This window comes from Scophthalmus maximus, chromosome 11 (genome assembly GCF_022379125.1).
Source record: "Scophthalmus maximus strain ysfricsl-2021 chromosome 11, ASM2237912v1, whole genome shotgun sequence".
In the NCBI taxonomy this organism is placed as follows: Eukaryota; Metazoa; Chordata; class Actinopteri; order Pleuronectiformes; family Scophthalmidae; genus Scophthalmus; species Scophthalmus maximus.
The window spans coordinates 1,215,486-1,287,574 of NC_061525.1; the positions used below are offsets into that span (position 1 = coordinate 1,215,486).

General features: G+C 42.6%; 2 protein-coding genes and 2 long non-coding RNA genes across 9 annotated transcripts; 2 read left to right on the forward strand and 2 right to left on the reverse strand.

Annotated features, from left to right (window-relative positions):
* Positions 1-20,656: 20,656 nt before the first annotated feature.
* Positions 20,657-26,142, forward strand: LOC118299851. The gene is made up of 9 exons (XM_047335778.1): positions 20,657-21,012; positions 21,115-21,713; positions 21,820-22,147; positions 22,350-23,154; positions 23,249-23,458; positions 23,577-23,872; positions 24,101-24,262; positions 24,356-24,526; positions 24,615-26,142. Exons 1-9 carry the CDS (start codon positions 20,794-20,796, stop codon positions 25,719-25,721), a joined length of 3,897 nt encoding a protein of 1,298 aa, XP_047191734.1. The 5' UTR covers positions 20,657-20,793; the 3' UTR covers positions 25,722-26,142.
* A 9,188-nt stretch (positions 26,143-35,330) lies between these two features.
* On the reverse strand, positions 35,331-47,225 carry si:dkey-23a23.2. Of its 5 annotated transcripts, none has more exons than XR_004789900.2 (15): positions 47,091-47,225; positions 46,495-46,516; positions 46,249-46,377; positions 43,893-44,321; positions 43,665-43,794; positions 41,896-42,203; positions 41,603-41,810; positions 41,343-41,459; positions 41,060-41,196; positions 38,469-38,666; positions 38,122-38,357; positions 37,821-38,039; positions 37,284-37,708; positions 35,899-36,062; positions 35,331-35,791 (listed from the first exon to the last, which is right to left on the reverse strand). XR_004789900.2 is itself a non-coding variant. In XM_035623456.2 (15 exons), the coding sequence occupies exons 5-14, from the start codon at positions 44,237-44,239 to the stop codon at positions 37,299-37,301; spliced, it is 2,310 nt and encodes a 769-aa protein (XP_035479349.2). In that variant the 5' UTR covers positions 44,240-44,321; positions 45,954-46,090; positions 46,249-46,377; positions 46,495-46,516; positions 47,091-47,225; the 3' UTR covers positions 35,331-36,062; positions 37,284-37,298. The 5 variants fall into 5 exon arrangements, 2 of the variants coding, with proteins under 2 accessions (XP_035479349.2, XP_035479348.2); XR_004789899.2 differs by having other exon boundaries at positions 35,331-35,826; XR_004789898.2 differs by adding an exon at positions 37,096-37,190 and having other exon boundaries at positions 35,331-36,062.
* Positions 47,226-47,373: 148 nt separating this feature from the next.
* LOC118299609 lies at positions 47,374-50,260 on the forward strand. 2 transcript variants are annotated; one of them, XR_004789901.2, is made up of 3 exons: positions 47,374-48,368; positions 48,869-49,512; positions 49,653-50,260. It is a non-coding gene; the product is annotated as an uncharacterized LOC118299609 (long non-coding RNA). The 2 variants fall into 2 exon arrangements; XR_004789902.2 differs by having other exon boundaries at positions 49,656-50,260.
* A 690-nt stretch (positions 50,261-50,950) lies between these two features.
* On the reverse strand, positions 50,951-55,199 carry LOC118299502. Its single transcript, XR_007031718.1, has 3 exons — positions 55,090-55,199; positions 53,698-54,130; positions 50,951-52,984 (listed from the first exon to the last, which is right to left on the reverse strand). It is a non-coding gene; the product is annotated as an uncharacterized LOC118299502 (long non-coding RNA).
* Between the last annotated feature and the right edge of the window lie 16,890 nt (positions 55,200-72,089).

The following is a 72,089-nucleotide window of genomic DNA, read 5'->3' on the forward strand; positions in this document are numbered from 1 at the left end:
ACTACCTGTTACACAACATAATTCCCCTCAATTCTTTGTGATTCGACAATTCCACTTATTACTACTTTACATTCAGACACAGACTTTGATGAGCTACAGATTTGTGTAAAGAAACATAATATAATCAGATGTACATCTTATGGGATCATACTTTTTCCTATTGTAACGTGAGTGAATACGTGAGACTCCGGCTCCTTTCACTGATGTTTTAATGTCGCACATCTTAGACATCACACCGTAGAACTAAAATACAGACATGAAATTAGCTTAACACAATTATCCAAAAGCACATAAATCCTTCACGGCAAATAAAATGAAACAAACACAATACTATGGGGTTGATGTGGTTAACCTTGATCTTGCTGGTAGAAATCATAAATATAAACCCTTAACAAATAAAATGTGGCTTGTCCTCAGCAGCACCGCTAGCTTCTGGCAGCTCCCGCAGCTTCCGGGAGCTTCCGGGTGAAATCATAGAGATCAAGAAGGAAGCAACAGGTAGATCACAAGATATAACACGAGGGTCCACCTTGAGGTCATAAGTGGAATTGCAAATTCAGTCTACAGAGCAAGAAAACACTGCCTGCAGTTACACCTATGTTTGGCAAGTTTGGAATTGATGAGGTACAGCTTTAATCAGAGTCATCAGAAAGAGTTATTACCTCTGATACTACTACTAAAGTGAAGGAGTTCTGTGAATGCGGCTATCCTGACCAAAATTTTGTACCTTTTCTGCCCCTTTCCACTGCTGTCATAGTAACTGCAGGCATGGATTGCTTCTTCCATGCATGACTCGCGCACCTTCTTCCCCTTCAAAAAGAACATTGAAATGGTTCATTTTACCTCTAACTATATTCTATAAGCTGCAGAGATATTCATATAGTGTATGCAATTAAATAGAGAAGAGTGGTGATCTTCACTTAAGATTATCACAACCATACGATGTGTCGCCAGCTGATGTGCTACAGTATTCACATCACCTCAGGAATTGCATCTGCAATTAAACAGGCTGCATGGTAATAATAATAATAATAATAATAATATGATTTATAAAGCGCTTTTCATGCACCCAAAGCGCTGGTACATCCTGAGATGGTCCAGTTGGATTTGGTTTAGGGGTTCATTCGTCATTTATGTTCCCCTGATGTCAAGCTCTGCTGACTGGCATGAATGATATAAAGATCATCAATGTTTGTATAACATGGAAATCATATTATAGTAACTATTTATATAGCACCTTTCATAAATAAAAATGCAGCCTACAGTGCTTTACAATACAGCATTAAAAAATGAGTTATAGCCTAACCATAATCTCTCTCAACAATAGCAAGTTTGTAAATTATTTGACAATACAGAGCAATGCTCCAGATTTTATCTTTAACAAAACAGTACTCACGGTGCAGACTAACACACCACAGTTGACACCATCCTTCTGTCTCCATTGGTCCGGATATGACACAGACCATTCCTTCAGGCTCCATATGTTTTCAAATGCACAGCTAAAAATAAAGGATGTGACATTCCATTCTATGTCTTTTACTGTAACTATATTTAAAGGAGCTATGATATTCTAAATGATTGTCCTGTATAACAAGCCAAACTTTATTCAAACAAACAGATTTTAAATACCATAGGATATCCAAGTCCTTTGCAGAAATGGCTGTGTACACTTCCAGGGAATCGTAGATTCGGATCTCTCTTTTTGAGCCATTTAAAACCTGTCAACACCATGGGCATTATTTTAATCATGGCATGCACCTGATGCAGGTAACAACTACATTAGCCTTTTAGGGGCATCCACAGTGGGGTAAGGGGTGTACCTAGTTACCTTGACATCAGGTTAGAATCTGGCCCCCGACCTTCGTCAAATCATTCCCCTTTCAGTTACCCGTTATCTTTCTTGTCTCTCATCTTTGAACTGTCTATCAAAAGGTATAAATGTCCCCTAAACAGTCTTTAATAAAAAAATAAACAGCTGTTTACTTTTAGTGCAATGCTCACCCAGAGAATTAAGTGATTCCTGGTTTCTGGTGTCTGATGGCCAACAACTCGAGGAAACAGAACCGTTGAGTCTTGCTTTAATCCCTTGAATTACAAAAAATATACATACACATCAAATTACTGCTGCAGCATTAGGGTAGTTGGTTACTATTACATAGTGTATTTCTATTAAAATCAAGCAAAAAGGAAGAACATGCAGACAAAACACCTGGATGCATTGCAGATGCCGGGAGCTGATAGATTCCCCTCTTAGCCAGAGGGTAAAAGATCAAAGAACCTGTAAAGTGATCAAAGAACAAGCTTGCTGGTAGCAGTTCACGGTTTCTGTGTGAAATTCTTTACAAAGTTATCAGTAAAACGTATCTTACATTCTGCACAGGTCTTGCCAGCTGGAGTACTCTCGCATTGACTACCTGTAAAAGAGAAAGAAAAGCTATTTGGTGGCACTAAATTCCACATCACATGTGCTGCAGTCTACTCACATCATCTGTAAGCCAAGAATATGAGACTTGAGGGGCATCTTGTAAGAGAGCTTGAGGGCAAACACTTTCAAAGTCTGTCTGGTAAATAAAAGCCTGGTCCACTTTCACAATGGTGTAGTCTTTTGCAGGTGTCTTGTACATGTCAGACAGTTTCAGTTTTTTTGGGAGGAGGTAAAATTGTAAATGAGAGAGAGAAATGTAAGGAAGGAATTTTAAAGAATATTGACATTTGTTTAATTTGTGGGTTCGCATTTGTCAAAATATAAGCTAATGCTCAGCAAGTCTATGAATGGAGAAAAGAATACTGTATGTTCAGCAGCCCACACTTAAACGATTTGATTTAAATACTGTACACACTTCAAAACAATGATACATTTTTTTTACATTACCTTGTGCTCTTTATGTATCTGGAATTGGCCTATTGAGAACCTCTTTATGGGCAGGACTTGTTCTTTGCATTCGTCTGGGATTTCTGCAGCCTTATTTGTGCTTGGGGCAAATGTAATCACCTCTGCAGGGAAACAATATCCTAAAAAACATAATTAAGTTATTTCTGTAATTTTCAAAACAAATTAGAAATTGCAATATGTCACACAATTACCTGTACTGAGTGTCAGCCGTCCATCTGAACTCATTTGAAATTTGTCGTTGGTGTGTTTTTCCATGTTTTTCACAAACTTCTGATTTATGATGTCAAAGTGAAGATGGAAGACCAACCTTGAACAAAACATGAAGTGCGTTTCCTTCATTTGGCATAGGAAGTACCTGTCGTAAGAGAGGAATTCACATAACTGTACAGATCAGGTACGATGTTGAGGCTGCGCAGTATATACTCTGGCCGAGTCAGATTTTTTTTGATGAAAGCGTAGCGTTCTGAAGACCCTGTAATGGGATGTGGCCTTTGAAATCTATCTTCTGATATGTTCTGATCCTTTTGAATGTCGGTCTTGCTCCTCCTGAACGTAAGATTTTTTGCCTAAGGAAGTTGCACTTTTAGAGTGTTGTCTTGTGCTGCCTGTATGTTTTCCTGTGAAGCCTCACAAAGCCTTCCATCATGAGGATGAAAAAACCTTTGTGCTGTTCTGTTGTTTGTTTGTCTTGCAACCCGACCAGCAACAGCAGAGATGTAAATGTTTGGAGGATGTGCAAAGCTTAAAAGGCCATCTGCATGGTCCCTTTCTTTTCACTTTCCTGCCACAAAAGAGGGGAGCAATGATATACCACAGAGTGAGGGTAGCCCATGTGCAATACACCACCTAGATGGAGACAAATTATGATTACTGATGTTACCAATACAGGAAAACCTACTGTTAGTTACAAAATGTTTTTATATTAATATTGAATCATTCTTAACTCCTAAGATTAAATAACTAACACTGTTATGTGTTGAAATGAGTATGTATTTGTATCTGGACCCCCTGTTCTCTGCAGCTTCATGAACATTTTCGGATAAACATCCTTGTAGATAAGCATCTCTTCAAGTCTGTTCATCAAATCTGTCTCAGATCCCTCTGTTGAGACACCCAGATCTGAGCAGGCCTTAATAAGCTCACTCTTGCTTGCCTGCAGTTGCCATAAAAAATAAGTGAATCACAAATGCTATAATTTGGAAAAATATGAACACTGTCGGTAGAAGAAAAAATAAATAAGTATATGTATATATATATATATATATATATATATATACATATACATATACACACACACACACTTCTTCCAAGTACGGGTTGTGGCTTTTCAAGTCTTAACAGAAGCAAAGAAATGTTCAATTGTTTTCATTATCATTTAACAATACACAATTTCACATTCCTCACTTATTGCAGCTTCAAGCTAGTGCACCAATCGCGGATGTACAATAACAAATCTTCACAGATTCCACTTATTATTTCTTTCCCAAGTCGGTTCCACTTTTCTGTGATGTTGACAGACAGGTCATCGTCTTTCACATCTTTCACATGAGGTCTTTTCAGCAGACTCACTAGTTAAGAAAACAAAGTAGTGAATAAGATTTTAGGGTCATGTCTTGCAATTTACCAAAGTCAAATGATTTTTCTCCATAAAAAAATAAGAAAAAAATAGATGAACTGAACATATTCTAAACTGAATTGTGGCCAATAGGGTGCATGAACTTGAAAATTATGTAATTACAATTATTTTGACTGATATTGCAAAATGTGGGTGGTGGCCACATCTGTAGCAGAAGAACTCGTATGAGTAGGCTGTCAGTGCGGAGTAGTGGAAAAAAGCCCTTTGTATGGTATTGTGGTGGATTTTTATGTTGAGCTGATGTTCCATGGCAGTGATGAACCGTCCGATAGCAGTGTTGCTCTGTTAAAAGATAAGTGATTAGTTGTATTTTATTTAGAACATAATTAACCACAAATCAACGCCATTACATGTTGATAGGCTGTCCAGTAAAATAAATATTGTATTACCTTAAGCAAATTGGTTATGAATGAACACAATTGAAGGCTTAGAAATAGACAGTTGTTGAAGTTGTGGAATCCTGTCAAATAATTTTGGAACCTGACTGGTGTCTTGCAGACGGGGCAAGTTTTGATGTACACATGGACACCTAAAAAGAAGAAAATAAGTTAAATTTGACATTCATCAATGTGTTTTTTCTCATTATTATAAAAATAAATTATTTTTTAAAAGTTATTTAGGCAAACAAACCTTTGTGAACTGTAAGAATCCCGTAAATGATTCCCTTTTTTGTAACCTGTTTCTCCTGCATTAGATCTGGTGGTGTAGGACCGGGACAGTAAGGGCATTTGGTTTTCTCTGAGAATTTCTGGGGGATATTTGGTGCTGTGTTTTGCATCTCTTCTGGTAATTTTGGAGGCATTCTTTTGGACTTCCACATGTATTCAGCAATATTTCTTATTTGCACTGAAGTTATGTGATCATTCCTTTGAAAAAGCCCAGGCTCCATATCTTCAGCAAAACTATCAGTGTCAATGTCTGTGAAATATATGTCCTTGTCCATGTTCACATGCAAGAGATGTTGTTTCTCCTGAAAGGTCCAGCACATTGGCACATAAATGTGGACACACATTCTGTTCATGTTGCCTCTGCATCGGCATGTCCATTTTCCAGTGACAGTGTCCAGTGTCACTCTTGTCCTTCCAAAACTGCACCATCTGTCTACTTTTGCAGTATAAACAGAAAAGTACACTATATGGCCCGAGTAGCCGTGTTCCTCAAAAAAGAATGGGTACACACATGTAGTTCCATCTTGTGTGGCTTTATCATTTAACTGACTGCATTCTTCTTTATTGGAGCTGGAGATTAACCCATTTTCAAACATCTCCTTAATAGATGTAGTCTGTAGCAGAGGAAGTTGTTGCTGCGACTTGAAGTTTTTAACCCTTTCGAGATTCATACATTCTCTGCCTGTCGCCATAGCCATGAATTCTCTGCACCCTGCTCCTTCGTAATCGAGGCTCTGTCTACTGAAGGACTTGCACATGCGGATTATGGTCCGTGGTCCAGATCTGTCCTGAGCTGTAACAAATATTCCTCTGTGTTCATCAACAAGGAATACTGGTTCTGAAATCTGCTGGTGTTTGTCCAACTCATGCTTCCTCAATGTCGCTGAAGTTGAGAAGCATGCAGTACAGGATGGACATTGAAATAACTTTTTCTTCAGTTTGCCAAAATCCACTTTTCCTTCCTTTTCTTCCCTTCCCATTCACACAGCTCATCTCTGGACAAAGGGAGGACAAATAGATTAACGGCTATATGTGGCATGAAATCTTCTCAAATATTAAGAATGTTATGTCATGTCATACCCCATTACAAAATACGCTGGATACTTTATTAAGTGCTTCTAATACTTGGTTGGGTATTTGGCTGTAACTGAAGCTATATAAACATAGAACCTCACCATTTATCTTATTACAGTGTAGATAAGGAAAAATATGTTTCAGTGGATTGTGTAACACTAATAATAAAAAAGACAATAACTGAGCCTTTAAGGCAACAGCATCAAGACAAAATTCACATTTGGGGATTGATTAAGTTTAATTGAAATCTCATTATAGTGGTTTTCCTTTAAGTCACTATACGGTAGGTGCTGCAATGCTGTGAACTTTAATCGACGCGTAGCCTATCATTTGGCATTAGCTGAAACATAAAAACAATGTCCAGGTGTGTACTTAACTTTTTATTTGTTGTGAAATCTATTTACATAGCATGTATTGTGGTACATCATATAAGCTAGCAGGTTAACAACCATTAGTTTACGCTACTTGCCATGACCACGCTAACAGTTACAGTCGAAAAACTTGCTTTGCAGGTATGCAACACACCTGCCGCAATTAGTCATCCTCTATTTATAGAGTCACATTGTGAGTGACTGTCACCTAGTGTACAAACAAATGAATTACATCAAATAAACACAGAGGCAAACAAAGTTAGAAATGGCTCTTACACTTAAAACTTACCTTTGAGGATTTCCCCTTGAAGAATCATCCCTGTCGATTGAGGAAAAGATTTAAATTACACTAAAACATTTATTTTAGGATGGCATTATTTTTAAATAGAGTTACTAACATTTTGTTGGGATACATATATAAATCTTACACCTTTCGGGCAGCCAGCCATCAATATTATTTACTTAACGTGTAATATTAGTAGAATGGCATCATCATGCCAAGGCTTATTATATGCTTGTGCATAGTGTGTTTCCTTCACATAGTGTGAGGAAACACCTCCTTCAAACTCCTAATACTTTTCAGAGACAGGATAACTAAAATCAGACTACACCTAAATCATGTTCTAAGTAATGTATAATAATGGACATTCCCTATAATAATGGACGTTCCCTCTGCCTAAGACTGGTATCACTGACATTGATAATTAAATGCTCAGAATCGCAGTAAAACAAATAAACCCTCCACCTGGTCACTGTAACATTTCAATTGTACCAAATTAGGGGGAAAATAGATAATACATGAATTACAAAATTAATTTACATGTCTTTGAGGAGTTCTAACATGGTAATATTATGGACATTAGACGTAGACGTTTATCTGTTCACTTTAAAATGTTCTGTTTTATAATGATCATGCTATGTAAACAACCATGAAGAAATCTTGGTTATTCTATATTTTAAAAATCTTACTGTGATTTTTAAGGTAAGTTTCAAAAGAATGTTTCCTTTGTATGATGGAACTGCATTTAGAACAGTGCCAGTAACTGTGTGTTGTCAGCTTCAGCTGGCACTGACACGGTATGCTGAAGGTGTCTATGGAACATGTAAAAAAATAAACATATCAGGCCAAGCATCCAGACTGGTATGACAGAGAAATTCAGCACAATTTTGACAAAGATGAACATCTACAGTATTGGCACTGTTTGTGTTCAGTGTGGTACAACTCCTCATTGTTGTGAAGGGAGTATTTAACTCTAAAGAATAGTAAAAGTTGGTATTATTATTGGTATACTGACATTTCCTTAGAAATATAAGAAATAACACAAACACTCTTCAACATGTCTATTACATGAAATCACGTGGTTTACCTGAAGACATGGCCACCCTGCTGTCCACATAAGGCAAAATAAAAATAGACATTTAGATAAGACATCTGTTCCATTTGTTGTTTGTTTGTTTTCATTTTTTAACGTTACAAAAATACCTAGAAAATCACATGCAACCTTCACTTAGCTTTGTTTTTGTTGTCCGATGGCTGCACATCTATTAAGGAGGAAACTGCCGTGGTTAGCCAATTAGCATTTTGTGATTGTTTTGGCTGGCGGCAAAAAAAAAAAATATATATATCAATGATAACATCCATATTGTACAATATTTTGAAACTGTAAATAAGTGAATACTGACAAGAGGTAGAAGCTACAGAAACTGTGCCCTTGCTAGAAGTCCTAGCAACTAATCTGCAATGTTAGCAGCTATGGCGCAGGGGCCTAGACACTTGAATTTGTTAATGTTAGCTAACCTTAACTAATTAATTGAGAAATTGATACATTTTGACAATACGTACCTTCATGTAGTAATTAAAGTAGTTCAAAATGAATGTAACTCCCTCTCCCATCGTCGTCATTTTCACCTGGCGTGGGTGAAGTTGACCGACCACTGAACAGAATGGTCTGAAACACGTGGACCACAAGTTCCAGAGCCCCCTGGTGAGAGAACAGTGGTCTGTAGACCAGTGGGCTGTATAGCAACCACAGGAAGTGCCAGGCTATAGTGTTATTATGATTTGCAAGTTATTGTACGGCCAAAGAAGAGAGAAGGGTGAAATGGAAATAAGCCAGAGGATATGTGCGGTGAATAGGAATAGGAGCAGGGATGGACCACCGGGCGGCTGGTCCCAACCACCTGGTGACTGGTCCGGACCACCGGGCGGCAGGTACCGACCACAAGGCGGCTGGTCCGTACCACTGGTCTGTGGACGGACTGGACAGACCACTGAATTTGCTACAACCCCTGCTGAGATTCCCTTGCCACAGTCTTTACCCTAATCTTGACCCTAAGTATGGGCTGATCCAATGGGTTTGGGGATTATGGGGTTAACGGGCTTCATGAAAAAACTAATCAGAGTTAAAAGGAGGAGCTCAGCAGAGAGTATAAAGGGAGGAGCCCCAGTAAGGGAGCCCATTTCACATATGCACATCGAGCTGACAGGATCACTCAAGCTGTACTTTAATCCCATGAATTTACTCGAATAGTATAAATTAGTGTCCCACTGCCCTGATGAAGACCAAGTCGGTCGAAACGTTGCCAAAGAGAGCCGGACACCAATTATTTTTAAAAACCTTTTTATTTCGTAAGGCACAGTCTTGCCTACTTTTCGTAAAGTACATTTATACTTACCTCAATTTGAACGCACTTTGCTCCGTCCTGGGACCGACGTGATGGGACTGGGTGGGTGGAGAGTGCCATATCCGTCTCCTTCAGGAGATGGGCTCAGAACCCCCTCACCTAACCCTAACCCACCATCCAAGGAACCATTGCAACAATTGATACGCTGGGACAGGAGAGAACTGGAAAGGAGTTATGGCTTTGGAAGAGATGTAGACAATTTAACCAGTGAGCAGAGAGGAGCATTGGATAAGATTTTAAAGAAACATGATGTAGTTATTAAGCCTGCGGAAAAGGGTTTCAAAATTGTGATTATGGATAAAACACAATATCTTATTGAAGCCAACAGACAGCTACATAATGTGGCTCATTATGAGCCACTTTCTTGCTCCCTACAGTCGGAGACTCAGGTCCTGGTCTGGGGGATTGTGGAGGATTTGTACAGGAAGAAATACATCTCTTCTAAACAAAGGTTTCATTTGTTTGGTCAAGATCCTTCCCGTCCTAGAAAATTTTATCTTCTCCCAAAGATCCATAAGGATCCGAGCACTTGGACAGTTCCACACACCATTCCCCCCGGCCGGCGGGTTGTCTCCGACTGTGGTAGTGAATCATGTAGAGTCGCTGAATATATTGACAGTTTTTTGAATCCCTTGTCCCAGAAGCATGAAAGTTATATCAAAGACACATGAGTTTGTGAATAAGATCCAAACCATTGCTGTCCCTTCTGGAGCCATGCTCTTCACTGTTGACATAGACACTTTGTATACAAATATAAATACTAAACTTGGCCTGAAGGCAGTTTCACAAGTTTTTGACCGGCATCCAGATTCACACAGACCAGATGAGGCCCTTCTCCAGCTTTTAGAATTAGGATTAACACGGAATGACTTTGTCTTTGACTCCAAGTTTTACCTCCAGATACACGGCACGGCCATGGGGAAGAGGTTCGCCCCGGCATATGCCAATATCAATATGGCTGACTGGGAAGGAACCCTCCTTCCCAAGTGCCTTAAAACTCTGTTTCTTTATGTGAGGTATCTGGATGATATATTTGGAGTTTGGACCCATTCACAGTTAGATTTGAAACATTATATTGACACTTTGAATAGCCATCCTGATTCAATAAAAGTGAAGTATAACTTACAATTTTTACAAAAGGGAAGTAATAAACACATTGTTGACCAGAGCAGGTTTGATTTACAGGAATACCACAGAAAACTCAAACTTGCTGTGTACTTCCAAGATGGCCCAGACTCCAGTCCTCCACCTTTTACTCCGAAGTCAAACAGGACACCACTAGATCCCTGGCTAGATCCCTGCAGCCATCACTGACCTCATTGAGACAGACACGACACATTTCAACAATTCGTTTGTAGTTACTCCTCTTAGACCAAACCTCCTTCCCAGTGAGACACAAGCACTTTTAAACAGCTGTGCCAAAACAAACACATTGTGATCAAACCAGCCGATAAAGGCAGCTCCTTCGTTGTTATAGATAGAATACGATACCTGGAGGAAGGTTACAGGCAACTTTTGGACACTAAATACTATACTAAATTAGATAAACCCATATTTCTGGACACGGTCCCCCTAGTGACCAAAATTATAACTTCACTATTAGACAAAAAATGTATTAAATATAAACAAAAAAAAACAACTATTTACTAGGGAGCTCTACTCCCAGAGCCAGAATCTTTTATATGTTGCCCAAAATCCACAAGGAAACTTATTATACAGCCGAGTATCTTGACTTCTTCCTCACTCCTCTCTCGACCAGACACCCCAGCTATGTCAAGGACACATGACTTTATTCAAAAAGTCAGACACATTCCAGATCAATCCCTTCTTTTTACCATCGACATTGATAGTCTATATATTAATATTGATATTAAAGAAGGCATTCAAGCCATTAAAGATTATTTCTATAAATACCCAGACAAAAACAGACCAGATAAAGAATTACTACTATTATTAGATATCAACCTAACCAGAAATTACTTTGAATTTGATGGGAAATTTTTCCTTCAAATTAAAGGCACTGCCATGGGCAAGAAATTTGCCCCCGCATATGCCAACATATTCATGGCACAATATGTTGGCATATGTGTGGGCATTGACTCAGCATTGGAGTCATGCAGTAAAAAACCTGTCCATTATTTCAGGTATTTGGATGACATTTGGGGCATCTGGACACATTCAAGGGACGACTTTGAGGAATTTTTGACCACTGTCAATAACCACAACAGCTCCATCACAATAAAATCATCAGTGAGCGACACCTCTGTGGATTTCCTGGACACGACAACTTTTAAACATAGCGACTTCCAGGAAACCCACAGACTCAAGATTAAGGTATTTTTCAAAGAGACGGACACCCATGCTCTTCTTCACAAGACGAGCCACCATCCCGAACACACTTTTGCCGGGTTGGTTAAATCACAGCTACTCAGGTTTCACAGAATCTGTACTCTGCGCTCTGACTTCACACAAGCCACAAAGGTGCTGTTCTTGGTTTTGACCAAGAGGGTATGAGAGGTCTTTTCTTAGAAAGTACCTCAGGTCTTATACTGTGACCAAATCCATTGTTGTAGAGTCTCCTCTGCATTCATCACCACATTTTCTCTTTCCAAGGAAATTAGTGGGTGTTATTAACACAATTTTCAGGCCTTTACACAGACATCTCAGCTCCTACAAGGGCATAGGATCATTGCAGCCTTTAGAAGGAATAAGAATCTGCATGAACTCCTTGTGTCAGCCAAATTAAAGGCATTACACACCCCCAAACCCAGGGGTCTTGGGCAAGTTTTTCAACACTGAACGTGGATTTATAACTATAATAGCCAAAGCATCTTTAAATCCATTTATATATCTACATTATTGGGTGTAAACAGTGTAACCTGCAATATGTGGGCGAAACGGCAAACACACTTAACCAGGTTCACCAAGCACAGGTACAATGTACTTAGGAAAAAGAACACCCACACACATCTGGTTAAGCATTTCCTGCTACATGGTTGGCAATCAGTTCATGCCACGGTAGCGGAATGCAATTTAAGATGGAACAGGGCCCAGAGGCTCAGGGCTGAAAGAGTCTGGATTTGCAAACTAGACGCCAGACATCCGAAAGGCCTTAATGAGGTGTAGATGCCGTTTGGAGATCATTTTTGATGGACAGTGCATCAATATCGGGCCGAATACTGCAAATAGCAGTGTGACTGCATTTCAGCACCAGACATGGATTTATTACCATAAGGGCCTTTACTGTCGGACCCAATATCGAGCCGAATACTGCAAACAGCAGTGTGACTGCATTTCAGCACCTTATAATCACCACTGTGACTGCATTTCAGCACCAGCTGTGGACTTTTTAACAGGGCCCAGAGGCTCAGGGCTGAAAGGATCTGGATTCTTGCATGTCGCGGTTTGCTCCGTTCTTATTTCAATTGACAGAGCGAAGAAGTCTGTCTCTCCTTCTCTGGCGCGACTATGACTGAAGCAGTGTCAGAGGGATTCGAAGTCGGGTTTCGATTGCTCCCTCTCTCTTTCTGCTTTACACTTAATGAAGCAAGTGTTGCAGGAAGGAGTCGAACCTGGGTCCACGCCAGCGCTATTCGCTGAGCTAGCCGACGACCAGGTCATATCTTTGTTGGCCTTGTCCAGGTTGTGCTTTTTCTGTAAAAAAACAATTGTCTCTCCTTCGAGACCCTTGTTTCCCATTCTCTCCTGCTGTACACTTGATGAAGCAGTGATGGGACGTAGACCTGTAGCTGACACCAAATTTTCTTGCATATACTCAATTGGCCCGTGCAAATGTCCCATCCTTCTGCTATACACTTAATGAAACAAGTGTTGGGAAGGAGTCGAACCCTGGGTCCACGGCAGCGGGGGCATTGGCGCTATTCACTCCGCTAAAGGTGTGGAACAATAGTCTGTTTGGGAGGGGGAAGAAGAGGAAAGAAGGGGAAAGATGGGGAAGAGGGCGGGAGGACAAAAAGGAAGAAAGAGAGACAAAAAGAAGGGAAATGTGGCTCTCTGGCATTCTCAAAAAGCTGAGGTCCTTGTATCAGTTATTAAGTGATAATTGAAAGGTTATTAATCCTTGGTAAGAGTTGGGTTTAAAAAGCTTATAACAACTGGGGTTTGATCCCGCAATCTTTGGATCCATAGCTCCTTGTCAAAGTATTGAAAACAGAACAGATCATTTTTGTATAAATATGTCAAAACTACTGCTGGAGAAATATAGTGCAAATTTATTACAAAATATAAATCTCTATTCTCTCTCAAACATATGCAACAAACACTTAACTTTTATGAACCAAAACCTAAGGAAATGACAATATACAAATAAGAAATAGAAACATAAATATAAAAAATGGCAAAGGAAAACTCTGCATACTTTACAAGGCTATATACTGACAAAATTAAATATCTACTCACACGTGACTATAGCAAACAAAATTAGATCAAATATTTTTATAAAATAAATATAATGAACAAACTTAAATTTAAAAACAGATATAAATACAAATGTATAACTGTCAAAATAAAATAAATAAAATAAATAAAAAATAAAAAATAAATAAAATAAAAGGTCACAAGGTCACTTGGAATATGATAAAAAATATAACTTTTTTTCAATCTTTTAAAAACTTTTTACACTTAAAGAATGAAACAGATTTATTTTTGTTGTGCCCTCTTCCTCTTCATCTCTTCCATCCACAGGTCAAGGGACATGTTAGCATTTTGGGGACAGTAAATGTACCCATAATATTTACCGTGGCCATTGTCTTTGTTCCGGGGCTGGTGGCACTGATTGCATTTATTTTTGTCTGTTGTCCGATTGTATGGCCTATGGGCAGGTGATGGGGTGGGAAGGGGGCCATCAGGGCCAATGGATTTGGCTGCAGGGACTGGTGGGGCCAAAAACACAATTGGGCCAATAGCAGGGCTGGGGTCGATGACAAAAGGGAAGCGGGCAGAGGTAGGCGGAGGTGCTGGCTGAGGGAACAACTGCCTCGGGGTGGCAATCTCGGTCAGAAAGCCTTCGGGGCATGGAGGTGATGGGCTGGAGCAGCAGACTTCCTCTTGACCACTGCCTGTCCTGCTGTACTTGGTGGCAAGTGGTACTGATGTTGAGGGCCTGGCTGTAGGGGTGTACCTGTACAGGTGGGAGAGGGGCACGAGCAACTGGAATTGCAGGAGGAAAGTTGACCCCTTGCAGCAGAATGTTACTGTCCTGCCTCTTCAGTCGCTTATTGTGCCACTGAATGAAAGCAACTGCAGAGTAGTGCCCTGCATGACTGCACCGTTAGCCAGGACCAGCTGCCTGATTTTGCTGTAGTCCCTGAGAATCAGAGTCCATCTTGTCAGAGCACATTTGCCCTGTTTTTTGCGGCTCTTATAGATGCTACATAGTTTGACAAATATGGACTATACCAAACGACAACAATCTGGCCACTGAGCAGGGGATCCTGTTGATCCTAAGACACAGCGGATCATACTCTCCACACCAGGCGTAAATTCAGGTTTCTTTCTGGAACACCTGAAGCGACCTGATGTGAGACGCACCTGGTGGCGTGCAGTGTATGTCAACCGCTGCTGATCATATGGTAGGAGGTTCTGCCACAGGGCTATCAGTGTGCTGGCCTGCTGGTTGTTGAGCGTCTGGCCAGTTTCAGTCCTCAGCCCCACCAAGTACTCGGCTAGGCAGTCCACACGCTCCATTCCTGGGACACAACGCTCATCCACAGCCTAGTAAGAGTACATTAAAGTGAGAGAAAAAAAAACATAACAGAACCCTAACACATGTGGCATAGTATAAATTGTCACATAATAGACTCACCCGTTGCTGCTCAGGTGCTGCTGGGGTGATGACTCGTAATCCAGCCATAGCAGTAGCTGCAGCAGCAAGGACAGTGGTTGTGAGTGTGGTTGGGAGAAGAGGAAGTACAGAAGCTGAGCCAGTGGTGACAGCTGATAGGCCAGACCTGATTGTTTTTGGAACATCCAAAGGCTGGGAAACAAAAAGGAATAGAAAACAAATAAAAATTCACAATATACCACAAATTAAAAGAGATGACAAATTAGGTAATTGTTACACATTTGTGCTCAATGTGTAATATGTTATTATGCCATGACAAAACATACAAGTTTAAAAAACTTTATAATCAATCGTTAATTGATAAAAACCAAAAAAAGAAAATAATTTCTAGCAGTACGAGGAAAGCTTTCTTACTGAACCTCTTAAATAAGAGGGAACCGATTCCAGCGGTTGGGGGATGGGCACAGACAGTATAGGAGCCATTTTCTCAAAGATTTTATCTATCAAATTATAGTGACAGCAAGTAATGACAGTCACTTATATCTTAATACTGCAAAACTGTAACTGACGCTGACAAAGACTGGAATGGCCACAACAGTTACGAATGAATTGATAAATTAGTGAATTAAAAAAATTCATATTACGTTTAACGTATTTAAACGTTTTTTTTAACCCCTGTTATAGTCGTTTTTTGTGTGTAATACATACGTTCTAGCTACCTACGTCACTCGCAACCCGATAAAATGAAACAACATAGCTGACATCTTACCTCTCGATGATATTCAAGTGTCGTGTCGTCCGGATTTGAAGAGGTAATCGACAACTTCGAATTTCGAATTTCAAGCGCTTCTGTGACTCTGTAGCGGGGCCATGTGATTGGCTGTCAAAAGATGGACAGCGGACACACCGATTGGCTGACAAAAAGATGTGACGTAGTTCAACAGTGGCGAAAGATGGACATAGACCTCAGCGATTTGCTGTCGAAAATATGGAAATAACGAGCCGAGATTGGACTGCTCTGCAAAGATGGACATAGACCTCAGCGATTTGCTGTCGAAAATATGGAAATGCCGAGACGTGATTCGACAGAGTTACACAGACTATCCCTCATCTGGCAGAGCTATCCGACGCCCAATATTCTTGCATGTCGCGGTTTGGTTCGTTCTTATTTCAATTGACAGAGTGAAGAAGTCTGTCCCTCCTTCTCTGGCACGACTGTGACCGAAGGTGTCAGAGGTGTCTCATTCGAACCCGTGTTTCCCATGCTCCCTCCTCCTGTTGTACTCTTAAATGAAGCAGTGCTGATGGAAGGATTCACTGAGCTGGCCGACGACCAGGTGTTTGTTTTTTCAATGCCATATTCGTTCTCTAAAAGGGGAGGGAGCGGGTAGGACATTCAAGTGGACATGTTTGGAGTTGAACCCTTGTCCACGGCAGGAGGACAGCCTTTGTTCTTATTTTTTCACAAAGGTTGGACTGGACCTCAATCTGTTGTTGTTTCCATCAGCCATGGAACTACTGTGACTGTAGCGGGACCTTTGTAGCAGTTCAGTTCAGTTTTCTTCTCTTCTACTAACAGCCAGTGTTGGAGTTGGATCTTTTCGCTTCTTATTTTATTTAAAGGGGCCATATTATGCTCCAGGCACCTTTTCAGCCTGCCTCCACGTATATTTTGTTATCTGGGATACCAGATATGAACATTTTGAGTGAACACCTTTAATTCTTGAGACTGAGTTAATGATTTGGTTATTGGTCCCGGTTTCCCGGATGGTGCCCCGTTGCTATTAACATTGATTAATAAGCTCTATTGATTTTCATAATTCATAATTATCTTTGATAATTATAAATTATTGCTGATAACCAAATTAGCCCAAACCGATGCACAACATAATGTAACTTTTAAAATTACATCACTTTTCCAGGAAATATTTTAAACAGTTCAATAAAGCTGAAAACTCGTTAAAAAATAAATGTAAACCAATGTTGTACAGTGATGTTAGACCGCTTTCATTTCATGAGGAAAATATTGTTGAATTTGCAGCCCTGCGAGTGGTTCTTGTTCTTCTGATGAAATGCCGTTCTGAAGAATCCCCACAAGGGAGGGTGATCAAACGGCGCTAATAACTTTAAAAGTTCATAAACTGTAGCCATAGTATAAATTATAATTACTGTTTGCAATGACTACTGGAACACTTGCAAGCAGTACTTGTAGAAACCATAACAATGTTAGGTAGTGTTTTAGCTGTGGGCGCTCCCACGAGTATAGTTTTAAATACCATAGGTCTATATCCCTTTATTGTTTTAAATAAAAAATACATACCTGGAAAATAACAGATATTTTCTCAGTTTTTTCCATTTTTCATTTGAGTACAAAATCTGATATTGGAAAAATGCGTCGTTATCCGTTTTTTAATTTTGGTTTTGTCAACGAATATTGGGAAAACAAGTCATTTTCTGTTTATTTTATTTTTGGTTTTATTTTGAAAAATGAATGAACAAATGATACACGGATTGATTACAGCCCACCACTACTCTCCGTGAATGCCAGAGGGTCCTCCGGGAGCTGTCGGTGAAAAATATTGCATGTCCAGATTCAAATAGAACAGGGCTACTGCCACCATGCAGATACCAACATTTGCCCTCACCAAGGAGGAGGCTGCTGTAAGTTCTCCAACAGGATAAAAAAAAAAAAAAAAAAAAAAAACTCACCATGGATCAGAATCAGTGCTGCTTTGCCTCGCTGCTCCATTTCTTCACTGTTTTGACCAAAAGCTCCATCAAGTATTAAACATTAGCCTGCTGCTGCTGCTACAGGCTGTCCTTAGCTTTGGTTCATGTAACGTCGCATGATGCGTCAATACGAGGCAATGTTGTTACAAGCTGCAAATCTGTTGAAGCACAAGTGGGGGTTTTTTTGTAGTTCAGAGCATTTTTTCATCATTTCCACAACTTCGGAAACTCACGTGCCGTGCTCCGTGTGAGAACATTAACAAAGTCATGCGACTGGGGGCAGAGGGCACCGCTGACATCATTGTAAACACAAGATTGGATGATATTGCAATTTAATTTGATTGAATTTTTCTAATGATGGGCTTATCGTATGGATGCAGCCACAACAGCAAATAAAGAAAATGTTTATTTAGGATCTGATCTTATCTGATCTGTGATCTAGATGTGATGGTGCCGTGCAAGGTGGCAGCCTGTTGCAGCAGCTCCCGGTGTTAAGTACTTTTTTATGTCTTTTTTTTGCCTTTTGTACTTTTTATTACCAAATCTCTACGGACCAGCTCACAGCCCTCTCCGTCTGCCGTCTCGTCCACTGCACACCTCCACTGCTCCCTCTTCTCTCCCCTGTGGTGAGCACTCTGGATCCAATCCCCCCACCTTCACAACACCCCCACCCCCCCACGGACAGTCAGAACCCCTCCCCCGCTGGACTGTGACAACTGCCCAGGTGTGCCCGACGAGGGATAGTCTGTATAACCCTGTCGAATCACGTCTCGGCATTTCCATCTTTTCGACAGCCAATAACTGACGTCTATCTCCATCTTTCCGGAGCGGTCCAATCTCGGCTCGTTATCTCCATTTTTTAGACAGCAAATCGCTGAGGTCTATCTCCATCTTTCCGGAGCGGTCCAATCTCGGCTCGTTATTTCCATTTTTTCGACGGCAAATCGCTGAGGTCTATCTCCATCTTTCGCCGCTGTTGAGCTACGTCACATGTTTTCGTCGGCCAATCGGCGTGTCCGCTCTCCATCTTCTGACAGCCAATCACCGTGGCCCCGCTACGGGAGTCACAGAAGCGCTCGAAATTCGAAGTTGTCGATTACCTCTTCGAATCCGGACGACACGACACTCGAATATCATCGAAAGGTAAGATGTCAGCGAAGTTGTTTCATTTTATCGGGTCGCGAGTGACGTAGCTAGCTAGAACATATGTATTACACACAAAAAACGACTTTAACAGGGGTTTAAAACAAAAGTTTAAATACGTTGTGAATTACGAATTTTTAAATTCACCAATTTATCAATTCATTCATAACTGTAGTGGCCATTACAGTCTTTATCAGCGTCGGTTACAGTTTTGCAGTATTAAGATAAAAGTGACTGTCATTACTTGTTGTCACTGTAATTTGATAGATAAAATCTTGGCGAAAATGGCTCCTATACTGTCTGTGCCCATCCCCCCACCGCCGGAATCGGTTCCCTGTTATTTAAGAGGTTCAGTAAGATAGCTTTCCTCGTACTGCTATAAATCATTTTCTTTTCGTGGTTTTTATCAATTAATGATTGATTATAAAGTTTTCTAAACTTGTATGTTTTGTCATGGCATAATAACATATTATACATGGAGCACAAATGTGTCAAAATTACCCTAATTTACAAAAAAAATATTTTTTTTTATTGTCAGATGGCTTCAAAAGACAAAAAGCACAGGGCTATGGGTGATGAGGAGTGGATGTCACGCCTGCGACGGTTCGCTGCTGTTGGGGTCTGGCCCTCTGATGCAGGAAACAGGCCGGCGCCACGTCAGAAAAAGTGGCATGATCTGTATCTGAAGGTATACTTGAAGAAAGTGTACAATAATTAAACTTAAAGCCATGCCATAATCCTGCAGCTCAGCTCACTGTCAAACAATATTACAGATTGAGAAATGCCCGATGCAGCGGAGGGGACAAATGTCTCTGTTTGGAGGAACACAGACATGCAGCTGTGGCTTCCATACAAAGAAGGTATCAGATGACATACAAAACATTATGATGTGTTGGTGTGTGTTGTATTCTGTATAGTAAAATTTCATGGTCATTTCTTGGAACCTGTAGCCCTCCAGCTCGGTACCTGCCTCTCCCTCAGCGACACCACAACCAAGACTCTCAACGCCACCAGTGTCAGGATCCTCCTCTTCAACACCTGGTCTGACAGTGCGTAAGCCCGCTTTGACTTTGGCATCGGTAAGTAATGCGGAAGCACTGATACTGATACTTATATTTGTAATGTATTTGAATATCTTAATTTTAAAAGGATCCACCTCGCGTTATTTTTTCTTCTCATCAGTTTACGAAACCGCGGTTCGGTGGGTCTCACGGGGCCAATTTAACGCCAAACCTCGATTTGGCTAGGAAGCATGTGAACAAGGTAATGTAAGGAGAGTGACAGCTTATGACACAGTGAACAAGGTCTCCTGTGGAGCTCAGCAAAGCAGGAGGCATGACGATCCTGGTTCCATCCCTTAAGGCCTTCCAGAAGGTACAGCTGGAAATTCAGGCCGTTGGCACTCGTTCCTTAAGACAGAAGCAGTATGAGAAATAACTATATGATGTTTTTTGTCACTGTTTACAACATAATAATAATAAATTATATTTGTTTCATACTAACCTGGAATGAACCTGTTGAGATGCAGGTGGAAGGACTCGAGCGATGTGGACCCTCTAGCACACCTGTCATGTGGCAGGACGATGCCCTCCTTGGTGGTGGTGCCAGTCTGAGCATACAGGAGTACACCTGGTTCATCCTGGATGCACTTAACGTGCCTCCTCTGGGTTTGCAAGATGTCCTGCATCCTCTCCTTGTTTTTTGCGTTTTCATTTGTTAAATATATGTTGAAATGATCTTGTTTTAATTACTGTAATAACTATTTTGGTAATAACATTTTTTTATTTATAATGTTGTTAACTGTGCTCTCATTCTCTCAGCCCACAAGTAGCGCTTCGTTGTCCTCGGCCGTGTCCAGCACTGTTTCATGCGCCACAGGGAGGAGGACCCCGTCACCTGGCCACAGTCCCAGGAGATACGTTCAGACTGTTTCCCCTCTGTCTCTTCCTCCTTCTCCTGTGTCTTCGATGGCCTCCACTTCCTCGGTTCCATCAGCCGCTACTAGAGTTGTGAGAAACACTTCAATTAACTTGTTGTCTTCACTCCCACTTTTATTAAACTGGAAACAATGATAATATTTAACCCTTTTTTAATTTTAATTTACAAATCAGGAAGTGTCAGCTACCACCTCCACTGGTTCCTCCTCTGCTCCTCTCCCCCCTGTGACCTCAGCACCTGCCGTTGCTTCTCCATCTATTGCTGGTCCCTCAACCCATCCTGCTCCTGACCCTCTTCCGTTGGCCGGAAATGTGGAGGCTGATGCTGGTTCAGCACCTGGCTGGCTCCCTGCTAAACTCCTGAAGACCATTCCTCTTCAAGATCAGAAATGGATTTCAGCAGCTTTGTGGAAGCACCAGCGGCTGCGCTCTGACCTCAAACTCTGGTATGATCCACCAGAGCCAGCATTGATTTATCACCAGATCCCCACTCCAGAGCGATTTTTCAATCACCGGCTTCTTGTGTGGATGCCATACCACCTTTGGAAGGTCAGGCTTACCTGTCCTGTGTGTGGTAAACATCTCACAGGCTATGGAGCCCACAAGAGAGCCCGCCAGGTTCTGGATATTGACAGGTATTACCTGTTGATAACAGAGACTCTCTGGTGCAGCGCAGTTGGTTGCAAAACCAGCTACATTTCCACCAGCAAAACCATTTTGGACCAGCTGGACTTGGCCCACAGGCTTGAGTTCCGAATAATCCTTACTCAAAGGTGAGTAACTGAGATTATTCATTTTATGTCTCTTTTTTTTTGTCATTGAAACACACTGCAAATGAGCTGATTTTATTGTTTGTCTCTTTCCCTTTGTTTAACGCAGATATGCTTGTGACATGCGTGTCATAAGATTTCTGAGAGAGAGGACCCTTGGTAACAGTTCCTCCCGCTTGGTCAAGCAGCTGAGGGAAAACCACAGCGAGGAGTGGCTTAAGCAACTCTGCCGGTACCTTGGTGCATGCTCGGACTTTGCTGCCCGGCCATGCCTGCTCCCTGTCCAGTTCCAGGAGCCGCCTGAGCCAGTAGCCATACCATCTCACAGGTGGATGCTGGCTGTTTATGGCAGAGACATCCTGAGCAGGCTTGAACACATCAAGGCCAGCATAACATCTACCTTTGGCAGTATCCTGAAAATGGACTCCACGAAAAAAGTACATATTTTTAACTGTGAATGCTGTAGTATTCTACAATGCAGTAGAATACACTGTACATTACAATTATTACATTAGAAGTACATTTGTGAAATATGAATTGAATGCTTTATTTAAAAACAAAGAAACATAGTACTATTATACAAGCATTACACATTTCCGATTTATTTAATCACCAACTGACCTTTATGTGTGATTACAGATCACTAAGAAGCTGTCGGGCCTTGCCAAGGGGACCGCCTTGTGGCTTACATCTGTGAGCAACGAGGTGGGCCAAATCCTCATCAGTGTCCTGACTGCTCAGGAGGGTCCCGCTCTGGACATTATGGTAGCTGACCTCATCCGCAGGTACAGCAATGCTGGTGTGACCCCTCCTCAGCTACTTTATGTAGACTGTGACTGTTGTCTGGAGGGCAGAGGGCAGACTAAATTGCAGCAAAGATTTGGTGGATGGCCAGACCTGGTTGTGAAACTGGATATATACCATTTCATGCGGCGACTGGCATCGGGGTGTACAAAGGATGCACATCCTTTGTACCCCATCTTCATGGCAAAGCTGTCATGCTGCATTTTTGAGTGGGACAGTGAAGATGTTGCCTTGGTGCGGCGAGCAAAGAGGGAACAGTTGAAACGCGAAGGTGTCCCTGGCATCACTGAGAAAATGGTAGACCAGCACATTACCAAGGATGAACTGGCCCGGCACTGCAGAAGGCGGACAAGAGGAGAGCAGCAGACCATTGTTCTGATTGAGTGCCTCTTAAATGAGCTGATGGGGGAAAAGGGCAGAGACCTTCTTGGTGTCCCTCTCTTGGACCAGGAGAGAATGCAGCACATCTGGCAAACCCAGAGGAGGCACGTTAAGTGCATCCAGGATGAACCAGGTGTACTCCTGTATGCTCAGACTGGCACCACCACCAAAGAGGGCATCATCCTGCCAAATTACAGGTGTGCTAGAGGGTCCACATCGCTCGAGTCCTTCCACCTGCATCTCAACAGGTTCATTCCAGGTTAGTATGAAACAAATATAATTTATTATTATTATGTTGTAAACAGTGACAAAAAACATCATATAGTTATTTCTCATACTGCTTCTGTCTTAAGGAACGAGTGCCAACGGCCTGAATTTCCAGCTGTACCTTCTGGAAGGCCTTAAGAGATGGAACCAGGACCGTCATGCCGCATCTCTGGCAGTCAAGCCTCCTGCTTTGCTGACCTACTCAGGAGACCTTGTTCAATGTGTCAACACACACAGTGTCAAGGTGCTTGGAAGGAAGCTCGTCCCCTCTTTTCAGCCACCGGCCGTTTACACTGGTGAGTTTGAGCTTTTCATAGTGATGAGGTTATTTTTCATATGCATAAAAAAGAATAAACTTTTTAATGCATTGTCTGAAAGCCAATTTTCCTATTTCTATTCTCTTGTCTGTCTCAGGGGAGCTAATAGGTATCGATTACCTGTACCGCCAGACAGGCCAGGCCCTGCAGGATGTACATCCTGACTCGGAGGAGACTGATCAGATGCTGGAGGATGTAGGCACTGAAGAAGAGTTGGAAGTTGAGAGCTTTGAGGATTCTGGTTTGAGCCTCAGCCTGGACCCCACCATTGAGCTGCTGGACTTGTCCTCTGGTCCATCACCCGACTCCACCAGCTCAGCCAGCCTTCCAACTCCCTCCTCTCTCCATCCTACTGCATCTTGTAGCGCTGCAGCAGCGACTGAGCAACATGTGGTAATTATTCTTGTCACATGTTTTTTGTCATATGATGTCAGTGAATTTACATTTAGCTCATGGTAATCTGACCTTAAAGTTTCATTGCAATCTTTATTTTTAATAACATTGCAATAACGAAAAAGTAACATAAATAAAGGGCAATGATTTCACATATATTCAATAAATGAATGAATAAATGCATAATCCAAACAGATAAACTCTGATTTAATGCCATTTTATTTCTAGATTGTTCACGAGCCCTCCGGCCCATCAGCCCTCCCTGCCGGCTCCAGACTTCCTGTAGTGCTCCCAACTACTACCAGATTCCAAGCTACTGTCCCTCCTGCTGCAACTGCTGGTCCTTCGGCATCACCTCCCATCACTCATGCTGCACCTCAACAACAGCTTGTAAGTGCTTTTGTATATAATGTGTCATAATCTCTTTTAATTTGTCGTATATTGTGATTTTTTATTTGTTTTCTAATCCTTTTTGTTTCCCAGCCTTTGGATGTTCCAAAAAGAATCAGGTCTGGCCTATCAGCTGTCACCACTGGCTCAGCTTCTGTTCGTCCTCTTCTCCCAACCACACTCGCAACCACTGTCCCTGCTGCTACAGCTACTGCTATGGCTGGATTACGAGCCATCACCCCAGCAGCACCTGAGCAGCAACAGGTGAGTCTATTATGTGACAATTTATACTATGCCACATGTGTTAGGGTTCTGTTATGTTTTTTTTCTCACTATAATGTACTCTTACTAGGCTGTGGATGAGCGTTGTGTCCCAGGGATGGAGCGTGTGGACTGCCTAGCCGAGTACTTGGTTGGGCTGAGGACTGAAACTGGCCAGACGCTCAACAACCAGCAGGCCAGCACTATCATAGCCCTGTGGCAGAACCTCCTGCCATATGATCAGCAGCGGGTGACATACGCTGCACGCCACCAGGTGCGTCTCACATCAGGTCGCTTCAGGTGTTCCAAAAAGAAACCTGAATTTACGCCTGGTGTAGAGAGTATGACCCGCTGTGTCTTAGGATCAACAGGATCCCCTGCTCAGTGGCCAGATTGTTGTCGTTTGGTAGAGTCCATCTTTGTCAAACTATGTAGCATATATAAGAGCCCCAAAAAACAGGGCAAATGTGCTCTGACTAGATGGACTCTGATTCTCAGGGACTACAGCAAAATCAGGCAGCTGGTCCTGGCTAACGGTGCAGTCATGCAGGGCACTACTCTGCAGTTGTTTGATGTTAATCAAACAACTCTCATTCAGTGGCACAATAAGCGACTGAAGAGGCAGGACAGTAACATTCTGCTGCAAGGGGTCAACTTGCCTCCTGCAATTCCAGTAGCTCGTGCCCCTCTCCCACCCGTACAGATACGCCCCGCTGTTGCACCCCTACAGCCAGGCCCTCAACATCAGTACCACTTGCCACCAAGTACAGCAGGACAGGCAGTGGTCAAGAGGAAGTCTGCTGCTCCAGCCCATCACCTCCATGCCCCGAAGGCTCTCTGCCCGAGATTGCCAGCCCCGAGGCAGTTGTTTCCTCAGCCAGCACCTCCGCCTACCTCTGCCCGCTTCCCTTTTGTCATCGACCCCAGCCCTGCTATTGGCCCAATTGTGTTTTTGGCCCCACAAGTACCTGCAGCCAAATCCATTGCCCCTCATGGCCCCCTTCCCACCCCATCACCTGCACGTAGGCCATACAATCGGACAACAGACAAAAATAAATGCAGTCAGTGCCACCAGCCCCGGAACAAAGACAATGGCCATGGTCAATATTATGGGTACATTTACTGTCCCCAAAATGCTAACATGTCCCTTGACCAGTGGATGGAAGAGATGAGGAGGAAGAGGGCACAAAAAAAATAAATCTGTTTCATTCTTTAAGTGTAAAAAGTTTTTAAATGATTGAAAAAAAGTTAGATTTTTATCATATTCCAAGTGACCTTCTAAAGTATGTAGAGTTTTCTTTTGACAGTTTTATATTTGTATTTATTTGTATTTATTTATTTTATTTATTCTATTTATTCTATTTATTTTATTTAAATATTTGATCTAATTTTGTTTGCTATAGTCACGTGTGAGTAGATATTTAAGTTTGTCTGTATGTAGCCTTTTAAAGTATGCAGAGTTTTATTTATGTTTCTCTTTCTTATTTGTATATTCCTTATATTTATTGTATATAGTGATTTCCTGAGTTTTTGGTTCATAAAAGTTAAATGTTTGTTGCATATGTGTGAGAGAGAATAGAGATTTATATTTCGTAATAAATTTGCACTTTATTTCGCCAGCAGTAGTTTTGACATTTATACAAAAATGATCTGTTCTGTTTTCAATACTTTGAGAAGGAGCTACGGATCCAAAGGTTGCCGGATCAAACCCCAGTGGTTACAAGCTTTTTTAACCCAACTCTTACCAAGGATTATGAACCTTTCAATTATCACTTAATAACTTATACAAGGACCTCAGCTTTTTGAGAATGCCAGAGAGCCACATTTCCCTTCTTTTTCTCTCTTTTTCTTCCTTTTTCTCTTCCCCCTCTCTTCCCCTTCTTTCCCCTTCTTTCCTCTTCTTCCCCCACCCAAACAGACTATTGTTCCCCAGCTTTAGCGGAAGAGACAGTTGGAGAGACTGGCCTCAGCCCTAGGGTTCTGAAGACCCTTGCCGGTGTCAGAAACTCCTCACAATGGACCTGCATCCCAGTTAGGGAGTACGGTGGCAAGTCAACGTTCTTGCCAGTGGACAACAAAGCGTGTTGAGCCTGTACAATTGACAGTGGTCTGGTTTCCCTACAGTGGACAGTGGTTGTTGAAATTTGTCAAAGTGTGGGTTGACTGCCGGGTATTGCCAGTGGACAACCATCGTCCACTGCAGAGAAACCAGACCACTGTCAATTGTACAGGCCCATTCTCTCCAAAACGACTAGGGCTAGCCCGCTGAACCTTTGACCATATCACCCTCTCCCAATAAGGACTTGATGCTGTGAATATGAAGCAGATCAGATAAACTTTGAATTTTGGCCATATTTTCAGGATTGGCATTAAAGGAGACAAAAAAAAAATCAAGTTTCTCCAATTCACTCCAAACTTGGTGCACTGTAAGCTCTGCCCCCGAGTATGAATCCCCCAAAATATGAGCTTTCAAAAATCAAGGGTTTTGTAATTATGTCAAGTGGATAAAGGTTGTCCACTTCAAATACCTCACGATGGGGATTCAGCTTCCACCAAGTGGACATGTTTCCCCCCTCAGGAGGTCTGTGCTGGGCAAGTTAGCATTGGTATTATATTGAATAAATAAATGCTTGGTATAATTGTCAGTTAGTTTTTGTTTTGAAAGTAATATAAATGAAAATTCGTGCAATCAGAAATACACAGGACAAGTATTCACAATTTACCCATTTATTTTGAACAACAATATGAACAATTAAAACACAGAACACAATGAATCCCTAAAATCTAAGCATCACACAATCTAACAAGAACACAATAAATAACCCCACACACCTAGAATGGAACTGATTTTAATTTGAACATATTACAATTACTTTTTCATTTTTAATTTCAGACTCCTCACCCGGATTTTTTGTTTGATCATTTGATTGATTGTTTTTTTTGGCCACCATGGCTTTGAATGGACTGATGACCACCTGGCAGGCTGGAAGCTGCCGCCTCCTTTTCTTTGGGGTCTCCTCCTTCTTTTCTTCCTCCTCCTCCTCCTCCAGCTGCTGCTGTTCCTCCTCTGAGGAGGATGATGAGAAGTCCCATGACTACTGGTACACGACCGGGGTCGCGTTACTGTCACTTGAGCTGCTGCTACCGCCTCCCATCTCCTCGTCATCCTCCCCCTCCTGCTGCTGGTCCCACTCCCGTTCCGGGCCCTGGTCGTGGCTCTGACTTACCAGGGCCCTGACCTCAGCTGCCTCGCTGTGGTCGGGGTTTCGCCACGTAGAACCGGTCAGCAGTCTTGGTGTCGTGGCACATGAAGTCCGACACCTTCTTCCGTGCCTTGGGGTCCTGTGACTTTGTGGCCTGGAAAACATTGAGAAATTGCAGAGAACTTAAGTAATCACAATCAAGCTTTCAGTTTTCACACCTACTTGCATGTGGGCTGTGTTTAGAATCAAATATGAACTCATGTAGGTAGCCAGAGCCGAGCGGATGAGGGTGAAATTGATGTTCCCCGCCATCCCCATTTCTCTCCAGAAATGCTGATTGCACATGATTATTGAGGTTTTACGAGGGGCCCCTTGCCCTTCGTGAATAGTACAAATTGGTTTGTTTCTTTTGCAGGGACCTTTTGTTTGATTGCCAGCCACCTCTCCAGCCAGCCGAACTCCTCATGTGTCAAAAACATTTGAGCCTCCCCAAATGTTTTATTGGTCTTGTGCTCCTTGATCTGTTACGACACAGACACGTAGAGAAAGGAGAGAGTACAGGGAGACTGGATCATATACACGCACCACAGAAGACATCAGGGCTAACCTTAAAAGCTAATAGTATCAGAAATAGTACTTACGTGAAGCAGGTACCCCCGCTCCTGGCCGAGGGTCTTTGCCTCCTCCACCTCCTTGTCTGTCATATTGGCAAAGACCCCCGGCCTGTGCCCAAACAAACAGCTCCAATATGCGCATTGATGGCCGTAATAGAGGAACCTTCGGGATGGCTATTGCCGCCTCCGAGAGGCACTTTCTCAGGTCCCCCCTGGGCGTCAACTTTGTGACCCTTTCTCTCTTGGTGGCCATCTGGTGAACCACTACCCTCCACTGCAGTGACTTCAGGCCCATCTTCAGCTCCGTCTCTATTCGTAGGAACTGCACCTTCGTGAGCTGACAGTTGGAAGGCGGAATACCCATTATGAACTTGATGAAGTGTGTGACGTTTTGAAGGTAAAACTTTGCCGTTGTCACTTTCATTCCGCCCGCGTCCACACTTCGGGCCCATCTGTTAAAAGAGTTGGTAAAAAAGTTAATCATATAAAATAAAATCCTTTAATCTACAAACAAAATTGTAATGACATTGTCACTCACCCACAGATTCTGGGGAGGTCATTGAGAAACAGCCAGTCAGAGAGCCGGGTGATATTGTGGCCCATGTACAGTAGAAAGGTTTTCACCCGGCTCACTTTCCCGGCTCACTTTCGAAATTGCATTCTCACGCATCTTGACTGTGGGGTCAAGGCCCTCATGGTGGGCTTTGTACGTCTGCAGGTACTCTTCTGTAGCGATACATGATTTAAGGTCTCATAACATACAGCAATGGACTCTGAAAACACTGCTGTCTAATGGATGAAATGAGATACATCAATCATCATGTTATCAACATATGCTTACTTATCGACGCTGGAAAGGTGATGAGCCTCATCCTGTTTCCCCTGCCTCTTCCGGTGCTCAACAGAGAGAATGATTTCTGGGGCTCTGCGCTTTCAACTTTCGCAGCCCCCGAAGACGGGCCTGCCTCCTCCACACGTTCCTGTCAAAATCAGTGAAAACCTTACAATCAGACAAAAAGACAGAGAGAGAGACTCACCTCTTCTTGGTCCTTCCCTCTAAGGGAGGAGGTAGAAGAAGTTCTGCTCCTCTTGTAGGAGCACAGAAGCTTTTGCACTCTGATGCGGAGCACTCCAACATCAAGCAGCAGCTGGTCCCTCTGCTCTGGCATTTTCACCAGTTCAGTACTATAATGATGTATAGTTTCTTGGCACTCTGCACTGCCACAGTCAGCTAATGGGGACATGTGAGGAGGGTCCTGCTGCTCCTCGTAGGAGAACTGTCCAGATCCACTGCCAACCTCTAAAGCTGTTTGGAACGGTATGTGTCTTCAACACAATCACACAACATTCAACTATTCTCTTTCTCACAGCTGCTCCCAATGTCAGTCCAGCTTGTCAGTGTTTAACCATGAAATCATCTCCATCTTGCAGCTCTACTTCTGGAGTCAGGGAATGAGGGGACTAGTCATAGACGGAAGAGGGCTAGAGACACAGCTGACGAGGACGTAGAGGATTTTAGTGCGTTCCTTGAGTGTTTGCCGGTGGGAGTGACTGGCCAGCAGCCCCCCAAGAAGCACAGGAAAGATGCTGGGTTTCTGCCAGGCAGGGTTTTGACAAGTGGAGGGTGGCACAGTACAACCAGCAGGAGGAGTACCTATGTAAGTGTAAATGATTAAAACCATTCATATTAACAAATTAGTAATTCAGGTGTGGACATAACTTTTCATTTTAATTTTCTTATGTTGACACCCCAGTATTCGAGACACCCTCCAACTGTCCATGAGGTTTCTTGGCAATGAAAGAGAGGTTTGACCCTGGACGTGTCCCCTCGCAGGAAAATGGAAAGAAAGGTGAGTGTGACTGTTGCCCGTCAAACGTGTGTCACCCCTGTTGGGTTCAAGTTGGCCTTGGCGGCATTCAGACTACTTTTATTTTAGTTTTGTGTGATGGTTCCTCTATTATGATGACTTGCCTGTACCGCTCACCAGGGGGCAGACATCCTCTCTGTCGCTAACCTCCGGTGCCACGGCTACCAGGAGATCCGGTCTACGTAGCATGCTTGCCACCTGGCGCCAGAAGAAGGAATCAGCACAGGGCAAACAAAAGAGAGCGAACAGCTATGAATGTTGAAGGATAAGTAAACATTAGTCGCCAACTTTCTCCCTGTTTCCAACACCCTTGGTGAAGTGGTAATAGGTTAGAGCGCATCTTTTACTCTGAGACGCGGGTATTGAACAGCCCCCTTTTTAAACCGATACAAATATTTGTCGTCCTGTGTTTGTACCAGCTGGCTAAAGAACTGAAAAAAGAGTTTTATAAGGATGTATTTGGTTGCTATTTAAATTCACTAAATGTTTGTGATTTTAATGTCTTTGTTAATTGTTTTGTGCTGGATCCACTGTGGTTGGTTTATATCTCTTTGTCGTTTCACCGTGCCTTCATTGGTGACTGACAGCATAAGGAAAAACAAATGAATGAAGCATCAGTTTGGACTCAACGCTCTCGAGTTCAACCCCAAGGGCAGTTAAACTTATAGTAAGAAATGACCCGACACATGTCAGAGGTCAGCAGAAGTGACAGTTAAACCTAATCAAGTGCTCATCCCCAGCACACTACAGACCTGCTAATTGTCTAAGTTATTCTGCTGTTAGACAGGCAGTGTGTTGGTCTTTCTGCTGTATAGACAACGAAATGTTGAGTCTGGTTCCACTGTACAGGTGAATCTAACATACGTCTAATGGACAGTCCAGCTCCAAAATCTGCTAAATGAGGCTTCCAACCAAGTTTTTAACAAGGCCCTTTCCCACGGTGAAAAACACAAGAATCTCCTCCCGACAATGTTGTGTTTTTCACCGTTCTTCATCTGAGCAGCGCCGAAATGCTTGTACATTTTATGTTTGTCAACCTGCAACACACAAATGCACAGTCCTGTCAATGAAAATGTTTTCAGGGCTGCAGGGTTGTTTTTGTTTTATTATTTCACCACCTTTCCGTTGAGCTGCACCTGGGTCAGACAGCAGAGGGGCGGAGGTTCTTCATTGGACACATCGTCATTCGGACTGGTGGAAGCTGGGATCGAACCGCCAACGTTCAGGTTGATCGACGAAACGACTCCATTTCTCTCCTCAACCCTACTGGTCAAGACAGATGAGCGCCCACAACTGAGTCTGGTTCTGTCAGAGATTTCTTCCTGTTAAAAATGTAGTTTTTTTCTCGCCACAGTCACCAAGTGTTTGCTCATTGTGAGATTTGTTTGTTGGATTTTCTCTGTAATATTGTAATATTGACCTCACTATGTAAAGTGTGATTTGTCGCTCGCTATACAAATAAAATTGAATTGAATTGTTTGTAAAATACAAAGCTCTTCACCCGGCTCACCATGGAGAAGGCGTTTTCTCCACCTGCTCATGGTGCAACAGGTACTGTTTGAGGTACTCGACTGTGAATACAGAAGGAAAATTAAGAGTAACATTTAACGCTGAATTACAGTCTTACAGTGCACACACAGATCCTATTTTTAATCTCACCAATAGAGTTGGCGGAGTTCTTTTTTTATATATGATTTATTTGTGCCAAAATTATTGTTACCAAAAAAACAACACTACGATACATAAGCCCTCGTATGCACGAGACAAAGGAAAACAATCTGTAGAGCAAAAAGCAAACAATGGCAGAGGCAGGAATGGAGCTACGACAGGATAGCAGTTTCAACAATACAACAGAAATGAACAAGACAAAACAAAACAACAACAAAACAAAGAAACAAGCAAAAAAACAAAAAAGACAGCACAAGAAGAAATGAAAACACTTTGGAGACAACATACCAAACATAATCTTCTACTAGCATGGGAAAAACAGGACTCCGCTAGGAAAGTTCGGTAGTTGGCACGGTGCAGGAGGGTCATGACCTTTTGAAATGTAGCTAAATACATGCAACCTTTTCACTATCAAAGATGGCCTTCTGGAGAATATGTGACCCGACTCTGGTGGTCCTGGGTCCATGGATACATTTGGAAACATGTTGGACATTTGGGTCGTTGGGGTTTTTCTGAGCTACCAGGCCAATGTGGGGAGTATGCGTCTCGTCCTGCTCCATCGGGACCTAATCGGGCCTGGTTCAGACACAGTTGGACTAAAACACATTTTTTGGGGCGGGCATCATGGTGACACACCCATCAGATCTCTGACCATCAAGTGACACAGCAGAAAACTGTGTTAGAAAGAGGATGAAGGATGAAGGATGGAGGATGAAGGATGGAGGATGAGGATGAATGATGAAGGATGAGGATGAACTATGAGGATGAAGGATGAACGATGACGATGAAGGATGAGGATGAAGAATGAGGATGAGGATGAAGGATGAGGATGAACTATGAGGATGAAGGATGGAGGATGAACGATGACAATGAACGATGACGATGAAGGATGAGGATGAAGGATTAGGCTGAACGATGAAGGATGAGGCTGAAGGATGGAGGATGAAGGATGAGGATGAGGATGAACGAGGAGGTTGAAGGATGAGGCTGAAGGATGAGGATGGAGGATAGAAGATGGAGGATGAGGATGAAGGATGAGGCTGAAGGATGAAGGATGGAGGATGAGGATGGAGGATGAGGATGAAGGGTGAGGATGAACGATGAGGATGAACGATGAGGATGAGGAGATGAGACAGTTTGAGGCATACCGGGAGAGAGAGGTCAGAACAAGAAGAGAGAGAGAGAGGAACCAAAACAGAACAGAACAATCTGGTTTTTGTCTTTTTCTTTTTTTCCTCCTGTGTTGTCTTGGTAACAGCTTTTACTAGGCGATTATGGAAGAGCATGCAGTTTTATATCGTATGATTATTGTACATCAGCTATAATCAGAGGGGCCTGACAGACAGCAAAGGCTACTGGTGTTCAGAAACAGTTACAAACAGGAGCAGTTATTAATATACAGGTTGTCACAGGCAATACATTTGATCTTCTTCAATATAATTATGTAAATATGCTGGTTTGTTTTTATTTTTCGTTTCTTTTTTGGTGTTTTTTGTGTCAGTTGTTCTGGTTCCGTTCGACGTTGGGATCTGGAGACAGATCGATCGTCCATCCATCGTAGAAGAAGAAGAAGAAGGCAGACGCTGAATCATTATTTTTTCTTTCTCACAAAGTATATACCAAAGTCCAACGAGAGCAGGCTCGTGCACGTGAGCCGGCGCCACGTGCACGTTTGGATGTTTGTTTTTTGAAGTCAGTGCATAGTTTCTCATGCAGATTCCACTGCTTTGCTTTGATTGGCTGTCAGGAAGCAGGATGGCGAGTCGGAGTCGTTGCAGGTTGCAGCTTCGTCACACGTACAGTACGAACTGTGAATCAGCTGGACCAGGTGGATCAGTTGGATCAGGTGGATCAGGTGGATCTCAGGTGGACCAGGTTGACCAGGTTGATCAGGAGGACCAGGTGGATCTCAGGTGGATCAGGTTGATCTCAGGTGGACCAGGTGGATCAGGAGGATCTCAGGTGGATCAGGTTCTAAGGTGGATCAGGTGGATCAGGAGGATCTCAGGTGGACCAGGTGGATCAGGAGGATTTCAGGTGGACCAGGTGGACTAGGTGGATCAGGTGGATCTCAGGTGGACCAGGTGGATCAGGAGGATCTCAGGTGGACCAGGTGGATCTCAGGTGGACCAGGTGGATCCGGAGGATCTCAGGTGGACCAGGTGGATCATGTGGATCTCAGGTGGATCATGTGGATCTCAGGCGTCACTGACGCTCGATTGTTGGTTCAGCGCTGCAGTGATTCACATACTCAGCTCTGGACATTGATTAAAAATTACCCTGGTTCTACGCCTGAAGAAGAATTCTGCCCCTCGTCACTTCAAAGCAGCTCAAACCGACACAAACACAATTCAGACACCAACTGGGTCAGCATATCGCATAAACACCGCAACTTGACATGACAATATATGACCGATGTCAGACTTGATAGCTGCTGCTAACAACATGCTAACGACACCAGCTACATATCATGCTGACGCCCAGCCTCCGCAGATTCCAACCCTCTCCTTCCTCTAACTCTCAGACAAACATTCATCTCACCAGCCGCTGACCGATGTTCGTATCAACACAGCGACACAAATTGTCTTACTGTCCAAGTCTTTGAAGGAAAAGTTGTGTTTTCAGAACATGGAATGAAAGAGGTAGATCTGTAATGAGAGAAGACAACAGCTGGATAAGTAAAGAACAGAGTCCACATCACGTGCAAAAACCTTAACACCTCCTTTTGAGGAAATGTTCTGTCCCACTGTCAAATCGTCAAGTGCACGAGGGGTCGCTCGCGGACTGTTTGAGCACTTTATTCCCACTTAAGTCAGCAGCCATGCCGACTTTGGCTGAGGGAATTACCCACAGTTCATAGTGCTGTGACGTGAAACATGGGGTAACCAGGGGGACGCCCCAAATTGTATGAAAAAATGTAAACAGCCGCCATGCTGGAAAAAGAATATCATTTATTAATTATTTGCAAATGACCTCTCGTCCACTCTGTAAGGCAAGAGCCTGCAACATCTTCATATCCAGTCGCTTCCTCAAGTTTTATTTTTTATTTCTTTTACTTTCCATTGAAATATGTACAAAACAAATATGGCACCAATTCAATTCAAATCAATTCAATTTTATTTGTATAGCGCAATATCACAACATACATTGTCTCAAGGCATATTACAGGGAAAACCCCACATTGGAGAGAAAAAACTCCCATTTAACAGGAAGAAATCTCTGACAGAACCAGACTCAGTTGTGGGCAGTCATCTGTCTCAACTGGTTGGGGTGAAGAGAGAAATGGGCGAAAGAGGAGAGGTGGGAGGAAAGAGGGTTATTACTTCAGTTGTCTGAAGAAGGTCAAATAAAACGTGTGCTTTTTTCTTTCAATCAATTTCTAAGAAATTAAAGAGAATAATTAAATTAGGGGAAGATTTTTTTAATCTATTCTTGTGGACATGTAATCACAAGAGTTCTTCATTTTAGTTTTCAATATCAAACCAAATGTTATAGAATCTCTACAAGGGGAAGCTGGACTTGATTAGATTTGTTGTCTTATTCACTTGTGAATATCAAGCCAAGATGCACGTATTATATTACATGAGGGCCGTGAAGAAAGTCAAATATGGAAAATAAAAAAGAAAGTCAAATATGGAAAATAAAAAGTCCTAAACACACCAGGTTCAGGTGCAGTGAGGGAGTAACAAGTTGTTTGGCAGTAGCAGAGCGGAGTGGACGGGCTGGGGTGTAGAGTTTGACCATGTTCTGGATGTAGAAGGGGCTTGAACCATTCGCAGCATGATAGGCAAGAACCAGTGCCTTGAATCAGATCCGAGCCACCACCAGAGGCCAGTGCAGGGTGTGGAGGACCGGTGTAGTGTGGGAGAACTTGGGGAGGTTGAAGACCACCCGGGCCGCTGCATTCTGGATGAGCTGCAGGGGTCGGAGGTCACATATCGGCAGACCAGCTAGGAGGGAGTTGCAGTATACCAGGCGTGAGATGACAAGAGACATGAGATGACAAAAGCCTGCATCAATACCTGGGTCGCCTTCTCTGTGAAGAACGGACAAATCCTCCGGATGTTGTGGAGGAGGAATCTGCAATAGCGGGGTCGTCACTGAGATGTTGGCAGTCCTTGTAGTCTTTTGGTTTCGTAGTTCTTCACGCAGAAGACAGTGGGTGATGTGGTCATCAGATTTCTGGCTGTGAGAAAAAAGGAAGAGAAACCAGACAAAGATTACAACAGTGAAGATGGAAGCCTCATTTAGCAGATTATGGAGCTGGACTGTCCATTAGACGTATGTTAGATGCACCTCCTGTACAGTGGAACCAGACTCAACATATCGTTGTCTATACAGCAGAAAGACCAACACACTGCCTGTCTAACAGTTGAATAACTTAGACAATCAGCAGGTCTGTAGTGTGCTGGGGATGAGCACTTGATTAGGTTTAGCTGTCACTTCTGCTGACCTCTGACATGTGTCGGGTCATTTCTTACTATAAGTTTAACTTCCCTTGGGGTTGAAATCTGAGTCCAAACTGATGCTTCATTCATTTGTTTTTCCTTATGCTGTCAGTTACCAATGAAGGCATGGTGAAACGACAAAGAGATATAAACCAACCACAGTTGATCAAACAAAAACAATTAACAAATACATTAAAATCACAAACATTTAGTGAATTTAAACAGCAACCAAATACATCCTTATAAATGTGTGGGTGGAGATGGGCTTGCCGGGCAGGCCCACCTCACCGACATCAGGACGGCGGTGTTGCTGCACATGAGTTCTCTTAAGTCAGTCATTCTGTGTTTCTGTGTTCCATTAAAAGTCTGCTCTAACAATCATTTTGTGTTGCTCTGTTCTTCTCTTTCCAGGCCAATAACATCCACTCCAAGGAGGTCCGAAAAGAGTTGGCCACATTTATATGCCACAACACGGCCACGGCAGCGGGTTTAATGCCTAAAATGTGTCGCAAAGCAGGGCCATGATGCGCCATTTCAAGGATGCCGTGGCTGCCCCTGCCTCCTCCGACCCCGCTTCTGCCTCTGCCTCAACCTCCGCCACTCCCTCCTACTCCAAGAGGGCCAGTAAGCTGTAGCAGGCTGACACTGATTCGGACACCACCTCCTCTGAGGAGGGGGATGTCCCGTTTCAGGAGTCGGGCAGCTCCGGGCTGGAAGAAGAGAAGATGGAGGGAGGCTTTCCTCATGAGCCTTGAGAGGGTAACTAAACACCTGCACTTTGGACACATTTCGCCTGGTGAAGGATCGCTTAGTGTGTGAAGCCCCGTCGCAGATGAGTCACGTAGTGTGAACAGCTGACTGAAAGCCTGCGGTTACAAGACAGCACGTCATGTAGTATGAACGGTATAGCGATCTGACGACTTTTTTTACACAATTTTGTAGTGTGCCCAAGGCCTTACCTGCTCCGATGTTGTTCAGTTATCCAGCCATTCGAGGTTGAGTCCTCCACCCCTAAAGGACTTCCTGTTGACTCCGTAGTCAAAGCAGAGCTCTTTACGGATGGAAATGTCTTTCATTGCTTGAAAGAGGATGACATCCCTGGCTCCTTCCGGGAAGTTGATTAGGCAATGAAGAGGCTTCAAATTCCAGTTCTTACTTGAATGGTTGATCTTCCTGCCCATTGTCTCCACAGATGGATGGCACTCGCAAGGAAATGTCTGCGCATCAATGCAGAGGTCACGGCCACCAGCCTTGAAGAAAAAGAGGTAGCCCATCTCATCCTTCATGGACTCCATCAGTTTCATGCCTTCCACTGCTGTGATTACCTTTCCATGGTAATCGCAGATGATGGAGCCTTTGGGAAAGGCTTTGGTGGAAACAACTCCTGTGGTCAAAAGAAGGTGACATTACTGAGTTTTTCCACTACAGGATTCTAATTATTTCAGTATTTGTCTGCAGAATAAATGCTACCCTGCTCTCAAGACATATTCACTCACCTTGTCCTTTGCTGCCGCCAAAATCCTTGATGGCCAGGCCTAACCAGCTCTGCTTTGTGACACTACTGATGATGCCCGCATCACTCTCCATCTGAACCCTCTTGGCTGGTTTCCACTTGGCTACAATGTCCTCAGGACGGGGATGGTTGCCTTTCCATCCCTCTTTCCCGATGATCTTTGCAACCTTGTGTACAGTTGGAGGGTGTCTTGAATACTGGGCTGTCAATGTTAGAAAATTAAAATGAATTTTTTTGTCCACACTTGTGAATTATTCGTTTGCTAATATGAATGGAACATTTACACAATAGGTACTCCGCCCGCTGGTTGTACTGTGCCACCCTCCACTTGTCATAAAAAACTCGGCCTGGCAGAAACCCAGCATCTGTCCTTTGCTTCTTGGTGGGCGGCTGGCCAGTCACTCCCACCGGGAAGCACTCGAGGAACGTGCTAAAATCCTTTACGTCCTCGTCAGCTGTCTCTCTAGCCCTCTTCCGTCTATGACTAGTCCCCTCATTCCCTGACTCATCAGAAGTAGAGCTGCAAGATGGAGATGATTTCATGGTTAAACACTGACAAGCTGGACTGACCTTGGGAACAGCTGTGAGAAAGAGAATAGTTGAATGTTGTGATTGTGGTGAAGACACATACCGTTCCAAACAGCTGAAGAGATTGGCGGTGGCCACGACACCCTCCATGGTCCTCATTCTGTAGTGGGTCTTGGCCACCTCTGTAGAGTGGGCCATATAATGTGCCACTGCAGATTTCTGCTCCTCTGAAAAGTTTTCATTTGCCTCTGTCCCTGCAACTCTTCTGACCACCTGGCTTCTGATGTTGGGTAACTTGTAACTGCAATGAAGAAGAAATCTGAGATCAACCCTGAATTATTTCAGCACTTTCATTTATACAGGAAATAATACTATTTGAATTACTTTATGGACTATTTAAAGCCCCAGTGTAGGGATGCACAGATCATATATTAGTATCGGATATCGGCCCCCATATAGACGAAATGGATAGATCGGGTATCGTTGACAATGGGCCGATCCATTGAACAAATCTATTCACTTCAATTCTGTGTGTGAGGCGTATTACGTCAAGGGCTCCAGATGGCAACTAAAACAATCGACAGTGGCGACCATCCAGACGCAAATATATGTATATATATGTACATATATTTGCACATATATGTGTTTCTTTTGTGGCCGCTAATCTCTCATCTCCTCGCGCCTGCATCTCCCTGCCCTGCGTGACCCGCTTTGGTTTTGGTTTCACATACTCAGGCTGTAATGTTACCAGCCTGAAATCAGAGGAAGACAGCAGGAATGTTGGTGTCAGACAAGGAGATGGAAGGAAACACAAGGCAAAGAAACTGCCACATGAAGTTAAACTTCTTCTTCTTCCCCCTCCTCCGTCGCTGAACTAAAGTAATGGTGACGGTTTCAAATCATGTTTAATTTTATAGCTTTGAAGTGGTATCATGTGTGTTTTATTGGGGCTATTTCGATGTAATTTTGTTGGACTGAGTTTTAATTTTAAAAGTACATGTAAAGCTAACCGAGATCGCGAGTACAAGCGGCCAAAATGGGTTTCCTTAGAAAGGTGGCTGGTGTCTCCCTCAGAGATAGGGTGAGAAGCTCAGTCATCCGTGAGGAACTCGGAGTAGAGCTGCTGCTCCTTTGCTTAGAAAGGAGCCAGTTGAGGTGGTTCGGGCATCCGGTAAGGATGCCCCTGGGCGCCTCCCCTGGGAGGTGTTCCAGGCACGTCCAGCTGGGAAGAGACCTCAGGGTAGACCCAGGACTAGGTGGAAAGATTATATCTCCACACTGGCCCGGGAACGCCTCGGGATCCCCCAGTCAGAGCTGGTTAATGTGGCCCGGGAAAGGGAAGTTTGGGGCCGCCTACTGAAGCTGCTGCCCCCGCGACCCGACCCCGGATAAGCGGTTGAAGATGAGATGAGATGAGATTAGATGTAAAGCTAACCATATAGTTGGATAACTTTGGCCATAAAAAGAAATGCATAAATGAAAAATATTACATTTATTTCACTTAGCAGTCGCCTTTGTCCAAAGCAACTTACAATAAGTGAATTCAACCATGAATATATTACCCAAAAGTGCAAGAATCAAGAAACAACATAAACATTTGTCAAATAGGCAAAAATGTATTTATGGTAACAAGATTGAAGCATATTGGACATGGCACATACTGTGCAAAGAATGCATTGTGCACAGTATGGGATGCAGGGCAGACAAAGGCAGATGTACAGAGGGGGAAGAAAAGGTAAGGGGGACATTTGACATTGTTGTGACATTGATTTTTGCCTTTAGGAGCCAATAGCTCCTAGATATTATTTGTCTGGAGCCATGCCGTTATGCTCACTTAGAATTTAGATCCCTGACCTTGACTTGATTTGTGATTTAGCTTTTATATTTCTCAGTTTAAAATGCTAAATGTTGGAATTTTTAAAATCTCAGCTTCAGAAGCTATATTTGATATTGGATTTGGACAAAACGTTTATAAATAATTTTAATATCTGTATAGAATATTTTGTTGCAAGTTGCAGTTGAAGCATTATTTCATAAATGATTCAGTAAATTTATATTTATGTTAAGTGGTTACATTTAGTTTTACCAAACGATGAATACTTTTCAATCCAGATGCTGCTTTGTGCACATGAATTGCCCCAGTCTATTCCACACAGTGGGGAATACAGTTTATTAATTTAACATTGGTATCGGATCGGTACTCGGTATCAGCAGGTACCAAAATCCCAGGTATCGGATCGTTATAGGAGCTGGAAAAAGTTGGATCTGTGCATCCCTACCCCAGTGTTTAATATTTGTAATTTTCTGGCATCATAGGGTGGTGAAGTTGCAAACTGCAATCAACTGAGCAACCAACAGGGACACTTTATGGTGGCGCAGCGCTGATTCCATTTCCGTTTCCGGCGTTGCGGAAGGTTTAATGGGACTGCGTGTATTCTGGACCGTTTTGTGCAACCGCATTCAACAAGATGTAGCAAACATGGAGACTGACACGGAAGTCGGGTCCACCTCATGTTACTATATTTAACTCATTCAGCTTTGTTTATTTTGTCTTTTGTTGATTATACATAAGAACACATAATATATTAAATTTCTGTGAATAAATTCATATACATATTTCACACTAGCTTTAATACTTGTTGTCTTTCTTTGTACAGTAGATATTGATATGTTAAACCATGGGATTCTACTAACTGTTCATGCAGACGTCTGAGGTCGTTGGTGGCGCTGGAAACCGGCCTGCCGGAGATGGACAAGAAAAACTTGTCCCGATCATCCACCCCGTCCTTCAGATACCCTGAGCGGATCTCTAGGTAGTAGTGATCCAAGAACTGTGGAGATAATGATCATGAACTTAATACTTGACAAATCACTGATGGAGCTTTAGGTCATAACAGTGAAAAAATGGAACAGCGAGGCAAAGTACGACTGATTCTGATTCATGGTGAGCTTTTTTTTATCCTGTTGGAGAACTTACAGAAGCCTCCTCCTTGGTGAGGGCAAATGTTGCTATCTGCATGGTGGCAGTTTTATGTTCCCTGACCCCGACACAGACTCGTCCATGGTGAAGCCTCTTGTTGAACCACTCTGATGTCTGATGAGCAATGAATGACACGGTGAGAATTAACGACATGAAGAAAGTAGGCCTGTTCTATGTGAATCTGGACATGCAAAATTTTTCACCGACAGCATGTAATACTCTACCAACTGAAGAAACACTGTTGGAAAAGTATTTACTGTCATTCCCTGCACTGCTCCTGGTCGCTGGAAATGTTTCAGGATCAGGATGCCTTCACAGTAGTAGCGGAAGAGCGTTTTTTGCTTTTTATCTACATGTTTTCGTTCAAGGAGCTTCCCATATATGCCCAGCATGTCTTTCATGGTCACCCGGAGGACCCTCTGGCAGTCATGGAGAGTCTGTTTATCACCAATGAACCAGTCATACCTAGAATAATACGATACACAGACACCAATAAGGAGGACATTTGAATTACTGTCATTAAGAGAGAGTAGGAAGATCAGCAACTCACCTTTTTCTGACTGTATCTGTGCAGAGGGACTTTAAAACCGGCTTCCTCAAAGTTTTGAGGATGTCAATGTATTTCTGGCAATTGTTGTGGAAGGCCTGGTCCTTTTTAGCTAATTTCAAGTCCAGTTTTAGGTGCTCGATGAACCTAATCATGCTCTTTATGTAATTTATGATTGTGGATGGTGACATCTTCACACTGTTTAGTTCCCGAATGAAGGTCATGGCCTCTTTGCTCTTGGTGAGAAAGTCCAAATGCACCTCTTTGCCGGTGGGCTGGATGTATCTCAGTATCCTGGAGACATTGTCTACCTGTGATTAAAGATGATAGAAGAAGTGTGAATTGATAACACAGAGGCCCAATAGGCCCAACTGTCACTGCTCTTGTTGCGACCGGCAGCAGGCGTTCACATAGTTTACGTCCTTTGACTTGTTTTAAACCTACAAATGTTCACAAATTGTGCACCAGCGTTTAAATTAATTTTAATTTAATGACTCTCTCGTCTGCACCGTGTGAAGATGAAGATACAATTCCTAGTACTCCTGGCAACTACGCTGAACCTCGTGGTCGGCCTGTTTGTCAAGCCTCATGCAAACAGGATCCAATACATTCTGGAATTTCTTCTTGGATTTCAATTATACAATGTCCCAGTGGATCAAACTGCAAATCTGTTCTCAAGCAGTGTGGAGTATGACATTTTTGAATGTGATATGCGGAGTACAGACCTCCAAAAACTCCTGGTAGAAAATATAGGGAAAGAGAAAAGAGGGGCAGTGTTCGGCAGCAACTATGAAAGTTAACCAAGAAGAAACGTCTTCCTTTACTGTCAATAGTCCTGGCTTATGTCCAGTCCTTAAAAAATAAGACTGATGAACTACAAACGTGTGTGTCTAGTATGCACAAGTGCACAAGAAAGGCACCATTAAATAAAATGTATTATTATTATTTATTATGCTGTTTCTAATGTTTTTAGCTTCTGGTTCAGTGTGGCAGTTGTTTTCATTTGTGGTTTGGAATTTTTCCGGTATTTGTTGTTGTCAATATTGTTTGTAGTTGAACTTGTTTGCTGTGTCCTGAAGTATTTTACTCGGTAAAAATTGTTGATGGAGCTGTTGTCACACTATAGAGATGTTAATAGGCCTACAGGTGTCATGATTCTGACTTTTATTTATTTTTCCATTTCTTGTGCAGCTTTAAGTGCTTAGTGTTACTTTGCCTTGGTTGAGTTACCTTTGTTATCCCGTGTTTTGTTTTCTTGAGTTTCCTGTTTTATTTTCAAGTCCCTTTCCTTGTGTTGCTTCACTTCCTTTACTGTCTTGTTTCTGGAGTCTTTACTTTTCCTGTGTCTCCTGTCCTGTGCACCTTTCCCTAATGTGTCTCACCTGTGTTCAATTAGCCCCGCCAACCTTTAGTCTATTTAGTCTCTGTGCTTCCCTTTGTCTCTGCTGGTTCTTCTGTTATTTTCCTCCAGTCTGTATCTGTGATGTGGTTCCTGTGATTTCCCCCCCAGTCGGTTGGTGTTTTTGGATTCCTGTTTGTTCCCTGTGGCTATTGTTCTGTTCTGTTCCTTTATTCCTTATCTACATCTGTGGACACCCTTGGTTGGATTTTGGTTTTCGTTTTACTTTGTAAACTTGTAGATTTGTTTTGTTTTCTATTTATTAAATCATTACTTTAAATGCACCTTGCATTTGGGTGCTGCTTCCTGCATAACCGTTACAACAGGCTGCAAAGAGCAGCAAAGAGAGCACAATTATGTGGTACGATTTTACCTCCTGTTGGCATTTTGTGACCAGAAGAGTGTTTTTCAGGTAGTCCTTAAACTGTGCCAGTAGTGCCGTTTCAGGTGGGAACTTTGCATACAAGCCCATCTTCTTCATTTTCATTCGCAGTATAGTAGGCCTGAGAAAATACAGATACAAATGGTTCACAGGAACTTACAGATGTTCACGACCAAACATCATTGATTGAACACGTGTTTAATGAGGTGATAAACTTACTTTTGCCAAGTTGGGTTGGCTTTGTCACTGGAGCCAGAGTCGGATGTCTCTGCAGCACCTTCACCAGCCTCTTCTGTGCTGCCACTGGTCGGGGGGAGGACTTGCTTGATGGGAGTTGAAGTTGATGATTGATCAATGACTTCAGTGTCTGTGTCCTGGGGTGCGTTGGCAATAAAAAACCCTTTCCTGCGCAGGTCTTTGAGGAGTATCAATCTTAAAGCTGTGTTTGTGTACAGCTTGCACATCTCCGCGTAGTCCCAGACTCTCCGATCGCGGGTCCAATTCTTGGTGTTCTCCTCGGCCCTCTGCAACTCTGCCTGCCTCTCCTCAGGTGTGCTGTTCTTCATACACACCCTGGCCAGGTGGGTACTCAGTGTGTCCTGGGGTTTTTCACACCGCAGGCAATACACAATGTGACGATCCTTCTCACTGTGAGAGAGAGAAAAAAGACCATGTAAGCTTTCTGCACATTAAACTTTACATGGGAAACACTGTCATAATACTAAATTTCCATTGCATATGTTGGCTTATGATTGTTACGGCCTCCCTAAATACACAAAAGCTCAACCGGAGACCAAGACATATCACAAAGGACGCCGAGTCAATAAGGTGTCAATAAAGTATATATTTTTATTTTCGTCTCTGAACCATTAAATTCTCATCATAGAGATAAAATCTAGGAGGACAAAAGCGAGTTGGAGATCCCAGCAATCATACTCAGCTCAAAGCCCCTCACAAAGAGCGAGGAAGAGACTGGGCCAGCCATGCTGTGTGCCATCATACTCAGCTCAATGCCCCTAACTATCTACATAAACACCCCTGTATTAATCAAAGAAAATCAAAAACTTAACTACTGGAGATTTCCAGTCCAGGACTAAAATGACAAACGAATGCTGAGGGAAAATAAACGCATGCTGGAGAACATCAAGAACTAGATGGAGGACAGCGCTGTAAGAGCATCTCCCATCTCCCAGAAGAATTTGGAGCAGGGAAGGACATGATGGGCTTCAACCTTCAATTCGATCGGCTTGACTTGCCCCTGACCCACAACTTGGCCCAAATACGTTACCTTAGCCCACCAAACTCGCACTGAGCGATTAAGTGTGAGATTTGCATCACGCAATCTCCGAAACACAATTTGAAGTTGCTCAATGTGGCTTTCTCAGGAAGTGGAGTGAACAACAATGTCATCTAAGTAAGCTTCACAGTCTGGTACACTGGACTAGATTGTGTTCACCAAATGCTGAAATGTAGAGGGAGTGTTACACATGCCAAACGGCATCACCGTATACTGCAAAAAGGATTTAGGAGTCACAAAGGAAGAAATATATATGAAGCGAGGAGTTAACGGCACCTGCCAGTAGCCTTTCAACCGGTCCAGTTTTGACACGTATGCATGCTATTTTATTGCAGGAGACTCCCCCACATCAATGTCATACTGCAGCACATTGGTTTGAGTCGGCACTGCTGAAAACAAAGACGTGGGACTTAATTAATCTGACCACATCTTCACCCTAGGACTGAATCAAATGTGAAAGACACTGGTCAAGTGTGGAAAACACTAATGATTTTTTTAGTCGTCCCTGAAGAACAGCAGGTGACGCACCAATAACTTCCTCAGCTGCATCAACTGACGCAGCCTGGATGACTGCGGGATCAGCACTGGACAGTTCCTTAGCCATGGAAAGCACATCAATAGGTCCAGGACTGGACAGCAACAAGTCCTCGCTACTCTCCTCTCTGACAGGAGAATGTGACACTGTCCCTCGATCCAGGTAAGGTTTCAGCATATTAATATGAGGGAATCTACTTCGCCGCTTACGGTCTGGAGTGGCTACTATGTAGTCTTGTTCGTTCACTTTTTCCTGAACTATATAGGGCCGCTATAACGTGTCTGCAGAGCAGAACCTGGAATAGGAAGTTAGAGCAATACTTCCTCTCCAGGAGTAAAACTCCTGGCTCTAGCATCCTTATCAAACATGGGCATCATTTTCGATTGTGCCACAGCTAGATTTTTCTTTGCCAACTCACACACACGGTGAAGTTTGAAATAAAACTTACAAACATAATCAATCAGATTTTTCGGTTCACTATCACCCAGCCAACTGTCATGCAGAAGTTTGAGAGGGCCTCGCACAGTATGTGTGAAAACAAGCCCACTGGACTGAAGCCGAGGGACTCCTGAACCGCCTCACGAGCTGCAAAGAGAAGATGAACAACCTCATCCCAGTCTTTGTTAAACTCAAGGCAGTAAGTCCGGAGCATTGACTTCAGAGTTTGAGCGCTCAATAGCTCCCCGACTCTCTGGGTGGTATGCACTCGACCAACAGTGAGAAATGTCCAGCTGCTTCATCACCTGTGCAAAAGAGCATCTTCCAGTCCAACCATGCCCCTCTCCTGTTCGACATTTATCTCCTTTACACTGCTCCTCCGACTCCCCCGCCTCCTAGTCGGCTGCATGGAAGATCCAGGTGCTGCTCCACTCCTAGAGAGAGACTCACATCAAGTACTAAACAAGATAGAAACTGCAATCATTTAACCTAAACATGAACACGTGGAATTGTAACTTGGCTCCCACACAGTGAATGAATAAATGTCTCACCTCTTCTTAGATTTTTTAGCCACTGTGAAAAATAAAAAAACAGTTAAAACAATGAGGTAAAACAGTAGCACAAAATCAGATGTAGTGATGTGAGAACACGATATTGTCCGTTAAACAACAGGTGTGGTTGAAAAAGTTGAAGGCTCCTGTATTTATGCCAGTTTATGGCCGTGTGGGTGGACTAAGCCCACCTATTGTGAAATCAAATCACCTAGCCAGTCTCAACTTTTACAGCTGCAACAGTTAATCAATTAATCAATAAGTAATAAGTGACTACTAAATTAATCGCCAACTATTTTCATAATTGATGAATCGGTTAAAGTAATTTTTAGGGGGGGAAGTCAAATTCTATGTTTTCAGCTACTAAATGGATATTTAATTAAATATTTTCTGCCTTCTTTGCTCCTCTATGATAGTAAAAGCAATATCTTTGGTGTGGCCAAAAACAAAACATCATCTTAGGGTTTGAAAAACCCGGAGGAGATTTGTTTACGATTTTATGACATTTTATGGACCTAACAACTAATCGATTAATCAATTATGAAAATAATCCTTAGTTGCAGTCCTAAAAGACTTTAATGCAGAAGATAACAAACCTGATCAGGAAACGGTGTGCAGCTCAGCAAGGAACTTGCCCACTGCCACACACACATACACAGACAGAACTAATAGACTCTGTCTGTTTTTTGATAATGTTGTTAGCACTTGTTAACAATATTCTATTGTCTATTGTATACGAGAAGATCCTTTGATCTCAGGAGTGGGTGAGTTATATATCACAGGAGCGTGTATGCCTTTGATCATTTGATCTCAGGAGTGGGTGTGCTAGATCACAGCATTGTGTATTCCAGATCACAGGAATGTATACCTTTGATCCTTACACAAGTTTGATATGTAAAATGCTTACAGCTGTAGTCAGCAGATCACTGTCTCATAACTCAGAAATACTATTACATCTAAAGAACAGAACAGGGTGCATAGTGGCATGGCCATTTTTACACAAATGACATCCTCCTCTAGCCCTTTAGTTGTCCTTCCAACCTCTCTATAGAGTCAATATCATAAACCGCTGCCTTTTATCAGGATGTGTCCCCAGCTACTTCAAACAAGCCATTATCCAACCCCTACTCAAGAAACCAAACCTGGACTCCTCCCATCCAAAAAAACATCTCTAAACTACCTTTCCTCTCCTAAATTGTGGAGGGGGCCATTGAAAAGCACCTGACTAAATTATGAGTCCGGCTTCTGCAAACTACAGTCCTCTGTAACAGCTCCTTAAAGTCTCAAATTACATTTTAATGGCTGCAGATGCTGGAACGTCAGTTTTGGTGTTATTGGAACTTAACGCAGGATTTGATACAGTTGACCTGATCCACAGGCTAAATCAAATGTCTATTATTTATTTGACAATATTGTTTTATCCATGCCTCCGTCGTTATTATTAGTATTATTATGGTGACTCACCGAGCACTAACCAGGGTTAGTTTGGCTGAGAATGTTTTTCATGTGTTTACCGAGTGTAGCAGATTAACCAATTTTTTTTAACCTTTTTACAAGTTTTTAATCTTTTCAACGTCAGTTTTCTCTCCCTGTTTATATTGGTGGAATCAGGTGGAATAAAAATAGCAGTCAAATGTCGATTGCTGATTTTTTTAATAGCTGAAACCAAATGTCGAAGAGACAAAATGCAAAACAAATATTGCATTTTTCACAGTTGATGTTGCGACCTTGTGGAAGTGCAACATTAAAGCCAGACTGAGGCTGGTGTTCTGCTTCCGCTCAGTTAAACTGTGTCAAAAATGGTTAGAGTGTGGTGCTGATGATGCCAAAGTCATGGTTCAACCTCCATACTGGCCAGTAATCTGCATAAAAGGGTATCCCAATGTTTTTGTCATCTGTTTTGTTGTTATAAAATAATATCACATGAGAAAAATATTCCTCCAGTCCCTGTAAAATCTGACGTCCCCAGACTTTTAAGTGCAAGGCCAAAGAAAATCATGTTGTCTAAAAACACAATGCAAGAGGACTTGAATTATATCACTGTTGTGGAAGGCTACCAGAGAAATGAATTTATTTAACCTTCTAATCAATAAATCTGCTTCCTGCATTCCTATCTGAATTTAAGGGGAATGATTTCTGACATAAATTTTCCAAGAGATTTTAGTTTGAATACCACATCAGAACATCAAGACTGAGTGAAAGTTACGGCTCTTACCGTAATGCCTAATTTAGCGTTGCATTGTCCGCAGGAGTTGGGTTGGCAGAAACCTTCTGTTTTACATATTTCAATGTGGCTTGTGAAAGAAATATTCCCATCTGCTTTGTCTGCATGCCGACTTTGATCCACTGTTTTCTTTGTTTTTCTTTTCCCTAGAAGATACCTAAGCCGAGTGCTGTTAGCCAACTGAATTCAGTAATGCATGCAGTGTTTCTCATGAAATCTTGAGAGACCATGGTGGGTGGATGTCAGACCCTCTAGGGGGGTTCCAGGGGCATGGCCCCACCGGAAGAAAATGTTCGTACATTTTAAAGTTAAATCCATCAATCTGGTGAACTTTGACAGGAATTTAGGAGGCTACATCTCTAAGAACTTTGTGCTCTTGTAAAAAATGTTTTGCTGCAGTAAAGACTTTAATGATAAACAAATTGTTTGTATGGATAAGCATGATGATCACCACCATTGATATACATCAGAAAAGAATATAAAAATATATTGAATAAAAATAAAATGTATTTAAAAAATAACAGATCTGGTCTTGGATGAGCAGAAGAAGAGTGTACTTTCACTTTAACCTTCACTAGATGTTCCGACAGATCACTTGGTGTTTTACTGTCTTTACTTGCAAACATTTGTTGCACTTGTGGCAACCAGAATTTTCGACCGGTTCACTCTCTGCACATCGGAGCAGGTCTGACTCTGAGCGCCTCTGCTGCAGACGAGCAGTGAGAGCTGGCGACGTCCACTGCACCGGACATGCTTCGACACAGACAGTGACGCACAGATCTGATCTCTCCTCAGTACGCTGCTACTCTCCATTATTTTTTTTTTTATATATCTGTTGGTTGTAATGGATGCACATGCAGTTTTCTGTAACAAGACTGTCTTGCATTAAAGTTATTATGGTATCCGTGCTCTGATCGATTGCTCTGAAAATCAGCAGGTCACTTTTTGCAGTCAAAAAAAGGAGAATGCAACCAGCAACACCGCAGACCAAGCAAACAGCCTGCTCCAAACATAATTTTGAGGAGCGCACGTACAACGTGAGAAGCAGTGCACTTATCTCATCTTAACAGACCTTTTATGATGCTCTGAGAACTGTAAAAATATTTTCGATTTGTTACAAGTCTGTGACGCAACAAATTAGACTATGACTGACGGCCACAGACTAGTCAATGAATGGGACACACAGACATGCTCAGGGGCACCAAAACATTGGATGAGATGACTGATTGGTTCACCAGGGTGAAATGTTACCAGCTGAAACACTGGTTTTAGGCAAGGCAAATTTATTTGTATAGCACATTTCAAGAACAAGACAATTCAAAATGCTTTACATAAAACATTAAAAGCATTGGGAAGAAACATATAAATTACATTAAAATACAACAATTAAAAGAGAAAATAAAAACATGTTAAAGTAGAAAATGAGAGGTGATAAAAGTTACAGTGCAGTGAAAGAAAGTTTATTTACTCAGAGGCAGCGGCAAATGGGGAAGTCTCAAGTCTGGTTTTAAAAGAACTTAGAGTTGCAGCTGTCCTGCTGATGGTTCATAGCAAAGCAGAAGATCAGAAATGCATTTTGGCCCAAAACCATTCAGTGCTTTGTAAACAGACAGTAGTATTTTGAAGTCAATTCTTTGACAAACAGGAAGCCAGTGTAAAGAGGACTAAAATAATATGATGTTTCCTTTTGGTCTCAGTGAGGACTCGAGCTGCAGCGGTCTGAATTAACTGCAGCTGTCTGATTGAATTTTTAGGAAGAACTGTAAGGACACTGTTACAGTAGTCGAACTTGCTGAAGATGAATGCATGGACAAGTTTTTCTTGTTCAGCTCAGAAAACAATTATTTCAGTGTTTTCTTTGTTTATTTGAAAAAATTCTATTGCATCCAGTCATTGATTTCAGTGGGAGCATGTAGATGTTGTACAGAAGAGGTGCCACAATGGAGCCTTGGGGAACTTCACATTTTTCCAGTTTTCAAGCCGGTCTAGTAATATGTTGTGATCAACTGTGCCGAATGCAGCACTGAGATCCAGTAAAACCAAGACTGAAATGTTGCCATTGTCTGTGTTTAAGTGGATGTGTGCCAAAATTGGTGAAAGTACAGAGCCGGTCAGGTGCAAAGTATTGCCATTGGACGCCATGGTTACTAATGTAACCCTGGTCCCCCAGTTATGGCGATTGGACACCAGTGGGGGTATTGCCATTGGACACAAGCATTGCCATTGGACACGCTGTCCCATTGTGTTTTCTCTCTCTGTAATTACTCCTCCTATTCATACTGGCCATGAAGGCTAACTATTCTATTTGTTGTTACTGTTGTTTTATTGATTTTACTATCCTATGTTGTTGACATCAACCTGCCGAAGGGACTAAAGATGGAAATTAGCCGTTGGCTATAATCTTGCATATTTACATGTATATGTTCATTAATATGTATTGTCCCTGTTTTAAATAAATAAACTCAAACTCAAACCCCAGGTCCAATACAAATGTATTTTAATTTTTTAAAGTGGACGACTTTTGTCCACTTCAAATACCTTAGAGCTGGGATTCGGGTATCCCAATTGGACAATGGCAAGTCATTGCCATTGGACACCATTGGAGGTAATAATAATAATAATAATAATAATAATACATTTCATTTAAAGAGGACTTTGCATTGCTAAAATCAATCTCAAAGTGCTATAATCAAGGTACTACCATGAAAAAAAGGGAGAAAAAAAATTAAGTGTGTGAAGTGCATTGCCAATGGACAACGGGGCCATCAAGGTTGGCAGTGACCAAAATATTGCAATTCCAGCCCAAAAAACACAAGCACTTAGGAGATATGACCTCTGTCCACCAAGGTCCAATCACAGACAGTTAGCTAGAAGGTTGTTGTTTTTTTTTCGACACCCTTTTTCATTGGTGAGTAAATGCTGTAAAAATGAATAAGATCGGAACGAGTCAATTTTTCACTATATCCATTTTTAAAGACAGCAAAAATAAAAAAGAATATCTCTGCAATGGAATGTTCAAAACATATGAAAATTTAACGATGTCATCCTCTCCTCATACAGAACACATGGTGTACATATCAATAAAATCGGAACAAGTGTAATTCCTAACCATGTTGTGCTTGATCGTTAATTGGTTGTACACTCTGACTGGCTGGCCGCTGTAGCAGGCATGCTGCATGCAGGTGATGTGTGTTGTGATTGGTGGAGGGTCTTAGAGCATGGGGGATGAAGCCCTTAAAAATCCAGGTGGAGAGGTACACAAACTGGGACTTCTGGCAGACTGACTGGTAGATGTAAGTATGAAACCTTGACATGTTTATGATTTAATGTGTAATGTTTTGAATAATGTTTGTTGAAAACTGATTTGATAATGGTCCATGTAATGGGAGAGATGTGAATGTTTGAATTTATTATCTTTTGGGCAGTTTGAATGTGCGCTCTGACGCACTTAACCATTACGCACTCCATCCACCCGAATTAACTATTCCTACTGTTTTTCCTTTGCTATTATCTATCAAAACTCTTCATATCTCTTAGCACAGTGTGTTAATCTCACCGTTCATCGTGTTTAATGCGTTTTCTTACATTTAATGTTTAAATGGGCACTTTTAAAGTGTGCTGTGACGCACTCCAGCTGGCCAACTCTGCTTGCTAACATAACACATTATGCTGAGTGCTTTGTTTTATTTCTCTTTTCATCAGACGAACTGGAGGAGGACTTCAATCAAAAACGGTTCCTATTTTATGGGTACCAATGTACATTGCACAGCAGTGTCAGTGACCAGGATGGGTCACAACAACAGAATATAATCAAACACCAATCACTGGAATTTCCAGTGTTTGCTCAGACTTTGTCAGGAGGATTAAGACGCGTGTGCTACTTGACAGAAAGACGATCACTGAAACTGATATGTAACCTATTTCCATGGTTCTTTGCTGTGTGCAGACCATTTTCTCTTGTCATTCTTTGGGAGAGTACTCCCCCTGCTGGCTCAGGCCTTCTCCAGATTAGAAAGCTTGAATGTCCTCATGCAGCTTTGTTTTACATTCCTTGCAGAGGAGGTCAGGGCCCTGGTGAGCCAGAGTCTCCAACAGGGCACCACAGGAGAGAAAGACCAGCAGCAGGAGCAGGAGAAGGAAGATGAGGAGGAGGAGATGGAAGGCGGCGGTAGCAGCAGCAGCAGCACCACAACAACCGAAGATGAAAATACAGCCCACTCATCTTCCTCAGCTGAACCACAGCCACAGGATGAGATGGAGGGCACCCTGAACAAAAAAAGGAGGCAGTCGATTGGGGAGTGCAGAGTAATCATAAGTCTGTTTAAGTTGCTCCCAGACAAAAAGAAGACCAAGGCAAAAGATTAGGGTGAGGAGGCTTAGATTTCTCCCAAAAAAATATTGTTAGGGATTTTTTTAGGATTGTTCTTGTGTTCTTTTGATTGTTTTATTGTGTGGTGTTTAGCTTTTAGGGATTTTTGTGTGATTTTGAGATTGTGTGATGTTTTGATTGTTTTATTGTGTGGTGTTTAGCTTTTAGGAATTTTTGTGTGGTGTTTAAATTTATCATATTGTGTGTAATAAATGGTTAAATTGTGAATACTTCTCCTCTTTCTTTCTAATTGCACACATTTTTTATTCATATAAGTCTCACAACAAACACTACACTGTTTAATCAATGTAATACCAATACAAACTCCTTGTGTTTGCTCAGACTTTGTCAGGAGGATTGAGACGCGTGTGCTACTTGACAGAAAGACTATCACTGAAACTGATATGTAACCTATTTCCATGGTTCTTTGCTGTGTGCAGACCATTTTCTCTTGTCATTCTTTGGGAGAGTACTCCCCCTGCTGGCTCAGGCCTTCTCCAGATTAGAAAGCTTGGATGTCCTCATGCAGCTTTGTTTTCAACATTCCTATTATTAAACATCTTACATTTAAACCCTTTGGCAATATCTGGCTAAAAAACATGTCACTTACCTGACAGGTTAACAGTGTCCAGCTGGCCAAAGATGAGGGCCCACGACTTCCTGATCTCCTCCTGATCTTCTCTGAGCAGAGGGTCCTTGGGGTCCTCGGTGATGGGAGGTCTGTTCTGGATGCTCTTGGATCCGTTGGTATGGCGCAGCATGCTCAGGCTCTCTTCATAGTGGTTGTCTGCGAGGGGAAAGACAGGAGATCCTCAAGGTGCACATGTTTCCTCCCAGATAGTCCTGCAGCAGCCTCATCAGCTCCGAGTCCCGGTCGGGGATGTGCTTGGAGCGTCCGTCCACCGGGGTAGAGATGACGTTACCCAAGGCGAGAGGGAAAGGTTGATCTTGGGAGGCATTGTGCAGTCGTTCGCCAGGAGCACCAGTCTCAGACTGACGCTCACTTCCTGCCAGGTCAACACGGTTGAGTTTACCTAATGCGTCTGAGAACCAGAGAGACAGAGACAACGTCAAAGTTTAATGTATTAAGCCAAAAAATGCACCCTTAGATACAAACACCGTTCACGAAATTCTTCAGTTTGTCGACAGTTGTCATAGAGACACAGAACTCGTGCACTGAGCAACATGTTTTTTTTTTATATATTTACCTAAATTTATAGATTCATCTTGTGGTTTTGTCCAGATAAGAATGGACATCTTTCTAACCTGATTATGACATTGTCAAACAGTATCTTTTTTATTCTTACTCTTTGACCAAGTTAAATCATATAACAAGTATAAATGACATGAATGACGTCGCACAAGCTCAATCTGGTGCAACACATTTCATGAACTGGTTTCTGCAAAGTGCAAAAACAGAACTTGAGGTCGAGAGTCGTCACTCGCTACACAGCATTTTCTGTTTTCGGCACGTACTCTGAATAACTAAGTACCACAAATGCATGAAATAAAATATGACACCAATCTCAAATTCTGTGTAATATGTCCCATTGACTCTTAAGGGATGAACTAAACAACTGCATGGAATGAAATATCGATTCAATGTTCCATGATCTACAATGCTGAAATGATGAAATACACTTTGACTTTGAAACTCCCATGTCACATGGACATTTGATTTGAACTCCCATGTCACATGGACATTTGATATGAACTCCCATGTCGATAACATCATGATAGTCTACATCAACATTCATAACCGGTCACCACCAGTAACACAGAACATGAATATGAGCAGCGCGGGCTCATTGTCATGGTCAATGCCCCGCGCTCCTCCTCCACCAACATGGCGGCCGTGAGCGTCACGTTAGCTGCTAACTGGCTAACCAACACAGTTAATGCGGTACGTCGCTCATGAACACTTTCCAAACTGAACACAGTGTCACAGTACAGTGCAATCTTTGTTTTCAATCCACGAACTAACATCGCCTCACCAGCTCACCTGCAAAGTGCAACAATATCACTTCCGGTTGACAGCCGCTACAGCATTCTCCGTTTTTAGCACGCACACGGGATTTTCGTCCTCTGACATACTCTCGCGATATTTCCCTGTAACTCTCCCTGCGCAAATGGTGCTCAAGTAGCGCCACTGACACCTGCTGGCGTCTTCTGGTAACTACGTCTTGACAGTGACACAGGCAATGAATAACATGAGCCTTTTCTTTGAACAACAATCATCACGTTCTCCCCATAAACACACATCAACATATGGAGACATGTCAAACTCCCTCTTCACTTAAAGTACAACAAAGAAAGGATTATAATCAATGAGCTTCATCTGACTTATTGTGCCACATTAACACACACCATTTTACAATGTGTGATACAGGTATCAGGGCCGGTGTTATGGCCCCACTGGTTTTCGATTTAACTGGTTCCCTGCAGATGTTTTCCGGTACTGCGGTGAAAATGATTGTTTAAGGAAGATCTAATTAACAGCCAACGATGAAAAATTAAAGTGAAGAAAATAAAAAAATAAAAAAGATTGCATGGAGCTGGATTCGATGTCACCACAGGACAAAGTCTGCGACACTCATCGTGAGCCACGCCAGCTCTTACCAATAACTGGTGTCTGTCACATATTGATAGATGATGTCATCCTCCGGGGAACAGTTTGATTTGGATTCACCTGAATCAACTCCTTACCCCTCGGCTCCAAGATTGTTTTCTCGGCGATGGCCACATTTACAACCCCATTACAGCAGCACACGACAGAACACTGACAGAAATAAATACTTGTAAACTGTAACGATCTAACTCAGACTTTATACTGTCAAAACACGCTAAATCATTACTTGCTTATGCTGAGCCACAGGAAGAGGAAAATAAAGGCAGAACTGAGGGCATGGACTTTACTGTCACTCTACTTCCTTTTGTGTAACTATATTGGATAGTAAAATACAGACGCACCACTCAGACCTCAAAATTTCCCATCACGTGCTCGTCAATACCATGTTATTTAAGAGCTTTACACCATACTCAATGACCAAAAATACAATCATAACTTATCAGTTGTCAAGCATTTATTGTAAGAAAAGGCATTACAGAGAAAAAAAAAAATCCCAAAGGATTCAATCCCCTTACAGAGGATCACTTTACTGAGCCCACAATGTGTAAACAATAATCAATGAATATTTCAATTCAATTTTTTTGTATAGCGCCAAATTACATAAAGAAATAATCTCCAAGCACTTTACATAGTATGGTTCGAGACCTCACTATATTACAGAGAAACCCAACAGTTTCCACAATGAGCGAGCACTTGGCGACTGGGGAGAGAAAAAAATCCTTTAACAGGAAGAAGTCTCAAGCAGAACCAGACTAAGTGTGTGCGGCCATCTGTCTCGACTGGTTGGGGTAGGAGGAGAGAAATGGGGGAGAGAGGAGAGGTGGGTAGAAAGAGGGGGAGAGGACTTATTTGATCACAAGTCCAACGTGAGATATGGAGGCCTTTGTGTCTCATGAACGCTCTGTGGAATAGCAGAATATTGTTGTTATTTGTAACCAAGAACCTTTAATGACATCACTACTGATTTATGAAACTTGCCTTGGCATATCCTTGCATTTTGTAATGTGGTTAGGGGTTTCACCAGAGGGGTCGATGTAAAGTGCCCGCTTCTCCTTTGGATAAATGACCATCACAATGTACGAGAAGTCATGTAGAGAGGATTAATTATCAGCATGTAAATGAAAAGACTTATTGCATGCATTTGCCTCACTCTCGACCTCCCTTCCGGGGCCCAGATTTTGCAGGTCTGCAGTGAATATTTTGTATTGCCCTACTTTGCTCCACAGCACAACTTGCCTTCTATCTGACCAGATGTCAGCTATTACTGAGAATTAGATTACAGAGTTCTTCACAGAAGCTTAGTTTGTAATTGAATGCATCATGAAATTTGCAAATGTTCCCCCAAGTCCTACTGCGGCATATGAAATACTCCTGTGTGAATGCAGATGTCTTTCAGTATCTTGTCACTGAAATTAAATTGTATTGACATCTATACTTACATTCATCTGGGGTCACTGGAATTGAGGGATTAAAGGCAATTGTGTTGCATGACTTGAGAGTTGAGGATAAGGACTCTGTGAGAATGTGGGGGATTGGGGAACCCCGGGACACATCGAGGAGCTCGGCTGCAGTGCCAGAGGAGGAGTGGACGTGGTGCCAATCCATTTTGCTGGAATGCGTGGTTGTGGTTCCACGTTCCACATTTCTTTAGATGATCAATGTTGATATTTTCCATAGTGTTTCCTCTTGGTGTTTTTAGGTCAGCACTTTTTCCATCAATGTTGATAATTGTGAATGGTCCCAATAAATGAGCTTCTAATTTCCCTCCCTTTCTTTGTTCCTGTTAAATATTTTTCTGCAACACTTTGTCCCCAACCACAAAGCTGTCATCCTCCCCCTTCGACAACTTCCTCTTCCGCACCCTCTGTTGTCCCTGTGCAATATTGACGTCCACTTTAGCATGCACATCTTTGAGGTTTGTTATTCGGCTGCATACTTCCTCATTTTGAATTAGGGTGTTGAGGTTTTCATCACTTATCTGTAACATTGGTGTAGATAAATTAACATGAGTATATTACAGCAGAGAAAGAGATATGGTTGCCAAAGCAGCCCCTACTGCAGTAAAATGCAATCATACCTGCCACTTGTCTGGAATTTCAGAGGGATAACGAGCCTCCCTTCCATACATCAGGAAATATGGAGAATATTTTGTGGTTATTTGTTTTTGGTGCGCAGTCCAAACACTGTAGGTATGATATAATTTTCTCAGTCGCTTGGATAGTCCTGCAACATTTTTTTCAAAGCCCTGAAAGTGAATACAAATTAAAATCACATATATACAGTACATACACACACACACACACACACACACACACACACACACACATATATACAAACATACATAAAACAAACACACATGATATATAAGTGTATTTTCACCCTTGAATGGTGCCATTAAGCTTTTCCACCAAGCCATTTGTTTGCGGGTGGTATGGTGCACAGAGCCTTCTGGCAATACCAAGCTTTGAACACAAGTCCAGGTTGATCGAGAATATGCATTGGATAAGAAAATGAACACACATTGTTCTGTAACACCAAATTGATTTCCTAGAGTTGTTTCCAATAATACAATAATAATCCCGTCTCAGAATTCAGCTTACTTTATTGACGAATTCTTTAGCCCGGTCCGTCAGGATTCGTTTAGATGCACCATACTTATAGAAAAAATCCATCAAACACTCTGTAACTCCCTCAGCCTTTTTACTTTTGAGGGGATAGACCTCTAGCCATTTAGTGAAGTAGTCCACCATGACACAAATGTATACGTTTCCATTTTTGGAGCACTTCAAATTCCCAACAAAGTCCATCCCAACAAGTTCAAATGGCTCTGACACCTTAAATGCAAACCAAAGCATAACATCAGCTAAGAATTCCATGTTAAATATGTAAAATTTAAAAACATAATTCACCTCTATCAGTTTATACTGAGTTCTCTCCTTTATTGTGGCCCTCTTTTTTTGACAGGCATCACACTGGGAAATCTAACAGAATAAAACAATTGAGAACAGTCAGGTATGAAATATTTAAATATTTCCACAGATCCACTTAAATATTTAGAAATAATGTACTTACCCATTTTGTGATGTCTGCTTTCATACAAGGCCAGTAACAGCGTTTAATGATTGCGTGCATAGTTAGTTTCCACTCCACAGTGAGCCCCGATCGCACTGGCGTGAAACTCCACAAATATATGGCTTGCTTCTTCTAGTACGACTGACTTTTGCAAGGTGATGCTGCTGCTCGTCGCAATTTCTGTGGCACTGATAATATATTTCCCCATCAAGGGATTGCATTGCAATGAACATTTGAAATGATATTTGAAAAGTCATTAACATTATTGATGCAGTGCTGTTGCCATACTTATTAACTGGTAACTCTCAGCCTTTCTTTTAAATAAATAAATAAAAATAAATGTATTATTTATAGTGCCCTTTTCATCAAAAGATCTCAAGGGCTACAGGTTAAAAGCAGTGTTGTTAAAAATAAAAATAATTTTAAAAACATCTAAGAGGGGGAACCAAAAGTTTTGCTAAAAAGAAATGTCTTAAGACCTTTTTTAAAACAGTCGGTGGATTGTGGTGCCCTCAAGGTGTCAGGAAGGGCATTCCACAGGCGTGGGGCAGCAGCACAGAAGGCCCTATGTCCCATGGTCTTAAGTCTGGTTCTGGGTAAGTGTAGGAGGTTTGAGTGAGTGGAGCGGAGGGTGTTGTGTTTTTTGGTTTTAGAAGTTTTTTGAGGTAGAGGGGGGCATATCCATGGATACATTGGTGTGTGAGGAGGGAAACCAATCCTGGTGGAAACGGGAAGCCAGTGGAGTGAGTGGAGGATGGGGATAATGTGCTCATGTTTGCGCACTCTCATCAGGATCCTAGCTGCAGAGTTTTGGATGTATTGGAGCCTCTGCAGGCTCTTGCTAGGGATCCCGGTGAGAAGTGCGTTACAGTAGTCCAGTCTGGAGGATATAAAGGCATGGACCAGTTTTTCGACATCTGAGAGGGAGAGAATGGGGCGGAGTTTGGAAATGTTGCAGAGGTGATAGAAGGAAGTATTGCAGAGGTGGTCGAAATGGGATTCAAAAGTAAGTTGGGGGTCCATTTTTACTCCAAGATTTGTGACTGCTGATGAGAGAGGGATATTGGAGCCAGAAAAGGTGATGCTGGTTATGGGTGATGATTTGGTCTGGTGAGAAGTGCCGACCAGGATGGCTTCGGTTTTGGAGCTGTTGAGTTGGAGGAAGTTGTGCTCTATCCATAACTTTATCTCTTCCAGACACATGGTGAGTTTTGATGGGGATGGCGGTGGAATGAAAGTCCATGGCGGCTGATGACCTGACCAAGGGGGATGAGGTAGAGGATGAAGAGGATGAGGCGAAGGACTGACCCCTAGGGGACACAAGTGACTGTGTGGGTTTGATTTGGAGGGACCCAGGGAGATGTATTCTGTCTGGTTTGTGAGGTATGACTGGAACCAATTGAGGGCAGTGTCAGTGAGTCCAGTGGTGAGGCTGCCGGTTTAATAGAATGTCATTGTCAACTGTGTCAAATGCAGCAGATAGGTCCAGAAGGATGAGGAGGGAGGGAGAGCCAGCGTCGGATGGCATCCGGAGGTCGTTTGTAACTTTTACGAGTGCAGTGTCTGTGCTGTGGGCGGAGCGGAAACCGGACTGGAATTTTTCGTAGAGGTTGTTAAGTTTGTGGTGGTTTTGAAGGTGGGTGGCAACTGCTTTCTCAAGTACTTTGGATATGAAGGGGTGATTGGAGATGGGCCTGTAGTTTGATAGGACTTCTGGTTCGAGGGTGTTATTTGAGCAGTGGTCTGATTATGGCTTTCTTTAAGACGGGGGGGACGTGACCAGTTTGGAGAGAGTGATTTATAACAGGGGTGATCAGGGGACTTAAGACAGTGATATGGGTTTTTACCAGAGAGGTTGGGAGAGGGTCCAGGGCACATGTGGAGGGTTTCATCTTCCTGATAATGTTCTGCACCTCTTCTGATGAAACCACAGGAAAGCAGTTTAGGGGTTGTGAGATGGCATATGTTCGGGGAACAGTTTGGGTGGGAGGACCAGAAAGGGCAGAGCGAATATGTGCAATCGTTGAAGTGAAAAAATCCATGAAGTGATTGCACTGCTCTTCTGTGGTGCCTGTAGGAGGGGGGGATTGTGGTTTGAGAAGATGGTTGACAATGGAGAATAGCTGTTTGGAATTGCCTGGAGGCCTCCCTCCTCCGTGCAGACCTGCCACCGGCTGCCATGCCCTGTGGCATCGGCCGGGTTTCTTTGCTGGCATCTGTTGAGGAAGCACAGACACCAAAACAAACATTGAGTGAGGTGTGGTGTCACAGATTACAGACTGCGTCTTTAAAGTACAGGTGTTTAACTACAGTCTCAAGACTCAGGACCAAAGTCCACCTTCTCCTCCTGTAGCCCGAGCAGAGGTGGAGGATGAAGTACACATGGGGGCCGCCACAGCCTCCAGAGAAATGGCGCCTCATGGCCCTGCTCTGCCGGTCTGAGACCCGATGCATGAGCTGGAGCCGGAACAAGTCCGGGAGCCGGAGCCGGAACCGGTTCGGGAGCGGTGCAGGAGCAGGGGCCGGAGCAGGGCCTCTATTGGTCTCTCTAAGCTTTGATGTCAAACACAAAGAAAGAAATTATAATTATGTAATTATAATTCATTATAAAATTATATAATTAAAAGTAATAATAAAATGACTCACAGTTCCAGCTGAGCCGGTCAGGTGGCACTGCCTGCGGCTGGTGGCCAGCTCATTCTCCAGGGCTTGGATGTTTTCACTAGGACTTTATTGGCCCTGGAGAAGGAGGCCAGCTGCTCCTAGCAGTTGGGGTTGGGGCAACCAGTCTCCTCCACCTCGTCCTCCGGGACTGGAGTCCCTTCCATCCTGACCTCCTCATCCTTGTCCACGTCCAGTGTGGACACCATTGGGATACTGAGAATAAAAATGAATAATATTACATGTATATAGAGCTTCATCATAGACACTCAAAGGACTTCACAGAAAATGTGTAGCACCCACCTGGTTGTGGTTGCCCGCAGTGCAGTGAGCAGACTCAGGACCTTCCTCCTCCTGGCCTCCTCCAGGTGACTCTCGATGTGGGCCTGAGTCTGCTCGCTGTGGCCATCAGTGAGGTGTTTGTCCAGTCTTGAGCTGCGATACCTGCAGCCCAAGACTGCACAAGGCTCCTGCCGGATATTTGTACGTCCGGTGGCCAGCCGGAGAAGGATCCCCCTCTCCCCTGTGTTCCTGACAAAATGCAGCCGCATCAAGTGGCTCTGCAAGGCCGCATACATGTTGTCGCAGAGAGGACAGGATTGGCTCAAATGCTGGTCCATAAGATTTTGAGCTTGTACAGTGACAATAACAGATAGGTTTGTAGATAAAATAAATAAATGTCCAAGAGAAACAAATATTTCTATTGGTAGAAAATATTTGTATTTGTATAAAAAAAAGGAAAAACACACTGTGTGAATCAAGTCAGTGAACAAACTCTGTTTTATGTTCCAACGTCAAATTCGACTGCACCAGTTGGTGTCTCCTAAAGAATGTGATTAAATCAACGATGGCACCCAGCCTGAGCACACTGGAAACAATATGAAGTGCAGTTTACAGTACATTATGTTCCAATCTCAGATGGGCAAAAATATGTTTTATGCCCCTGTCTAAAGATCTTGAAACACACATAACCCATTTTGACTACATCTATGACTCTAGGCGTACCTCGATAACTTTGGAGTTTCAGCCTGACTCCATCCAGGAGAAAAAGGGACTTCATGACTTGATGATTCATGATTTTCATGTGTTAATACCCACCGTACATTTGATTCTATATAATTACCTACCTCATTGTTTTAAACCTATGTAACTGTAGCTGTGTCAATATGTTGCTCACATTTAATTAACGGCGCACAATGATGCTGTAGTGACGCATTTGCACCTTCCTGGCAAAACTTTGAGCGATTTTGTGCTGGAGACTGAGGGAGAGTGCCTGACAGCCTGTGTATGTTGACCATGTCCCTTGCTACTTCCATAGGATTAAATGCACAGATCCTGAATCCTGGTCTGAGTGGTGTCTTTCTGAGCTTGAGCGGCCATACTACAGCCGTTACATAAAACTGGTGCCTTGACCCGGATCCATTGGTCAGCCGCCGCCGATCGCCGAGGTTCAGCTGTGAGCTCTGACATCTGGGATGCCAAGTTGATAGGCCTATGGATCCTGTTACCTGCTGAAGTGGTTGCTGGTACTCTGTATAAATACAGACACTCAGAATAACACATTAACTCTGCAAAACGTCACATATCAACACACATACTTTTCTGTGAAATCTGTAACACTGTCAGAGGGCGAAAAGCATTGTCAAAGTAGGATTGAAAAGCAGTTCACCATCTGGCACAGCTGTTAACCCTGAAACGATCTATAGCATATTGAGACGCTATTTTAGCCAGGGGCCTGGGTCTTGATTACCACTAGCCGATTTCTACGCAACCCAGCCAACAGCAAAGGAGGCACCAGTACATTTTTGGGTCTGGCTGAATACAGCCGCCGAAGCAGCTGACAGACATTTGCAGCTCCAGGGGAGCAAAATGGATAATATGGATGCAGAAATAGCCATGATGTTCATTAGAAATTGTCCTGATCCTGGCCTCACCTGTGTTTTCAAGTGTAAGCCCATAAGCAAGTGGTCACTCACAGAGCTGCAGGAAGCTATTGATGAACATCAAAGAGAGTGCCATGTGAAGAGATTAAACACTAACACCACCAGAGCACATGCCCTCCAGGTAGCTACTGCGGTAGCAGCCATTAGTTCTCCAGAACCAGTAACTGACTATACCCAAGTGAACACGGCCAAGTGAACCCCAACCAATCCAACCAAACCAAGTGAAGCAGCTATCCTCAGGCAAAAGTGCTTTGGAGCAGGTGCTAAGTATGTTAGAGAGAGTGCTAGAGCGCACCAGCCAGCCTGCTCACACTGCTAAACCCCAGTTTTCCCCCTCAGCTCAATTCACCCCATGCCAAGTCTGTGGTAATGGTTCTCACTGGACGCGAACACACTGTATGAGAGAAAGGGGATCTCTAGGTTGCCTAGAAGTGGGACATCAGGAGAAAGACTGTCCTAAAGCCTCTGCCCAGCACGATGGCGGTTCGCCTGTCCAGGGAAACTAAGTCACTCGCACTTGGGAGGGGACAGTGTGAGTGGCAATGAGACCACTCAAATCCAATGAAGACATGTAATCTGTATATGCAGAAAGCCTTAAATCTGCCCCACCTGGTGTTGTTGTCCTGTTCCAGAAAATAACCAAACTTGATAAGGCTGACAGTATGTTTTACACCAACGCACAGGTGGATGATAAAATTTCATTGCAAGCGCTACTAGATACTGGCTCCGGGAGCCAGGATCACAACAAAGGTACCGCTCTTCTTATACTGTGGGGAATGATTAGTGATGATCTCCACCTGTCGCCAACTGCAGAGAGAAGCCACGCCCACCAACACACAGACAGACACAGAGCAGGGGAGAAACATGCAAGATACACACAGGGGAAAACAAACAATGACACAAAAGGGGAGAGGAGGGCTGCCATGATGCACTCATGACAGAACAGTTGCTTAAGAATGTTGGATCAGCATCAGAACCCAGCAGTGTCCACACTGATATTGTGCTTGTTGGCTGTGGTGGAATCCATGTCAAGCCCAAATGCATCTACCACGTGAAGATGGAAGTTTATGGTTGCAGATTCAGTGTACCGGCCTTAGTGGTTCCTGGACAGAAAGAAAATGTCATTAAACACCTCTTAAAGCAGTTCAAAGAGTCTCCTCACTTCTGGCAAGTTCGGAGTAAACCTGATTCTGAAAATGCACCTGAGATAATACAGTTTCTTAGCATGTTGGCGGGCATCAACAGATGGAAGGGTGATACAATGCCATATCATCCCCCCTCCTTGTTCCAGTTTTCATGAAAGCCTACATTACATTAGATGATCTGGATATTGATTCATGTGAGGTGTCAGACCACTGGAAGTCCCAACGACTGCAACTGATCCACAAGTATGAGGACGTCTTCTCAAGGAATAAGCTTGATTGTGGACTGGCTAAGGATTTAGTGCACCATATCCATCTGTCTGACTAATGGCCAATCAGACTCCCATACCGCCGTGTTCCACCAGCACAGTACCACATATTCCGGCAGGTTCTTACAGAGATGGAGGAACGTGAAATCATTCTTAAAACCAACATTGAGTGGGCATCCCCACTAGTGCTTGTGTGGAAAAATAATGGGTATCTAAGGATATGTGTGGATTATCGTTGGTTGAATGCGCGGACAATCAAGGATGCACATCCTTTGCCTCACCAATCAGACTGTCTGGCAGCTCTGGGAGGTAGCGCCATATTCAGCGCCATGGATCCCACCTCTGGCTTTTATAACATCGCCATGGCAGAGGAAGACAAAAGTTGACAGCCTTCACCACACATATGTGGCTCTAAGAGTTCAACAGACTTTCTCAGGGCTTATGCAATAGCCCTGCAAGCTTCATGCACCTAATGATGGGGATATTTGGTGACTAGAACTTTTTGACCCTACTCTGCTACTTGGACGATTTGCTTGTGTATGCCCTTAACGAAGCCAAAGCCCTCAGGAGGCTTGAGACAGTTTTCGACAGGCTGCGTACTCACGGATTGAAGCTGGCCCCCAAAAAATGTCAGCTGGTCAGGGGAAGTGTGAAATTTTTGCGACACATTGTGGATGAAACTGGTGTGTCATCTGACCCTGATAAGGTGCATGCCATTGCTTTGATGATGGAGACTAATCTTAGGATGGAGGATGGCGTTACACTGTCTCAGAAGATCAAGTCATTGGGCATGGTCATGTACTATCAGCAGTTTATACACAACTTTTCCCGTATAGCCAAGCCACTGTTTGAACTGACCGCTGCACCGAAAGGGAAGAGAGGAAATGCACGGGGTGCTCCTGTATTCAAAAATTTACACCCAAGTTATTGGATAGAGGAACATCACAGCTCATTCAAACAGTTGAAAACAGCCCTCCTGGAGTCCGTCATACTTGAACACCCTGACAGCCGACCATTCATTCTGTCTACGAATGCTTTGCAGGATGGCTTGGGTGCTGTATTATCTCAGGTTCTAGAGTGTGAATGTAAGGCGCGCCCTATCGACTTTGCCAGCAAGGCACTCACCCGTGCTCAGAGCAACTATCCTGCACACCGCCTAGAGTTTTTGGCATTGAAGTGGTTTGCTTGTGACAAATTTAGCCATTGGTTAAAGGGACACACATTCACGGTTGGGACGGACAATAATCCCTAACCTACATCCTCAGAAAAACCAAACTCTACGCTTGTGAGCAAAAATGGGTATCCAAGTTGTCACCATATAATTTCAGCATCAAGTACATACCTGGTCCTAAGAACATTGTTGCTGATGTACTCAGCATCCCTTTGTCCAAAGCTGTGTTTGCCAGAGGCTCATGAAGGAGCCATATCAGGTACTGCTGGAGGAGTCGCAACAAGTTCAAGAGGGTATGGTCCAGGAGGTGTTTAGAGTTAGTGCCAACCACCAGAGTGTTGAGTGCCCACTTTCACCAGGAGACTTGGAACATCGTTCTCTGACCGATGGTGAGGTGTCTGCAGTCTTGGCGGGCCATGTTGAGTGGGACCAGGGTTCAAAACAAAGGGTGGTCCCTTGGTTCGCTCAAGACTTGGAAAAACTAGTACCACTAGGTGTGAGTGCTCTCCCTGTCTTCTCACTCCAAGAGCTTCAGGATAAACAGAGAACAGATGCCACGCTGTCAAGCGTCATGCCGTTTGTCACCCATGGGAGATGGCCGTCAAGAAGAGAGAGAGCTGGACTGTCATTAAAGGTGCTTAAAATCCTGGAACAGTGGGAGAAGCTGAAAATACTTGATGGCATCCTGTATAGGGTGTGTAGGGATTCTCTAAGTCCGGGCTATTGAATTGGCGGCCCCAGGGCTGCGTCCGGCCCCTGAGGAATTTTGTACCGGCCCTTGGAGTGAAGTGTAGTTATTACATATGGGTAGTCTCATACAGCAAATTATTATGGTTAATTGTATATTCGATCGCGCAGTAGGAGGCGGTATGCACCCTTTTAAACACTGGTGGCTAAACAGGTAGAATATCTACCTGTTTCGGGCCAGACATATATTTTGGGGGACCACACATGACCAATCAGTCTCCCACAGACTCAGAGACAGTCAAGGAGTGTATGCTGGCATCCATTGAGGAGGTAGTAACAGATGAGATAACCCGAAAAAGCATTGTCGATTCGATCAAGCAAATTCCAATTTCTGACAAATATGAGGAGAGTCGATCCCTTGCATTGGACGTTTTTGAGATGCTTTTGGACAAGCTGAGGAAGGCCGAGGTGATGTCTTTAGCCGTGGATAAGTCGACTGATAACAGTGATGTTGCACAGCTGTGCTTCTATGTGCGATTTGTTGATGGGGAAAGTTTTCGTGAGGATCTGCTTGGACTAGTTTTATTTTTGTTGGTGGAGATACATTTGATGTTGCCTGTCACTCAAATTAGTGCAATCTTAAATATCTGTGATATGGCTGACCTAGACTGATTGTTAAGGTGTCTGATTTATGTTTAAAATGGACAAAAGTGAGTACAGTAGTAGTCCATGTGTGGATTTATGGGGTAGTCTATTTTATTTTTTTGGAAGGAAAAAAGTGTGAGTTGTATTTAGTTAGCAATTAGCTGCATTTCTGTTTTTAGCCAGTGGAGAAGGGGGACAGTTTGATGTTTCTGATAATTATTTCCCTCTTTGCTTGCAACACTGAAATGTACCTCCTCATTGTCAATTGAGGATAATGAACTGTAAAGTTGTGTTGGTACAGTTATGTGCAATTAAGTGGATGTTTTCTGTTAGTTAGTTAATTGCATTTCCCCCAAACCCCATAGAAACTGTTAAACCCCATAGAAACTGTCAAACCCCATAGAAACTGTTTCTGCCCCACGACCACTTCAACTATCTAATCCAAAGGGAAATAAAAGAGGTGTAATTCACAAAATCTCATAAAGATCAACACAAAGCCTATAAATGAACCTAACAATAGAACAATAAAATGTGGATTATTTAATATTAGGTCACTCCCATCTAAATCTTTGTTAGTGAATGATCTGATAACTGATCAGCACGTTGATTTATTCTGTATGACTGAAACCTGGCTACAGCCAGAAGAATATGTTAGTTTAAATGAATCAACACCTCCCTCTTATAATAATACTCATATTCCTCGGACCACAGGACGAGGAGGAGGAGTAGCAGCAATCTACCAAGCAGACTTATTGCTTAACGCTCGACTTAACCATAGTTTTAACTCATTTGAAAGCCTAACTCTTAGCCTCCTTCACCCTAGCTGGAATTGTCAAAAACCAGTTATTGTAGTCGTTGTTTATCGACCACCAGGCCCTTACTCTGAATTTTTATCTGAATTTTCAGACTTTTTATCTGAGTTGGTGCTTAGCACAGATAAAGTTATTATAGTGGGTGACTTCAACGTTCATGTGGATGTTGCCAACGACAGTCTTAGTTCTGCCTTTAATTCGCTCATAGACTCAATTGGTTTTACTCAACATGTAAACAAACCCACTCACTGTTTTAATCACACCCTCGACCTCGTTCTGACCTATGGCATAGACATTGACAATCTTATAGTATTTCCTCAAAACCCTCTGTCCGATCACTACTTAGTTACATTTGAATTCTCCATTATTAACTTTACTGAATTTGGAGAAAAGTTCTATTACAGCAGGTGTCTATCAGAAAACTCTGTTAGTAAATTCAAAGAAACAGTTCCTTTGTTATTTACTCTACTGCCATGTGTCGATACAGTGCAGGATCGTTATCAAAACTTTACTCCCATACAAATTGATGATGTTGTTGATAGTGCAGCAGCCTCACTACGTTCCACACTTGACACTGTCGCCCCTCTGAAAAAGAAGACAGTCAAACAGAGGAGGATAGCTCCATGGTTTAATGCACAGACACGCGCTTTAAAACAGACGTCACGTAGGTTAGAAAGGAAGTGGCGTTCCAATAGTCTAGATGATTCTCACCTAGACTGGAAAAATAGTTTAATTACATATAAGAAAGCCCTCCGAAATGCCAGAACCAATTATTTTTCTTCACTAATAGAGGAAAATAAAAACAACCCCAGGTTCCTCTTCAGCACTGTAGCCAGGCTGACTGAGAGTAAAAGCTCTACTGAACAGTCTATTCCTCCAACTCTAAGTAGCAATGATTTCATGAGTTTCTTTACTAATAAGATTATTACCATCAGAGAAAAAATTTACCAGCTTCTTCCCACTAATGGCACATGGTCCAGTACTGTAGGTTCTGAACCAATAGTATCGCCTAATTTTTATTTAGAATGCTTCTCCCCTATAGATCTGGCTGAGCTGACTTCACTTGTCACTTCATCCAAGTCATCAACCTGTCTTTTAGATCCTATTCCATCAAGGCTATTTAAGGATGTATTATCTTTAATTAATAATTCCATATTAGATCAGATCAATTTATCTATATTGACAGGCTATGTACCAAAGGCCTTTAAGGTGGCAGTAGTTAAACCTCTGCTCAAAAAACCAACTCTGGACCCAGATATCTTAGGTAACTAGAGACCCATATCAAACCTCCCCTTTATCTCTAAAATCCTTGAAAAAACTGTTGCTAACCAGTTATGTGACTATTTACACAGGAATAGTCTGCTTGAAGACTTTCAGTCAGGTTTTAGAAAACATCATAGTACAGAAACAGCACTACTGAAGGTTACCAACGACCTTCTCATGGCCTCAGACAGTGGATATGTTTCTATTCTCGTCCTTTTAGATCTTAGTGCTGCATTTGATACCATCGATCACAAAATTCTGTTACAGAGACTAGAACACATTGGGATTAAAGGAACAGCACTAGAATGGTTTAAGTCCTACTTATCTGATAGATTTCAGTTTGTTAACGTTAATAACAAATCTTCCATGCATACAAAAGTGAGACATGGAGTACCACAAGGTTCTGTACTGGGACCGATACTTTTCACTCTATATATACTTCCTTTAGGCAATATTATAAGAAAACGCCGCATCAATTTCCATTGCTACGCTGATGATACCCAGCTGTATTTATCTATAAAGCCAGATGAAACTAATCAGGTCGACAAACTTCTGGATTGTCTTAAAGACATAAAGGCCTGGATGACTTATAATTTTTTACTTCTAAACTCAGAAAAAACTGAGGTCATTATACTCGGCCCTAAACACCTCAGAGAAACATTATCTGATCATTTAGTTACTTTGGATGGCATTACCTTGGCCTCCAGCTCTACTGTGAGAAACCTTGGAGTTACCTTTGACCAGGACATGTCCTTTGACTCACACATAAAACAAGTCTCTAGGACAGCCTTCTTTCACCTGCGCAATATCAAGAACATTAGAAACATCCTCTCTCAAAAGGATGCTGAAAAACTAGTCCATGCTTTTGTTACTTCTAGACTGGACTACTGTAATTCATTACTGCTAGGATGCCCCAATAAGTCTGTGAAAAGCCTCCAGCTAATCCAAAATGCCGCAGCTCGAGTTCTGACAGGAACTAGAAAAAGAGATCATATTTCTCCAGTGTTAGAATCTCTGCATTGGCTTCCTGTAAAATTTAGAATAGAATTCAAAATACTGCTCCTAACATACAAAGCCCTTAATAATCAAGCTCCATCATATCTTACAGAGCTCCTAGTTTCATATTATCCCAATAGATCACTTCGCTCTGTAAATGCAGGATTACTTGTGGTTCCCAGAGTCTGTAAAAGTAGAATGGGAGGCAGAGCCTTCAGCCACCAGGCTCCTCTCCTCTGGAACCAGCTCCCAGTTTGTGTCAGGGATGCAGATACCCTATCTACATTTAAAGTTAAACTTAAAACCTTCCTTTTTGATAAAGCTTATAGTTAGAACTGCTCAGGTGGTTAATAAACCATTTCTTTATTATGCTGTTATAAGCCTAGACTGCTGGGGGAACTTATATCATGAGCATCTTTCTCCCTCTCCCGTTCTCTCCTTCTCCCTCTTTCTCTCCCTTTATATCTCTCTCCTTCTCCCACCTTTTCAATCTCTCTCTCTCTCTCTCTCTCTCTCTCTCTGCCCCCATGTATCTACATTACATGTCACTAACTCTGTTTTCTCTCTCCCCTAGTAGATCTGACCCCAGATCTGCAGGATCCAAACCCGTCATTATTATTATTACTATCATTATTATTAATAACATCATTGTATTTATAAGTATCAGTTTTCACTAATTATAAGTATCAGTCTGGTAGAAATTAAAGCAACTGTTATACTACCCCCCCATCCCCCGATATGTTTACAGTACATGTCACTAACCCTGTTTGTGTTTTCTATCTCTCCTAGTGTATCTCTGACCCCAGAGCTGCAGGACCCAAACCCGTCATTATTATTATTGCTATTATTAATATTAATATTAATATCATCACTATATAATGACAACAACATAATTGTATTTTTAATTATAAGTATCAGTCTGGTAGAGATTACAGCGGCGGTTGTACAACTGTCCTCTCTCTCTCTTCTCTCCTACTGTCTCTCCTCCCACCCTCTTTCTGCCCACCTCTCCTCTCTTCCTCCTCTCTCTCCTCACCCCAACCGGTCGAGACAGATGACCGCCCACAACTGAGTCTGGTTCTGTCAGAGATTTCTTCCTGTTAAAAGGGAGTTTTTTCTCTCCACCGTCGCCAAGTGCTTTGCTCATTGTGGGATTTGTTGGGTTTTCCCTGTAATATTGTAATATTGACCTCACTATGTAAAGTGCCTTGAGACAATGTATGTTGTGATATGGCGCTATACAAATAAAATTGAATTGAATTGAATTGAATTGAATTTCTCTAATTGTCTGTGTCTCTGATCTTTCAACATTGTATTGCAATTTGAATGTAACAATGCCTTGGGCCTATGTGTCTTAGTGCATATGTTGTTCTGCATTTACAAAATAGAATATGTTGACTCCTTCAGTATGTTGTTGTAATTTCTTTATTTCTTAATTGAATAGCCCTGCTGTAAGTGGAATAAAACGTCATGAGTACGTGGCACCCTCCTCCTTGGTCAGTCATGTTCTGCACGGCATCCATGATGATGCTGGCCACCAGGGTCAGAGTAGGACCTTGTACCTGGTCAGACTCTCACTCGGTCAGTTCACTCAGATTCAGGCTGATATGGAGCGCGATGTCAGAGAACATGTGAAATGCTGCAAGTGCTGTGTTGTCAGCAAGACACTGGAACCAGAGGGGAGAGCCCAGCTTGAAAGCATCAAAACCACA

Bases quoted from the DNA above. Each gene is read 5' to 3' on its own strand.
- LOC118299851 (XM_047335778.1), top strand. From the start codon at position 20,794: ATGTTGTTAACTGTGCTCTCATTCTCTCAGCCCACAAGTAGCGCTTCG. The intron at 21,013-21,114 runs GTGAGAAACACT...TTTACAAATCAG, and splicing joins CATCAGCCGCTACTAGAGTT to GAAGTGTCAGCTACCACCTC. The intron at 23,155-23,248 runs GTTAGTATGAAA...TTCTGTCTTAAG, and splicing joins TCTCAACAGGTTCATTCCAG to GAACGAGTGCCAACGGCCTG.
- si:dkey-23a23.2 (XM_035623455.2), bottom strand. From the start codon at position 46,352: ATGCAGCCGACTAGGAGGCGGGGGAGTCGGAGGAGCAGTGTAAAGGAG. The intron at 42,204-43,664 runs GTAAAATCGTAC...CTTTAATCACAG, and splicing joins TCACAAAATGCCAACAGGAG to GTAGACAATGTCTCCAGGAT. The intron at 41,197-41,342 runs GTAAGTTCTCCA...TTATCTCCACAG, and splicing joins TCACCAAGGAGGAGGCTTCT to TTCTTGGATCACTACTACCT.